The 69,703-nt window shown below is 56.7% G+C and overlaps 2 protein-coding genes across 3 annotated transcripts; both read right to left on the bottom strand.

Annotated features, from left to right (window-relative positions):
- Nucleotides 1-26,629: 26,629 nt before the first annotated feature.
- Nucleotides 26,630-37,044, bottom strand: GHRHR (growth hormone releasing hormone receptor; the record flags this gene model as incomplete). Its single annotated transcript, XM_080665217.1, has 13 exons — nt 26,630-26,755; nt 28,693-28,734; nt 29,697-29,826; nt 30,372-30,463; nt 31,023-31,092; nt 31,730-31,790; nt 32,015-32,168; nt 33,421-33,553; nt 34,271-34,368; nt 35,381-35,478; nt 36,334-36,441; nt 36,554-36,656; nt 36,988-37,044. 13 exons carry the CDS (start codon nt 37,042-37,044, stop codon nt 26,630-26,632), a joined length of 1,272 nt encoding a protein of 423 aa, XP_080521343.1.
- A 16,692-nt stretch (nt 37,045-53,736) lies between these two features.
- On the bottom strand, nt 53,737-66,329 carry AQP1 (aquaporin 1 (Colton blood group)). Of its 2 annotated transcripts, XR_013960496.1 has the most exons (5): nt 65,615-66,054; nt 56,972-57,136; nt 56,570-56,650; nt 54,995-55,595; nt 53,737-54,877 (listed from the first exon to the last, which is right to left on the bottom strand). XR_013960496.1 is itself a non-coding variant. In XM_080666338.1 (4 exons), the coding sequence occupies exons 1-4, from the start codon at nt 66,002-66,004 to the stop codon at nt 55,416-55,418; spliced, it is 816 nt and encodes a 271-aa protein (XP_080522464.1). In that variant the 5' UTR covers nt 66,005-66,329; the 3' UTR covers nt 53,737-55,415. The 2 variants fall into 2 exon arrangements, 1 of the variants encoding a protein (XP_080522464.1); XM_080666338.1 differs by having other exon boundaries at nt 53,737-55,595; nt 65,615-66,329.
- Between the last annotated feature and the right edge of the window lie 3,374 nt (nt 66,330-69,703).

Genomic DNA, 69,703 nt, shown 5'->3' with positions numbered 1-69,703 from the left:
CAGGCTGGGTCCTGGGATCAGGGCTTTTCCACCAGCTAACCCCAGGCTGTGACCCCGAGGCCCCGTGACCCCTGCCAGGCTCAGGCCTCACTGCGTTTCCCCTCTGCAACACCGGCACCCGTGCGCTTCCCTCAGCCTCCTTGACCCCACTCGCTGCCACTCCTACTCGACCTCCCCTTAAACGATGGGGGTCCCGACCCTCCTCTCACTCGTAGCTGAAACTCTCAGGCCGCACTGACCTATGTCACCCCCTTACTTTGCAGCGGAGACAATCAGGACCGAGAGACGTTGCCCAGGGTCTTGAACAAGGTCACGCAGTGGGGAAGTGGGCCAGGCATAAGGCCTTTGACACAAATCATTGGGATGGTCCAGTAAGTTGGGGACCCCTGTGGTTGGCTGGGAGACTGGGGGTGGGGGTGGGGGGGGGTTGCTAACCATGACAGGTGCCATCTCCCTCCCCAAACCACTAGCGTAGAGATACCCAGGCAGAGATTGCAAAGGAGGGGCTGGCTTTCCCCACCCACCAGGCTCAGAGAGCACAAGCCAGTTCATGGCGGTGCCAGCCCCAGCGAGACTTTCCCTCCCCTTGCCAGCCCTCCACCCCCCTCCCTCTGCCCTCCCACACCCAGGAGGGGTCCGAAACTGGCTAGCAGGCTGGAGGTTGGCTGAAGGAGGGGGGAAAAACATTAAGAAAGAACAAAGAAGCCAGCCATGGACTCTTCCCAGGGCAGGCCTGAGCTGGCTAGGCAAGGGGGAAAGTGCCGTGAAATCAATGTCCACGATTTCATTCATGTCTCTGTGGCCTGAGAGTGAGCAGAGAAGGCCTGGGACCTGCCCGCGTCTTCCTTCATCTAATAACGCAGAAGACTTGCCCCATAGCACGTTTTAAAGGAGCTGCGGGCACAAGAATAAAATTGTGTTTTCAGCAGACCACGACCTGCTGTTGCACACACTCCTGTGAAACCCCAGGCTGGCGCCGGTCCCAGTCAATGTGAGCTAAAATGGTCCCCCCAGGCCTCCATCCCAGCTGAGCAGAAGGACCAAGGCAGTGGTCATGTGCTCCCGTCAGCACAGGGTTCTGGGGCCGTCTTTCTGCTTACCGGCCCTGCGAACCTACGGCCCTGCCGGTCATCCATTCAGTGCCTTTGGCCACGCAGCTCTCTGCCCTGTCTGAGCCCCAGGGTCCCTCTCGGTAGCAGGTCGAGGTCATTTCTAAAGGCTTGGCCCATTGTAACTCTTTAGGTGATAGCAGGGGCTCCCTCGCCTGTGATCTTGAGAAGGCCCTGAGTCTAGGTGGGCACAAGAGCATAGTGAGGAAAAGGTAAAATTGAGGAAATGGCATGTAATCTGGATTCCTGGCTTCTCCTGCGCAATTAGCCAACAGAACCACCCGACAACAGTCAACGGGAGTGGGTAGGAGCAGTGCCTGTCATACAGAAATCAAGTTAACCATTTGGCTACAGTCTCCACCCTTCCCTATCGCCCCTCCACTCCTAATGCCAGCTGCCATCTACCACTGGGCACATGCTGTTGTTTTAGTAAAAACCAATGTATTTGTCACTGTGTTGCTGTCAGAAGTGGAAACTTGAACTGGAGGGACATATGTTTTAAGGAAAAAAAAAAACTAGCAAAGGGAAACTATTTCCTTGGAAAGACGCTTAACCACCAAATGCCTGATCCTGGATCTTATTTGACAACCGGGTCCAGGCTTATAGCGGTTGAGTTTGTGTTCTCAGCTTCCCCAGGGGACTCCCTGGCCCTGGCCCACTCCCTGGCCGCTGCCCCCACAGGAGTAAGGGGTCAGCACAAGTGCCCAGCCCCTGGATATTCCTCTGGGGGCTCTCCTTCCTCCTCTGCTCACACCCAGAGCCTCAGGTCCTAGGAGGGGAGGCCCACGTCTCCGCAGGAGGAGGGGCCTGTGTGGTACAGAAGCCAGCGTGGAGCCAGGCTGGCAAGGAAGACATGGGGGCCCGCAGGGCCACCCTGGACCAGCCTTCCTCTCAACCCTGAGTCTGCAACCTCTGCAGATCCCCACTTGGAGAACAGCCGACAGCGGGATAAATTCACCCTCCCGGGCCCTCTCCCTCCTTCCCTCTGCTGGAGTTGCCATGACAACCAGAGTTCAACCTCTATGCCAAAAACACTGAGAAAGCAACAACAAAACTCCAACCTCAGCCTGGAGAGAAGGGGGCAAGAGAGGGCACGTGGGCCAATGCCTCCCCTTCTCCCACAGCCCCGGAAGGAAATGTGGAACTGGGGGGGGGGGGGTGCCACCCACCAGAGGCAGGGACGGGGAGGGCTGTAATGGTCTGCGGGATTTCTTCTTTTCCTTCGTTTTCCATATACCTGCTCACAGCTCACAGCTGTGGCGGCAGTTTCTCCACAGTATCCATCTAGTCGGCCTCCACTCCGAGTCGGTGGGCAGAGGACAGAGGGGGCAGTGAGGGGCCCAGGGAACCCTCCCCAGCCCTGGGATGTAAGTACAGAGGGAGCCCAGGCTCCCTGCCTCTGCTTGGCCCACGCTGTGTGACCTCAGACAAAGGCACGTCCCTCTCTGGTGCCCTGAATCCTCCACTCCATCCCCTTCATTCCCAGCACTCATCATTGAAAGCCAGCTCAGGAAGGAGGCAGAAGGTCACTCATACTGCGCATGTGTGACCCATAGGGCTCTAAGCGAAGGTGGAAGGTCTCCCCGGGAGTGAGCTCCTCAGCACACTTTGCCCCAGGCACAGAAAGGGGGAAGGACAGTTCTGAATGAGAGCCCAGGAAGGTGTGGAGAGCACCCCCTCCAAGTGGGGGACAGGGGCCCTAAGGGGTATGTCTCCAAAAAGAAAAAAAAAAATGAATGTATAGATGACCTGAGGAGGTTGACAGAAATGAGAGCAGTTTGGGGGTTTTTGGAGAGTTTGGAAAGAATTCATGGCGGGTACATGAAAACTAAGTAAGCAACCAACACACAAAAAATACGTTCAGCACAGAGCAAGCCCTGCGGTCCTCTTCTGAAACACCTCCTCCTGAGTTCCCGAAGGCCAGCAGCCCCTCAGGCAGGCTGCCGGCCCTTCTCGGGAGACCTGAACGAGCTGTAAGGAAAGATAAGCAGATCTGTTTGGGTACCCCTCCCCCCCAACAGGAAAGTAGGTTTGCCATCTGACCACCTCCACCTGACCATGCCCCGGCACACAGGGCTTCTGGTCTGCCTCCGAGGGGCTCTTTCAGACCGAATGCACAGCCAAGGGTTGCCGGGCACTTGAGAAACCCTCCAAATGAAAGACCAAGGTCCAAGCCCAGAAAACATGGTCCAAACTGAAAAAAAAAAAAAAAAAAAGAACACAGAGAAAATAGAGACAATGCAGGGAGAGAAGAAAACCTCAGTGAGAACTCTAGTGCTAACATTTTTAATGAAAACAAGAATCAATTCCTGGTCGAGGCATGTATGACAGGCAGCCGATGGATGTTTCTCTCTCACACCAATGTTTCTCTCTCTCCCTTTCTCTCTCTGAAATAAAATTTTTAAAAAAATCATATACCATTAAAAGAAAAATCACACCTAGACACAAAGAAGTTTTGAAAAAAGAACAGAGAACAGAAATGAGCTCTGGGAAATTAAAATAAAAAGAGTAATACATTTAAAAATCAATCAAAGGGTGGAAGATTTTTTTTTTAAAAGAACACAGGAAATATTACAAAAAATTGGAGCTCTATTTTAGGCAGTCCAACATCGGACTAGAGAAAATTTGAGAAAGGGAGGACAGAGGAAATGGAGAAGAAAAGTTATCAAAGAAATTACACATAAAAACATAAAGGAATTGAAGGATGTCAGTTTCCAGAATAGGAAGGTCCCCCCTGTGTCCAGCACCACGGATGCAGAAAAACTCATGGTGAGAATCAGGACGGTCATGAAGAGATCTTAGGAGCTTCCAACGTGACAAAGCAGGTCACGGGACACCAGGACCTGACTCTGCTGGTCTGGGAAGGGCCCCGAGCTGCAGGGGGGACTAGGCTGAGGCAGGTGAGGCCCCCCACTCCTAGGGCCCTGCAGGGGCGGGGGCGGAGCCTGTATTTGAAAGTAAGACATTTTGTTCATCGTGAATTTTAAAATTCGTTTTAATGTTTTTTAAATATTACATTAAAATAGTATTTACCTTGATGACCGAGTTCAGGTGCCTCTGAAGTTGTGCACCCCAGGAGGGTACCTCACTTTCCCGACCCTAGTTCTGGCCCTGGAACTGGCATTCTTGCCTGACCACCTGGCCAGGGCCTGCACCTTGGGACGTAATCCTCGCGCTCAGCCTCCTGGGGCCTGGAGCAGGGCTTCCCACAGCACTGGCTGCTCCCTCCCCTTCCCCGGAAGGCCCAGCAGCAGCCTGCCTTTACTGGCTCCCTCTTCATGGGGTCGGGGGATAGCGGGGGACAGGGGGGCAGAGTGGTGGGTCAGGGTGGGCAGCCTCAAGATGACAGGATGACTGTCTGCCCCACTGTGGGCTGGGGAACTTCTACGGAGGGAAAACCCACATCCATGCAACCTTCTCTTTCTGGAAAAGCTCTCCAAACAGTCCAGCTGCAGAGCCCTTCAGCTTCCTGAGAAAGGAAGTTAACGCCTGCTCATGGCGTGACCAGCTGATGCTCTTGTGTCTCACCCTGGGCTCAGGGACCTTTGAGATCCGGTGCGGCTGCTGTCGTGTGATGACTAATGACCGCTTACCACGCGCCAGACACTATGCTATGCCGGGGCTTTAGACAAATGATCTCAGTGCATTCCCATGCCACCTCATGAGGGAGACACCATTTTCACCTTCACTGCACAGAACAGGAAACTGATGCCCAGAGAGGTCAAGCGACTGGCTGGAGGTCACACAGCTGGCAGGGGTGGAGCTGGAATTGGCACTCTGTCACCCTGGCCCCCGGGCTCGGAAGCGTTCCATCATCCCGCCTCTCCCAGCAGAAGTGTCCAGAGTTCGGGCTGCAATCAGGCCCACTTGTCTTTGATCTGTGACCTCCTGACCATGGCGAGGTCCCCCGCTCCCCCTGACTCCCCATTCCCTCCTTCCCGGCCCTCTCCTTCAGAGCATCTTGGTCCCCAATTACTCAGAGCTGCGGGAGGCCTGCCAGGGAAGAAATTAGAGCTCGTATCCGTTATTCTATATTTACCACCTGACGACCGAGGAGGATCTATCTTCTGCACAATTAAATGAAAAGAGTTTTAATATCGGCAGGCAAAGGACTCGAGCATCAATGGAGAATTAGGTTAGAGCCAGCAATTGGATTAGCACCGAGCTGCAAGTCAAATGAGGACTCGGACACGGGAGGGTCATCCTTCTCCTGGTGACAGGCCCTGGGTGGGTGGGGGGTGGGGGCTGGGTTCCTGACCTCCATCCCTGAGGACCACAGTCTGGGCGGGGCAACCTTTCCCAGAATCCTCTGCGAAGAGAAATGAGGGTCAGGTGTGGTGGAAGAGCTGAAACAGCGGTCCTCCCAGTCAGCCACCACCCCTACCCCTGAGGATGAGACCTCGTCAGTGTGTCCTCGTTCATTTCCTCTCCTTTCCCTGGAGCTGTTGAAGCCACCCCTGTCCCCTCCACTTAACCTGTAAACGTGCACACACCAGCCTTCCCCATGCCTGCCTCCTGCCTGAAGTGCAGCAAAGGGCTGCAGGGCCAAGTGTGGCCCCAAGTGAGGGAACCGCAAAGACGCCCGTCAAATAACTGTCCCTTCCTTGTTTCCCCCCCAAGTTTCTTTCTTTAAATGTATTCATGTGAATTGCATGAATGCACTCTAGCTTTGCTAGGGGACAATGTGGGGGCCAATTCCTGCATGGCCGAGGGAGATTCTGGCACTCTCTGCCTTTGCCAGGCACCGTGGCTGCCCTGATGAAGCACACCCAGATCCGTGGCTGGAAAGGCAGGCAAGCCCTTCCCCATCTCCCACCGCAAGCAGAGCCAGGCGTCAGGCAGTCCAGCTCTGCCTCGTGAAAACACGCCAGCCGGTCCGCGTGTGCAGACCCCGCAACCAGATGCAGACGCCACCTGGGGCTCTTCTGGTTGCGGTCCTCCCTTCTCCCTGACAGCAAGTGCTTCCTTCCTGCCTCCTGTCTGTGCGAGGAGTCCAGTCCCGCTGGCACTATCTCAAGAGAAGACAGGAATCAGCTGGTCATTCCACAGAGAACACCAGCCATCTTCCCCCAAACTCGCCAATCTAAGCCCGAGTGTGAACTATGGGTTCCCGGTCAGTATCCCCATCACAGAGGGTAAAACTGAGGCTCCAGGAAGTAAAATGACAACCAGAGAATTAGATATGGGACAAGACTGTCCTAAGGCTCCCTGATACTGAGACCTGCAAGTGGAACGTGTATCGCTACTGCCTGTCGGCCCTCGGTATGCCCCCGTTTGGGGCTGAGCTGTGGTCAGCAGTGACAAGAACAGTGCAGAGACTTTACCCTGTTTATGAGTTCACAACTTTGCCTGCTAATGAAGACACAGGACTCCTGCCTGGGTCAGAAAAAAGGAGTATGCTACTCAGGGCAAAAGCAGTCACCAAAGCTTCATGTTGATTAACTCTGGTTCTCCCAAGTGCCACCCAAGTCCCATAAAGGCAGTGCAAGGGGCCCATAGTGGGTGGGCCACTCAGTGGTTGTGCTATAGGAGAGGAAAGCTGAGCTTGGGAGGGTCCCCACTTTTATATTATGTGGAGGAAGTCTGCTCTCTGCATGGTGAGAGATGCTACCTCATCTCTCATGGTTGCTCGTGGCAAACATGACCTTGAGGACTGGCCCAGGTGAAGAGTGACCAGGGCCTTGCATTCCTGGCATACCCAAAAGGAAAGTTCAGGAATGCCTACGGCCCATCACAAATTGTCTCTCTCAACAGGGGGAAGATACAGGAGGAGGGGCTGGCATTGTTTCTCCATTGTACTCCAGATGACCATACTCATGGGCACTGCCTTATGCATGCACATGAACATCTCCTTGGAGTCCCCCCTTTTTACCACAGAAGCAACATCATGAATCAGGGCTGGGTTCCCTGGGAATCCCGCAGTAAAAGCAAATAGCCAAAAAGAATTGTCAAATGAGCCTGAGTAAGAGCATACAGAAATATTGGAGAAATAGATCTAAATTCACCAAAAAGCCCAGAGTAAAACTAGACTCATATTACCTCACTAGAGGCCCGGTGCACGAAATTCGTGCACAGGTGTGTGTGTGTGTGTGTGTGTGTGTGTGTGTGTGTGTGTGTTCCTCAGCCCAGCCTGCACACTCTTCAATCTGGGACCCCTCAAGGGATGCCCGACTGCCTGTTTAGGCCCAGGATTGGGCCTAAACGGGCAGTCAGACATCCTTCTCACAATCCAGGACTGCTGGCTCCCAACTGCTCTCCTGCCTGCCTTCTGATTGCCCATAACCGCTTCTGCCTGCCTGCCTGATTGATGCCTAACTGCTCCCCTGCCAGCCTGATTGCCCCTAACTGCCCTCCCCTACCGGCCTGGTCACCCCTAACTGCCCTCCCCTGCCAGCCTGGTCACCCCTAACTGCCCTCCCATGCAGGCCTGGTCCCCTCCCAACTTCCCTCCCCTGCAGGCCTTGTCACCCCCAACTTTCCTCTCCTGCAGTCCTGGTCCCCCCCAACTGCCCTCCCCTGCAGGCCTGGTCACCCCCAACTGTCCTTCCCTGCAGTCCTGGACCCCCCCCTAACTGCCCTCCCCTGCAGGCCTGGTCCCCCCCAACTGCTCTCCCCTGAAGGCCTGGGTCCCCCCCAACTTCCCTTCCCTGCAGGCCTGGTCTGCCCCAACTTCCCTCCTCTGCTGGCCTGGTCATTCATCACTGCCCTCCCCTGCAGGCTTGATCACCCCCAACTGCCCTCCCTTGTAGGCCTGGTCCCTCCCAACTGCCCTCCCCTGCTGGCCATCTAGTGGCGGCCATCTTGTGTCCACATGGGGGCAGCCATCTTTGACCACATGATGGCAGCCATCTTGTGTGTTGGAGTGATGGTCAATTTGCATATTACCTTTTTATTAGATAGGATGAGTGTATCAGTTAGGATGAGATAGACTAGGCTGCAGTAACAAATAACACCCACCAAATCTCAGTGGTGCAAAACCACACAGGAATTTTTCTTATTCATGCTACATGGCCATCATGGTTAGTGGGGGCTCTGCTTCAGGCCCCAGACTGATCAGACTAATGGTCAGCTGATGTCTGGACCTTTGTCTGCCAGGAACTGAGGCTGAATGAAAAGAACAGATGGGCAAGCCTGTGCTGGCTCTTAAAGCTTCTGCCAGACGTGACCCCCATCTCTTCCACTTACATTCGTCGCCCAGGGTAAGTCGTATGGCATTACCTCACTTCAGGTGGCTGGAGAGAAAGCCAGAGAATGCACACCCAGCCCGTGCTCTCACTGTCTATCAAGGAAGCAGAGCAGGAAGTCAAGCATGGGCATCCTGGGTGCGGCTTATGAAAATCTGAACAGAACAGAGTTCCCGTCGGCACACTCCTGCCCTGGCTCTGCATCAAGAGTGGGCGATGGACACACACATCCTTTAAGTTCTCCCAAAATAGTTAAGATACTCATGTACCAAAGTTTCTGATTCTCTACTTTAACTGACCATTTCAGTTATCTCAATAATAGTCTTGTGAGGCTTATCTTAGACTCCTGGGACCCCAGGGGACAGTTAAGTAGCTCTTTACTGAAGGATTCAGATAAATAAGTAAAGTTCTCCAAACTGGGGCGGGGCGGGGGGGGGGAGGCAGATTTTGGAGGGGAGCCCAGGAGGCCTCTCTCTTGCACCCCAATCTTTCCACGTTTACGGGGGGTATTTGGATGACCAGGACAAGCACACCTGGTCTGAGGCCCCTGGGGTGCTGTTTAGACTAGAGAAGTGGTACCAGGAGGGGTAAATACCCCCCGTAAACGTGGAGAGGCCTTTCTCTTCAGGTCTCTTCTCCATCTGACATCACTGCTCTTCCCCTTATCAGAGGGATGGCCTTTGCCAAGTCATGTAAGCTCTTTGTGCCCCCGTTTTCTCACGCATAAAATGGGGGTGCCAGTGGCGCCTACCCCATAGGGTTTTATGAGGTTTAGTTAAGATGACACATGTAATATGCTTAGAACATACAGCCTAATGTCTAATGACGGCCTAATGTCTGAGCTAGAAAAGCATCAGCTATTTTTATCATTATTCCGTGGACACACACCCTCCTCCCGAGATTAGGAAGTTTCCTGATGTTATGTAAGTGATGCTGCCTCCGGCATTTTTTAAAAAAAATATATTTTATTGATTTTTCACAGAGAGGAAGGGAGAGGAAGAGAGAGTTAGAAACATCAATGAGAGAGAAACATCGATCAGCTGCCTCCTGCACACCCCCCTGCTGGGGACGTGCCCGCAAACAAGGCACATGCCCTTGACCAGAATCGAACCTGGGACCCTTGTGTCCGCAGGCCGACGCTCTATCCACTGAGCCACACCAGTTAGGGCTGGCTCAGGCATTTGCTGGATATTTGCGATGTCCTCTTTTTGTAGGTTTTCTGCCGACCAAAGTGGGGAAGAAGGCACCTCTGTCCCTCCAACGTCCCTGAGGATGTCAGGGAGTGCTCCTTCGGTTGGTCTTTCTGTCCAGGCAGAGTTGTGTCTGCTTTTCTTCGACATCCCTGACAGCAGTACAATTCCCCACTGAGACCCGAGTTCCCGTGCAGTCTCTGTGAGGAACAGCAGCTTCTCCAGCTGCCCCGGTTTTGACCCTAATCCATGGGAAACAGCGAGCCAGGTTGTGTGACCCCGAGGGCGCATTTGTCTCTTTCCTGGGGGAGCACCTGGACACCTGGATCTCCGTGGGAACTGAGAGTGTCTGTGCTCCAGGAGGCTTCCCGCCTGTCCTAGCGGCTCGAGCTGCTGGCACAAATATCACAGGCCAGGCGGCTTCAGGCCAGCGTTTACCTCCTCACAGTTCCGGGGGCTGGAAGTCCCAGGTCAAGGTGTCGGCAGGGCTGGTTGCTTCTGAGGCCTCTGTCCTTGGCTTCTAGATGGCTGTCATCACCCTGTGTCTTCAGGCGTCTTCCCTCCATACCTGTCTGTGTCCAAATTGTCCTTCTTATAAAGGACACCCGTCCGATTGGATTAGGGCCCCGCCCCAATGACCTTTTTCACTTGCGTCGCCTCTTGAAAGGCCCCATCTCCAAATACAGGTGCTGGGGGTTAGGACTTCACCATATGAATTTGGAGGGCCAATTAGGTCCAATTACGTCCATCCTCAAGGGTCAACCCCAACAGCAGGGTCGGGGCAAGCTTTGATCCATCTCGGTCTGTGCTGTGAGCTGCCCACTCTGTGATCAGCACCTCGTTATCTCCTTCATTATCCCAACTATTTCACTCTGCCCGGCCCCACCCTCCTGCAGGCCTCCCCTGCTCCAGCCCATACTCACCTCCCACCTCCAGTCTCCACAGCGGCTCCCCGACTGTCCCCAGAGAATGAGTTTCCCGGGTCTCAGCCGGCAACCCTGCTCCTGCCCCTGCCCCTCGGCCTGGGATTCCCTCGGGAGAGCCGACATCCCCACTGCGCCCCACAGAGAATGAACCACAGAGGGTGTGCAGAGGCTGGACATGGGCCCCTGGGAGAGGCCAGAGGCTGCAGACAGGAAGAGAAGGGTCTAACGGGGAGGCCGGGGAGGCGCCAGGCCGCCCTAGCACTGGAAGTGACATGGGGATTTGGGAGCAGGAAGAGGTCTATTGGATCTACTTGTCCTCCTGGCCCCACCCCTGGCCCCAGCGAGCCTTGGCCCAGGCTTCCTCAGTGGGAGATGACGGCTCACAGATGTTCCAGATGCTCCCAAGGGCTCCTCAGCCTCCAAGTGCAGCAGAGGGTCAAAGGGCAGCCTTGTCATTTCCTGCAGAGGAACCGTGGCTAACCACGGGGCGCGGTTTGCAAAGTTTCCGTATGCCTCGTCGCCCTTCTGTTTAGAATACTTTCCTGTGTGTCTGTCTCCTTGTTGCCCTGATTGTCTGCCTTCTGCGCGAGGCTCAGTCATTCGGAGGGAGGGGCTAAGTCGGAGACCACTCAAGTCTTGTTCTGCTCCGATATTCATGTGTCTGTACCCCAGTGCCTGGAGCAAGTACCTGGTACCTAGGAGAACGTGTGTTCAATAAAAAATGTGGGAAGAAATGTTTGGATGACCAGGACAAGCACACCTGGTCTGAGGCCCCTGGGGTGCTGTTTAGACTAGAGAAGTGGTACCAGGAGGGGGAAATACCCCCCGTAAACGTGGAGAGACAAGACACCTGGGAGGGCCCTTCAGAGCACCGACTGGAGGACAGAGAACTTGACCTCTAAGGCCTGGGTTCAAAGGTCAGGAGAACAGAAATGGAGAGAGACCAAGAGAAAGAGAAGCCTGATGTTGAGTCCCCTGTCACTGGAGACATGCAAGGCTAGTGAGAGACCAGGATGCTACCCAGAGGGAGCAGAGCAGAGGCCCTGAAAGAGCAGATATTCTCAGACTCGATGGTGATACAGAACTCTGACTCCAGGCCTGGCCCTGCCTCTGGCCAGCTGGGACCAGGACAGGCCTCTGGCCTCTCTGGGCCTTAGCTTCCTGCTTGATAGTATGTATGACCTTGAGTTTCACGGCAGCCCCTCCGGCCCTGAAGCTGAGTATTATTGAGAGTCAGCCCCGGAAGGGTGGAACACGGTCCCCCCAGGAGGGAGAAGGGAGGGAATACGGCAGGAGGGAGCCTGGCGGAGGCACACAGGCCTCGGTGAGAACCGGCTTTGCCCTGACTCCCACGCCTCCAGCCAACCCCAAAGGCCCTCAGCCCTGAATCAGTGGCCCCAACGGTGCTGGAGGACTGGATACAGGCTTAGCAGGGTCAGGGGCCATGCATCCTTTGGGGCAGCCCAGGCTGGAGGCAGCGCCTCCAAATAACAGCCATCTGGCAGTGGAAGGGCCTAGGGCTAGGGGACAGGAGGCCTGGGCCCCAGCCCTGCCCACCCTCGGATGCTCTGCGTGACCATGAGCAAGTCACTCGCCCTCTCTGAGTCCCAGGGTCGGAATTTACCAAGGCCAGGTCCGGGCTGTGCAGAGAAGGGTGGGATGGGGGCGAGGGGAAGCAGACCGGGTCCCAGCCTTCAGGAGCTCTGGATGTGACTAACACCTGGGAAAGAGCAGGAAGTGACACGTGAAAAGGGTAACCAGGGCAGACTCTGTAAAACGGGTTTGCTGTCTCTGCCCTGCCTTCCTGCCTGTTTGTGAGAGCAAAAACCTATCAGCCCGCGTCTGCGTGTCACTGCGGTCCCCAGTCTGTCGTCTCAGGTGATCTCTGCGAGGTGCTAGAAGCTCCGTGTCACCATGAGGAAGCAGGCTCTAGGGCAGGGGTGGGCAAACTTTTTGACTCGAGGGCCACCATGGGTTCTTAAACTGGACCGGAGGGCCAGAACAAAAGCATGGATGGAGTGTTTGTGTGAACTAATATAAATTCAAAGTAAAGGAGCGGAGGGGAGAGCAAGAGAACCCGATAGAACAGCCGGATCCGGCCCGCGGGCCGTAGTTTGCCCACGGCTGCTCTAGGAGTTAAGTGGCCCACACAAGCTATTCCCTCTCTCTGGGGCCCGCTCCCCTGCTTGGAGTCCCCGTGGTCCCCGCAGCTTCCCTGTCAGGCTCTTGTCCTTGCTTCCTGCTCCCCCCTCAGCCTCCCTGGCAGGCCGTGAGCTCCAGGAGTGGGGAGTGTGTCTGGCTGGTTCCCATCTGTATTTACAGAGCCTGGCACCCAGGAGGGTGAAGGGCGGGGGGAGGGAGGGCAAGCCCGGAATCTGTGCTGGATCCCACCCCAAGAAAGGCCGAGCACCGAGCACGAAGGTCAAGGGGAGGTCTCTTTGGATGACTTTGGTCTCAGAGGATTTGACGCAGAAGCTTCAGGGACGGCGTGGGGAAGTCGGCATTCTGGACCTCTTTCCACACGTTTCAATGCTATTTCGACTCACTTCCACACACATTTTTTAAAGCCTGCTCTGTGGTGGGCATAGTTGAACAGGCTGAACAAAAACCCTGCCCTCAGGGAGCTTACATTCTAATGGAGAGAGATGGTAAACAAGACCGATGCATAAGTCATGCCATGTTTTAGAAGCAGGTGCCATGAACAAAGAAATAAAGCGAGAAAGTGGCGTACGACAGGCCCCATCTGGTGTCGCAGGGTGCCCTGTGGGTGTCTGCTCCAGGCAGAGAGCACAAGTTCAAAGGCCCTGGGGCAGCGACAGCAAGGAGACAGGCCAGCGAGGCCAGAGCCCAGCAGGTGAAGGAACAAGAAAGATGAGTCCAGAGGGGCAGGACCTGCTGGCCTGTGCAGCCCTGGGTGGGCCGCGTGAGCCCTTGGCGTTTACTGTGAGGAAATGGGGAGCTACTTGAGAGTTTGGCAAATAATAGGGTTTCTTTTGAATTGCTTCGTTTTGGGGGCTGGGCAGGGACAGAATCCAGCCCCGGCATGAACCCAGGTCTAGCTAACTCCAAACTCAGTGCTCACTCTGGTGCCCCACGCCTCTGAGAAGGGAGCTGTTAGCTTTGGGGGGCCAGAGGCCTGGGGGGGCTCTCCTTTATCTGGTCCTCCCCTCCCCTCCTGCGCCCCTAGCCAGCCTCCTCAATCACACTGCCTTGGGGAGGGGCCTCAGAGGAACTTGGCGGGAGCCCCACTTGGGGTACAGAACAGGGAGGGGTGACCATGGAGGTGGGGTGGGAGCGTCAGTATATGATCACCACCCACCCGTGACCAGAACCTTCCTGCCAGCCATCCAGACCCAGATTCGAAGGCAGCTCCCATGTGTGTGAGATACTGACTCTGAGCAAGAAGGTGAAGCTCCTGAGCCTCAGTTTCCCCGTCTGTGGAATGGAGAGAACACGCGACCTAAATGGTGGTGCACCTGGAGTCTCGGCACAGGGCTCGGCGCACGGTGAGCATCCATTCACAGTGGTCCCTTTTGTCATCGCTCAAGGGCACTGCTCTCTCTGCGTGACCCCCAGATTGGGCTTGGCTCAGCGGAGGGGGCAAGGTGACCTCTGGGCTCAGCCTGATGGGAGATCCTGGGCTGGCTGGCCTGATGCAAGAACCTAAGTAGGACATGAGAAGCGAGACAGCACTCCGCAGGCCCGTTCTGCAGGCTTTTGGTTTTGCTTCACCCACAGCGAGAAATGCGTTCCTCATTGAGATGCAGCATAAACAAGCGTAGATATGCAAAGTGGAAATTAAAGTTTCATGAGGCAGCACTTGCCCTCACTAGCGGTGATGCACTCTCTTCTCCGTTCTCTGCCATTTCATTAAAATTATTAAATGCTGGTCACAACCCACACGGAGAAAAGATTAACGAGCTAATGTGAAGCACCGGCCCCGGGTCTGGGACTTGGTGGGCTTGCATTCAGCCTGGTTCAGGGCTGTGTGGGCTGGTGGAGCGCGTGTCCACAGCCATGTGACTATCCTCAGCGGGGCCCCGCAGGGCCACCAAGAGACCTGGAGAGAAGAGCTAGGGGCAGACCCTCCGGAGAGGCACCCTCGGGGGGAGCAGGGGGCTGTATCTAGGCAGAAGAGACCAGATGGCCACTCGCCAGATGGCCTGCACCGTGTGCATCTGGACTGGGAAGGACCAAGGGACTCAAGGGCCAGAGAGAGGCCATATAGCATGGTGGTTAGCACAGAGCCTTTGCTGCCAGGCTGCCTGGGTCCAGGTCCTGCCTCCATGGCCTCCCAGCTCTTCAGCCATTGGCAGAGCTCACAACCTCTCTGTGCCTCAGTTTTCTCAGCTGTAAAATGGGATGAAGGCAATTCCTCAAAGGGTTCTCTGTGTGTCTGTGTGGGGAGACCTCGAACAGTCCCTGGCACTATGAACGTGTTTATTGCTCAGTCAGATGGAGGTGCTTGCTGGTTGTGTGCCAGCATATGCCATATGGGACCTCTGGGTTGTCTCCCTCCGCAGCCCCCACACCAGTAAGCCAGGTGCTCCTTGAACTGGGAGGTATTGAACCCAGAGAGCCCAGCTCAGGCAGCATGGACAAGGGTCTCCCATTGCCGCCCTCTGCAGAGGGCGCTCCTTGCACCCCAGTCTTGGCCCTGGAGTCAAACAGCCCTGCATTCAAAGCCCAGCTCTGCTGGCTACAAGCTTCATGACCTGAAGCTCGTTACCCGACCTCTGGGAGGCCAGGCCTGGCACAGGTACCCCTGGCACAGGTACCCCTGGCACAGGTACCCCTGGCACGGTCCTGACCTTGCAGAGCTGCTGTGAGAGCTGAATACAGTGAACCTGGAATAAACCAGCCCCGTGCCTGACACTTCATAGGCTCACGACACACACAGAAGCTGTCCTCCTCTCCGTGGCCTCTCCGCCCAGTCCCCGCCCCTGTCCTCCCCAGGAGCCCCAGCTCCCAGCACAGCCTCCTCCCAGGCTCTTCTGGGCACAGGGCTTTGTGAACCTGGCTGTGGCAGCGGCAGCCTTAATTCTAGTTCTGCGCTGGGTAATTTCCCGTGATTACGGGCCTGTCGATGAGCAAGCACTGCAGCTGCTAGGAAGCCGGCGGGCCTCGGCAGGGCGGGGCTGGAGCCGTGCCCACACACACACCATCTCCCCAGGGGACCTCAGCCACACACCGATTCCTGCAGGAGGGAGTTTAAACAACACACAGGCTCATGCGGCATTCCCTGCGATGCATGACGGGTCTGGCGTAAAGAGAGGACAGGGATAAGGGAGGTCTTAGGACCAGGACTCCCCCCTACACTCTCCTTGCAGAATCTGCCTTCTCTCCCCAATGAGGAGCACTAGAAAAAATGATGGCCCGCCCTAGCCGGTTTGGGTCAGTGGTTAGAGCAGCGGTCGGCCAACTCATTAGTCAACAGAGCCAAATATCAACAGTACAAAGATTGAAATTTCTTTTGAGAGCCGAAAACCGACTTCTGTGCATGGGCCACGAAGTTTCAGTCACACTGTATGTGCACGCCCGCACATGGTATTTTGTGGAAGAGCCACACTCCAGGGGCCAAAGAACCGCATGTGGCTCACGAGCCGCAGTTTGCCGACCACTGGGTTAGAGTGTCGGCTTGCAGAACAAATATTAACAGTCCAGCTGATGTGGCTGATCAAGGGCATGTACCTTGGTTGCAGGCTCCTCCCCCGCCTGTGCCCTGGTCAGAGCTACTGCAGGAGGCAACCAATCAATGTGTTTTCTCACATCAATGTTTCTCTCTGTCTTTCCCTCTCTCTTCCACTCTCTCTAAAAATCAATGGAAAAATATCCTCGAGTTAGGATTAACCAAAAAAAAAAAAGGAGAGATGGCCCATCTTTTCTGCTTTGAGACCTCTGAGGACTCTATGTGTGTGTGGGTCTGTAAATGTGAGTGTGAGTGTGTCTGTGGGTGGGTGTGGGTGTATGAGTGTGTGTGGCTGTGAGGCAGGTCGGCCAACCGACAAATATTTATGAGACATCTGTGAGTCTTGCCCTTGACCCTGGGGTCAGCAGTGGGTAAGAAAAAGAGAGGCCTGATACTACACATGAGCACCTGTAAGATACAGTTGGTCTTCGTTATTTGCAGCTTTCACGGGTGTGACTTTGCCTCCTAGATGACACTTTCTAGTACCCCCGAAGTCAGTACTCAGAGGGCTGCCAGTCCTTCTGCACAGAGTGGTCAAGAACTTGCGTGGCCCGATGCCTGTGTCCCCGTGCAGTTAGCTAGTGTCCTTTACGCGGTCTATGCGGTGCCAGGTTTTTCTCATCTGGATATTGTGTGTTGTGTTTTCGCATCCCATCATATCTACAAAACGCCCATCTGTGGCTCCGACTTGTGGTGAGAAGAGGGGGAAGGCGATGTCTCTTGAGATGAAACTCAAGGTTATTTAACTGGAGGGAAACAGAAGTGTTCTGAGCAAGTTTAAAGGAGGTAAGGCTGGCCTGGCTGGCTTGGCTCAGTGGTTGACCTATGAACCAGGAGGTTGTGGTTCAATTCCCGGTCAGGATACATGCCTGGGTTGTGGGCTCGATCCCCAGAGTGGGGTGTGCAGGGGACAGTCGATCAATGATTCTCTCTCCTCATTGATATTTCTATCTCTCTCTTTCTCCCTCTCCCTTCCTCTCTGAAATCAATCCTCATATAACAAAAGCCTAATATGCTAAGTGTCCGGTCGTCCATTCAACCAATCAAAGCATAATATGCTAATGATATGCTAAGGCTGCTCAACCACTCGCTATGACGTGCACTGACCACCGGGGGCAGATGCTCTGACCAGTAGGTTAGCTTGCTGCTGGGGTCCAGCCGATTGGGACAGAGTAAGATGGGCTGGACATGCTCTGGAGCCCTCCCACTGTCCCTCCCCGGCCCCAATCGTGCACCGGTGGGGTCCCTCGGCCTGGCCTGTGCCCTCTCGCAATCCAGGCTGAGGGACCCCCCCCCCAAGTGCACAAATTTTGTGCACCAGGCCTCTAGTAAAAATATAAAAAAACAAATAAACAAATAAAGGAGGCGAGGCTAAGCTGTGACGTTCAGTAGATTAAATGTGTTCAAAGCATTTCGACTTCATGCTATTTTCAAGGTATGATGGGTCTCCCTGGACATCACCCCATCATAAGTCAAGGAGCATCTGTGTATTAACTAAGGCGTCTGTACACAGGAACAAGGTTTTGGATTATTCATTGACAAAAATGTGACCACCAGCTTTGGGAACCCCACACTGTATTTCTCCTAGGGGCTGTGGTTCTGTATTTGCTAACACAGTGTTCATGGAGACTTTACAGAACATAACTACCGTGAACAATGGGAATGGACTGTAGTCACTGCTAAGTGCCATGAAGAAAATAAAACAGGGAAATGCAATGTGACGGTGAGTGATGTCTCTGGGCAGGCAGGGTGGGCCTCTCTGAGGTGGTGACATTGGCATTGAATGGGGACTGGGTGTAGGACAGCAATCCTGGAGAGCACTGGGGGGAGGGTGTTCAAGGGACTGCTGTGCTGAAATGAGCACAGCCCAGGGTGGAGTGTGTGTGCGGGGTGGGGGGGATGTCTGGGGACCCTGAGAAGGTGGGTGTGGCCAGGGCAGAGCGCCGGAGAGGGGAAGAGAGAAGGTGAGGCTGGAAGGTGGGCTGGTCCTGGCCACACAGGGCCCTGCGGGCTCCGGAACGGAACTTCTGTTTTTCTCAAGATCAGGTTAAAAGTGGGGGTGCCAGGATGACCGGTTTTACCCCTGCCCTGTGTACCTTGGAAGGGCCAATAGGATTGCAGCACCTGGCATGTCCCAGTAGCCTGGGGGCCGCAGCAAAGGCACCGGCGCAGTGGCTCAGAACCTCCTAATAGAGATTCAGGAATTACTCCTGGGGTTGGTGGGAACTGCTGGGCCGATGGGGTTAACACTCCCAGAACCGGGGGACCTGCTACGTGAGGGAGGCCTGGACACCCACGTGGAGCTGTGGAGGAGACAGCTGGACCCGGAGTTCAGGCTTGGGTGGGGGCACACATGGGGAGTCTCCTGCGTGCCCTGTGTGAAGATCCCCCCACCCTCTAAGGGATTCCCTAGGCCAGCCGTGGGCAAACTACGGCCCGCAGGCCGGATCCGGCTGTTCTATCCGGTTCTCTTGCTCTCCCCTCCGCTCCTTTACTTTTAATTTATATTAGTTCACACAAACACTCCATCCATGTTTTTGTTCCGGCCCTCCGGTCCAGTTTAAGAACCCGTTGTGGCCCTCGAGTCAAAAAGTTTGCCTACCCCTGGGCCCTACTCACCTACCCAGCCCTGTCCTCCAGGCCACTTCCTGTGCTCCAGCAACACAGAGCGAAACCCCAAGAAACCCCTGCGCGCACACAGATGCTCTTCCAAAGCTCTAACTCAGCCCGGCAGTATGTGCTCCGGCAGCAGCTCCTCCGCCAGATCTTTTCTTTCTTCAAATACTGCTCATCCCTTTCGGCCCAACACCCGCTGCCTCTGCCAGGGCACTTCCCGGACTGCTCTGCCCCACGGCTGACCCCTGACATTTGAACCCCACAGCCCTGCTGGCCCGAGGCCCACAGCCTCCGTGCTCAGCCCGCGCACAGGCACCCACGGAGGGCTTAGGCCTCCTGGTTGTCCCTGTACTCCGTGATCCCCGGGCCCAGGCCAGTGAGAGTCCGGGCAGGAGATCAGAGGCTGAGGCCAGGGCCCAAGTTGAGGGCTGGAGGCTGTCTCGGTTAGGAGTCCAGTTGGGCCCAAGTTCAGACTGAGGAAGGGGCTGCAGAAAGAACTGGGGTTGTGGGTGGGGCTTGGCCTTGGCCTGGGGTCAAGGCCAGGATGGAGCTCCAGGTCGGCCTGTGCTGAGTCAGCCAGTGTTGGAGGCAAGTTTGTTCCCAGGGCTGCTGGGCTGAGAGGCTGGCCCGGGGCCCTTTGCCTCCGCCTGACTCCACAGGCCCATGGACACCAGAGGGGCCCTGCCTGGCATAGATCTGTCCAGCGAGAGCCCAGAACTGCTCCGTGCCAGCGCCAGGCCGGCCTGAGCTGTGGGGCACAGTGGTGCGTGGTGATGCCATCACAGCCAGCCTTTCCCATCTGGTAACCATGGGAATGTGCGCAGGGCTGCGGATGCTTATGCAACACCTTGAGGCAGGGAAACAGCCTGCCCATCAACCCCAGCCCTCTGCCCGCCCGCCTGCCTGCCTGGTCCTGGGGAGGCCTGCAGGGGGTCTGTGAACAGGGGTTGTGTCGTCCCACCTGCCATCCCAGAACACCCCCCACCCCCCCCCCCCACACACATACCCTGTCTCTGGAAGGGATGTTTGGGCTAGGATGGCCCTACGGGTCTGGGGGAAGCGGGGAGGAAAGAGAAAGAGACGTGGTTGTGGGGGTGGGCACAGGGAACTAGAGGAGAATTCTGACAGATGGGGGAGCTGGCCATGTGCACGCATGTGAAAAGCTCCAGCCACCTCCCGCCAGCCCAGGACCAGATGTCCACTCACAGAGACAGGCCAGCTGCCCGATGGGCTGCTGTCACTTCCCACAGCTGGAAGCGGGGGCCTTAGAGAGAGAAAGACAGAGACAGAAGCAGAGAGATAGGGAGTGAGAGAGACAGGGGCACAGAGAGAGACAGGGAGAAGGAGACAGAGACAGAGAATCTGAGACACACACACACACACACACACACACACACACACACACACACACACAGCAGGGAGAGCGCCAGAAGAGAAGTCTCCACACACAGACTCACACAGAAGGGAGAGAACAGACTGTCAAAAATAAATAAATAAATAAATAAATAAGCCCAAACATCTGCGGTTTGCAGCTCCTTGCTGGTTTCCAAAGCCTGACTCCCCCTCTGAAGGCAGCCCAGTTCCTAATGGTCCCACTACAATTTCGATTTCCCACCCTCCTCGTTCTTGCCGGGGACCCCCACCCCACCTGCGCCCCCACAGACAAGCCTGCCCTGTGGAAGGCAGCAGCCACAGCAGCGGGGAGGATGGAGTCAGGCCCTCGGGCCGGGCGAGGCAACAGCACAGTGTGTTCAAGACTTCAGGCAGCTCACCTGTCTCCAGGAGCGCGGCCAGGGGAGCACCCACCCCCACCAGGGACGCTGTGGCGGATGACTCACTCTACCACCTTCGGTCGGCGACACAGCGGTTCACACCCGTAATGCTGAGGACGGAGCACCAGACACTCTGCACGCACAGTGGTCCTGAGAGCCAAACCCCTTCCCCGCCATGCTTGCCAAAAACGCTGCCACCGGGCCCTGGCTTCCTCGCCTGCCCTCTCCCACGCCTGAAGCCTCTTGAGTGCGAATGTCCTGCGTGTTTGCAGCTGTGCTTCTGGCTCCAGCAACTGCTTAGCAAATACTTACCAAGGGAATGAACGGGTCACCGGCCCGCGGAGCCACAGCCTCACAGGAAAGCCCAGGAACCTCTCAGGAAGAGCAAAGCCTGGCGTTACGCCCACCAACCTCTCCTGCCACACCCTTCCTAGAAGCACTGCTCCCCAAGCTGAGATGAGCCACACTCTTGCTCCCTGCCCAGCAGATGGTGGTGCTTGGCCTGGGGTGGGGACATGGGGGGTCTAGGGTCTATTCAACCAGCCTGGGTCCCCGCCTCCAGGAAGCCTTCCCTGACTGCTCCTGCCCTCACCCACACCCTGTCCTCTGAGCTTCCACCGCCCAGAGAGTCTGAGCCCCACACACCTGTTCTTATTCACATCCAGGTTATATCTCATTCCTGGGGATCTCCCCAACATCTCTGGGGGGTCTCCAGGGACAGGAAATGGGCCCCTTATTTTTATTCTTGCCTCCTTGTCCCTACAGTGTAGAGGAACCCAGGCTGTCCATAGCAAGAGGGAAGTTTCTTCCTTCCCTTTAGGAAATTCCTTTCAGGACCCGAGTAGAATCTGGCAGGAAGATGCTACAGTAAATGATGGGAAATCCTGCTTTCCCGGAACAAAACCAGGGGTCCAGGGAAACCTGCTTCTGCTCTGAACCCTGCACAGACTAGGGCCTCATCCCTGAAGCTGGGTCAGCCCAACCAGGGTCCTTGGCCACCTCATTCTGCCACCTGGTGGCTAAGTGGGGCATTGCTCATCTCAACTCCCCCACTGCCTGCAATCCAATGTCCCTTCTAGAATCCTCAGAATCACCTAATGACTGACTCCTTACCGCACAGAGCGGGGTGCTGACGCCCCAAAAAGGGGAGGGATTGCCAGTCGAGGGATTGGTCCAGGAACCCTCACTGCAGCCTCGGTCCAGGGCTCCCCATGGTGGAAGAGACCAGAAAGTGCAGGAATTTGCGGCTCCAGTTGAACCAGAAAGGAGCAAGGAGCCAACTCCAAGCCACAGGTGAAGCTTCTAGGGAAGGGACAGTCACAGGAGTGAACTCCCACCACTGCCACCACCACAAACTCACTGCTAACACTGACTGCTAACTACCCACTAACACTAACCCCTACTGACTGCTACCTACTAACACTAACCCCTGACTAACTACCCACTAACACTAACCCCTACTGACTAACTACCCACTAACACTAACCCCTACTGACTGCTACCTACTAACACTAACCCCTGACTAACTACCCACTAACACTAACCCCTACTGACTGCTACCTACTAACACTAACTCCTACTGACTGCAACCTACTAACACTAACCCGTACTGACTGCTAACTACCCACTAACACTAACCCCTACTGACTAACTACCCACTAACACTAACCCCTACTGACTAACTACCCACTAACACTAACCCCTACTGACTGCTACCTACTAACACTAACCCCTGACTAACTACCCACTAACACTAACCCCTACTGACTGCTACCTACTAACACTAACTCCTACTGACTGCAACCTACTAACACTAACCCCTACTGACTGCTAACTACCCACTAACACTAACCCCTACTGACTAACTACCCACTAACACTAACCCCTACTGACTAACTACCCACTAACACTAACCCCTACTGACTAACTACCCACTAACACTAACCCCTACTGACTGCAACCTACTAACACTAACCCCTACTGACTGCTAACTACCCACTAACACTAACCCCTGACTGCTAACTAACACTAATTCCTGGCTGCTAACTATCCACTAACACTAATCCTTGACTGACTGATAACTACCCACTAATACTAACCCTTGACTGCTAACTACCCACTAACACTAACCCCTACTGACTGCTAACATGAGTACCAGTAGCAGTTAAACTCTGAGAGACCACTCTATCAGGCTGACAAAGACATTAATGATACTAGCGATGTAGAAACCAGCTTTCTTACTTGGCTTATACAACAACTAGAGGCCCGATGGATTAAATTCATGCACAGGGGGAGGAGGTCCCTCAGCCTGGCCTGCACTCTCTCCAATCTGGGACCCCTCAGACATCCTTCTTGCAATCCGGGACTGCTGGCTCCTAACTGCTCAACTGCCTGCCTGCCTGATTGGCCCTAACTGCCCTCCCCTGCCAGCCTGATTGGCCCTAACTGCCCTCCCCTGCCAGCCTGATTGGCCCTAACTGCCCTCCCCTGCCAGCCTGATTGGCCCTAACTGCTCCCCCCTCCTGGACTGATTGCCCCTAACTGCTCCCCCCTGCTGGCCTGATCGCCCCTAACTGCCCTCCCCTGCCTGCCTAATCTCCCCTGCCGGCCTGATTGCTCTAACCGCCTCTGCCTCGGCCCCTGCCACCATGGCTTTGTCCAGAAGGAAGGCAAGACGACTGGAAGATGTCTGGTCAACCCGGTCTAATTAGCATATTACCCTTTTATTAGTATAGATACTTGGGCCAACTTTTCCCGGAGGAAATTTGCAAACCGGAATTAAAAGACTTGCTATGTGAATGACATTGGCTCAAAAGTTTTAGGTCTAAGAGTTCATTTGGAAGTTTTTACCTTTTTGAGATGTGCATGAAGAATTGCATGCAAGAAAGTTTATCACAACTATTTATTTAAAAAATTGGGAGCAACCTCCACTAATAGATTTGTTGCATAATGATTGGCTAAATAAAGAATATAAGACTTCAGTGGCTGGGGAGAGGTCAATGGGGGAAAAGGAGACATGTGTAATACTTCAAAACAATAAAGAATTTAAATTAAAAAATATATATATTTGCAAATATCTTTGCAAATTATATAGCGGAACAAAAGGTTTGCAAGCATTCTGCTGCAACCACACATTTACTCTTTTTAATAATTTCATTGAGACATAATCCACATCATAAATTTCATCCACTTAAAGTATCAGACTCAGTGGTTTTTAGTACATTCACCACAATGTGCAGCCATCACCACCATCTAATTGTAGACCACTGCATTACCCCTAAAAGAAACCCCACACCCTTCAGCAATCAGTCCCCACTTTCCGTCCTCCCGCCCCTGGAAACGTATAAACTCCTGTCTATCTCTACGGATTTGCCTGTTCTGGACATTGCACATAAGTAGAACCATACACCATGTGGCCCTTTGTGACTAACTTCTCTGACTTGGCATAATGTTTTCAGGGTTCATCCATATTGTATTTTGTATCAGTGTTTCATTTTTTAATTATAATATTCTATTGTGTTAATATGCCTCATTTTGTTTATCTACTCACCAATAGATGGACATTTGGCAAATATGAGTAATGCTGCTATGAATACTCATGTGCAAGTCTTTGTACAGACATGTAGTTTCAGTCCTCCTGTCTACACACCTAGGAGTGGATTGGCTGGGTCCTATGGTAACTCATTGTTGGACTTTTTGAAGAACTGCCGGATTTTTCGCCCAATCACCGGCACCATTTGACATTCCCACCAGCAATATCTGAGTTTCAATTTCCCACATCCTCATGAACACTTGTTTTTGCCTTTTTTTTTTTTTCATTTTAGCCATCCTAGTGGGTGTGAAAGTGTATGTCATTGTGGTTTTCTTTTGCATTTTCCCAGTGACTAAATTTATTGAGCATTTTTTCATGGGCTCATTGGCCATTTTTTAAAAATATATATTTTTATTGATTTCAGAGAGGGAGAGGGAGAGAGAGATAGAAACTTCAATAATGAGAGAGAATCACAGATTGGCTGCCTCCTGCATTCCCCCCACTGGGGACTGAGCCCACAACATGGGCATGTGCCCTGACCAGGAATCGAACCGTGACCTCCTGGTTCATAGGTCGATGCTCAACCACTGAGGTACACTGTCCGGGCTCATGGGCCATTTTTAAATTGTGTCTGTTGCCTTGGCCAGTTTGGCTTAGTGATTAGAGTGTTGGCCCAAGGACTGAAGAGTTGAGGGTTCGATTCCTGGTCAAGGGCATGTATCTCAGTTGCAGGCTCAATCCCTGGCCCTGGTGGGGGCTTGTACAGGAAGCAACCAATCGATGTGTCTCTCTCACATTGACAACGTTTCCTCTCTCCCTCTCTCTCTCTCTCACCCCCTTTCCCTCCCCTCCACTCACTCAAAAAAAATCAATGGAAAAAAAATACCCTCAGATGAGGATTAAAAAATTGTGTATCTTAATTTTAAGCATAAGAAACAAGATACAAACTTATAAATATAATATGATCTCAAGATGTTTCAAAAATGTATAGAAAATTTTTTTCAGAAAACATACAAAAATATCGATGGTGACTGTCTTTTGGTAATGAGGTTATGGCTGGTTTTTATTTTCTTTTTTAATCCTTTGCCTAGCTCCCAACACCCTGCACTGAGTATGAATTACTTCCATGACCTGAGACTGAAGGAAGGAATGCATGGTAGGGCTTTAGACTGGGGTTGCACCTTGACCGTGGTGTGACCCTGGGTTCCTATGGCCGCATCTCCTTTCACTGGAAGCCCCGTGACTAGGGCGAAGGGTGTCCCGCAGAGGAAGGTGGCAGGGAAGGCTCCCTGGCGGCTGGGGAAGGGGCCGAGTTTGAGGGCCGATCTGCTCTGGATGACCAAGAGAGGGAGAGATTTCGTTCTGACCCACAGTGGCCGTTCCTGCCTGGTCTCTGTCCTGAAATCTCCCTCCACCGCCATCAGCTGACAGGCCCCCAAGGACAGCGCCCAGGTCTCATTTTCCTCCCTCCTGCCAAGGAATAGGGTGGGGGAGGGATGGACCGTGACGATGTGTGACATCAGGCTGGGGGCACAAGAAGGCGACCTAGACTTGGGGAAGCTTCACCCTCGAGGAAAATGAGCCAAGGAACCCAAGCCATTTCCAGAAGAACCCCAAAAGGCTAACAGGCGCAAGGAGAGATGCTCACTCTCTAGTCATCAGAGAAATGCAAATTAAAACAACGGAGATCTCACTTTACGCCCATTTGACTTGCAAACATTAAAAAGCTGGGTACCGCCAAGTGCTCGGGAGCTGCTGGTGGGAGCAGAGGCTTTGCAGGCACCCTGCAGCGCCATCTGTCACTGCTGTCACACTCAGAAGAGCCCTAACGGATGACCGGATGACCGGGGCACGTCTACTCCCAGTGTTCACCTAGAGGGAGGGGGCGACACCACGTGGCACCAGACAGCTGCCAAAACAAGGGACCAGATGAGCACATGGCATCTGGCTGGGGGGGGCGGGATCTCTTCAAACCCAGGGCGGAGGGGAAAGGCGTTGAAGCCAGATGTCAGGCACATACCCGGCAGCTAAAAGGACAGACACACAAAACACGCCCTATTTCGCAAGAACACACAGAAACACAAATATTCACATAAACCCGTGGGAATGTTTGCCTGCGGGAGGAGGGAATGAAAGCGGGAGGGGAAAGGAAGAAGGGACTGTGTTTAAGCGAATTAAACAAGGCGATCCCTGCGGACAGTCCACGCTGGTGTGTCACGTGGCCGGAGGAACGCTGCAGGCGCTGCGCACCAGAGACCCGAGCGAAGGCTGTCGATCTGTCACCCTCGAGGCTCAGGCATTCACTCACACGGTATCTAGTCATCACACGTTTATTGGCTCCTCTGGCCTTGAGTTCCAGCTCAGGCGCTAGGAGGAGGCCCACGAGAAGAACAGAGACAGAGGGACCCGGGAAATCAGAATTAGACACACTGGGACCCGGGGGCAAGAGTCGGGGACAGGTGAAAGGGGCCACCCCGCCCAGAGCTGGGCAGCGGCTGGGGTGGGGCTGTGAACTTGGGGCTCCCAGGAGGTCCCACTCCTTCGGAACATGGTGGACCCACGGTAGCTGCCCACGTTCAGGTGTGGGCTGCAGGCACGTGATGTGGCCAGCCTAGCACACAGATGTCACCACCTCAGTCCCTGCGCGGAAAGGCACTGTCCACTGGGCACGGGTCCTCCGGGCCGGCAGGAGCTCAGGGTTGTGGCCGTGCCATCTCCGTGAGATCTCGGTCCTCACCTCCAGGGACAAGGGGGAATGTGAGAAAGGTCACACTGCCACTCCTTGACTCAACCCCAGGGGGCCTGCGAGTGTGGGAGAGACCACGCAGGAGAAACAGACAGGCTCCTAGCAAGAGAAGCCACGGTTGGCACAGCCACTGCTAAGTACTGTCTCTGAAGGGTACTACTTCCTCCTTCCTGGATATATTTCTGGCCATCCCTTTAGCTCCTGTCTACCTTTTAGCACTGCCTTTATCTGGGCCCAGATAAAGGCATTGATGGGTGCTTTCTCGAGTTTCTGGCCAGATAACTACTCTGTCCTCCCTGAATAGCTTAGACCAGTGGTCGGCAAACTCATCAGTCAACAGAGCCAAATATCAACAGTACAACGATTGAAATTTCTTTGGAGAGCCAAATTTTTAAAACTTAAACTTCTTCTAACGCCACTTCTTCAAAATAGACTCGCCCAGGCCGTGGTATTTTGTGGAAGAGCCACACTCAAGGGGCCAAAGAGTCACATGTGGCTTGCGAGCCGTAGTTTGCCGACCACTGGCTTAAACCATCCCCCGCGCTAGGGTTCAGCCCTGCCATTGCCCACTGAGCTGAACTGTGGCTGCTAGGAAACCTGTCCAGAGACCATGGCCTCGAGGGAGAGAGGACCCCGCACTCTGCCTGAGGACCTGCCGTGCGGAGACTGACAGGGACGGAAAGCTAAGTGGCCTGGGAGGTGCAGGGAGGAAGGTCTGTATCCTCACTTCTCATGGGGCTGTCGGGGCAGAGGGAACTGAGGCTGTGGTGAGGGCCAGAGGGGGACAGGTTTCTCTTCAACATCAAGGTGAGCTGTCTGGCAACAGAAAGGACTATTCAGAGGTAGTAAGCTCCCCATCACCAGAAGTATGTACCTATCTGGTCCTCAACACTGCTTCCTGGGAAAGTCCTTACAAATCTCTGTGGAATCCCCTTTCCCAGGCCCCACTGGCCTCAGCCAGAGTCGCTCCTCTCCCTGCATCCCCAGGGCCCATCAGCCAGAGTCTGGAGTGTGAGCAAAGAGGATCAGAGGAGAGGGAGCCAGTCAGACACAGGTGTGGCTGGTGAGGGGAGGGCAGTGCCCCACAGCTGGGGGTGGTGGTGTGAGGATGGAGGGTGTGTGTTGGAGGGGTGAGGAGGGGGGGTTGTCAGGCACATGTACCCAGGTCTCCAGCACAACGCAGAGCCCACAACAAACCCATGGCCACTAGAGGGAGCCCCCGCTCTGCCTGTGCCCACAGCGCCGGCCTGGCCATCTGGGGCGCTGAGTTCAATCCTCCCACCTCTCCCCACAAAGCCAGTCTGTCCTGAGGAAACCATGCCCGGCGTCTTCTGTGTGGGATGTTTCTTTGGCTCCTCTTTGCCATCTCTCCGTGTGTCTACATTGCAGCGACACCATCTATTCCGTCCGTGCTGAGCGTGTCCGCCTCTGTCTCAGCTGTCCTTTGTGTGTGACGCTCTCATCCAGGTTCCCTCTCTCTCCGTGTCCCTGGCTCTGCTCTCCATCGTCCCCCTTGTTTCTGCATCCTAGGTCCCTGTACGTCTGCCTCTGACTTTCTTGGTTCCTGTGTCTCTCTTCTCTTTCTCTTCTCTGGATCTGGCTTATTCCCTCTCTCACTCTCCCTTTTATTCAATTTTTAGGAACACAGAGCCCACCCCTGGATCCCTCTTCTGATCCTAAAAGGCCTCCCCCACCCGCTGCTGAATGGAGCGTAAACGTGGCCCAGCCCGGAAGAGGGATGGGTAAAAGATGTTAACAGGAAGCATTCAGGTTCAGCTGGATCCAGCTCAGGACAGATTCCTACCAAGGATCACAGGAGTCAAGGTCTGGCCTGAGCTGGGCTGGGCAGGGTCTGAGCAGGAGATAGGGGTCTTAGGATGGTGGCAGGGAAGGATCGATGAGTAAGAACAGCCTGGAGAGTCACATACCTCTTGGTTGAGGAAGCAATACAGCATGGCCACAATGAAGCCCTGTGGGGCCAAAGGGAAAGGACCCGTCAGAATACCTCGGCCTGGCCTCAAGGTGTTTGTGGTCTTTCTACTCCCCCCTCCCCATCCCCCACCTCCCAGGCAGTGGTGAGAGCCAGGGCTTTGAGGAAAAGGGAAGGTAGCTGCATCACTTACTATGTGCCAGGCCATTGCCTCATGTAATCGTTATAGCAAGCCTGCTGAGTCTGTACTGTTGGTCTAATTTCTCAGACTTTCTTTATCTGTGCATCCCCCAGTATTGAGCACAGAGCCTGGCATGTGATGGGTGCTGAGCAAGTGCTGAATAGATTGGATGGATGGATGGATGGAGGGAGGGATGGGTGGATGGATGGAGGGATGGATGGAGGGAGGGAGGGAGGGAGGGAGGGATGGATGGATGGATGGAGGGAGGAGGGATGGATGGATGGATGGATGGATGGATGGATGGATGGATGGAGGGATGGATGGATGGGTGGATGGAGGGATGGATGGATGGAGGGATGGATGGATGGATGGAGGGAGGGATGGATGGATGGATGGATGGATGGATGGATGGAGGGAGGGAGGGAGGGATGGATGGATGGATGGAGGGAGGGATGGATGGATGGATGGATGGATGGAGGGATGGATGGATGGATGGATGGATGGAGGGATGGATGGAGGGAGGGAGGGATGGATGGAGGTAGGGAGGGATGGATGGATGGATGGAGGGAGGGATAGATGGATGGATGGATGGATGGATGGATGGATGGATGGATAGATGGAGGGAGGGAGGGTAGATGGGTGGGTAGATGGGTACAGGGGTAGTTGAATGAATAGGGAGAGGGGCGGATGGAAAAGTGGGCAGACAGACACTGGTAGTTGAATAAATAGATGAGCGGCTGGAAGGGAGAATAGCCAGCCTAGCTGCCTTGGCAGCCGCATCTTCCTCCCGCCAAGGAGGGAGCGTGCCCATGGGGCCTCACCTGAAAGGAGCCCAGCCCCAGCTCCAGCGGGAGGCGGATGCCCAGGCCAGCGCTGTCAGGCAGGAAGTTGAAGATGATGTAGTGAATTCCAAACAGCGGGATGAGGAGAAGGGTTGACTTAGAGAGACGCCTGCAGGGGAGGACAAGCCTCAGGCTCCCAAGGCTAGAACTTCACACTCCCACCTGCCCCCTGCCTACTCTCTCTCCCCCCAGCTCCGCATATCAACGCTACACCCTGGGGAATGCCATCCTCCCCGCCCGCACCCTGGACCTCCTTGCTTTGGGCCCCTGGATCCTGCTATTCCCTGTGCCAAATGCTCATCTCCATTTATTCCAGCCAAAGTCCATGCATCTTTCAAAGTCCAGCTCAAAGACCACTTCCTCCAGGAAGTCTTCCCTGGCCACCCCCGCCCCCACCCCCCCTCTAGAAAGGATCTCCTTCTGCAGGCTCTCGGAGACGTTGATCCCAGCACTCACAAGCCTATTTGTCCTGGAAACTGGCTGTTTGGAGCCTCTATCCTTCCCATCCTACCATCTCCAGAGCTAGTCTGTCTCGGGGAATATGGGGAGGAGCACAGGCCAGGATTGTCAATGTCTCATCGTGAGTAAAACAGAACCACCCTGACTCATGCTCCAGGTATGTCCCGGATCCCCCATTACGTGCATGCACGTTACCAGTACTGAGACGGGGCGTGGAGGCTTCCCTGAGCTGGCTCCAGTTTCCTCAGCAGGATGCGAATAATATTGAGAAAAAGCCCAAAGTTCACCTGGAAACAGAGGTGCGGGAAGGTGGAAGGCAAAGGTCAGGGGTGGCCCTGGTGACCTGGGGCTGTGCAGGGGGTGGGTGCACAGATCATTGCTCTAGAACGTGTAGCCTGGAGACTGGGAGGTCCCACATGCCCATTTCTGAGGGAGGGGGCTCAGGGTCCCCCGTTTCCACCCTGGGCAAAGGGTGGGAGGTCAGGCCTTGTCATCCTGCATTCAGCACCTCCCGGGGGCTCCTTGGCACAAAGCACTGGCCTTCATTTAGCACAATTGCTAAGTTGGGGAAATGGGCACATTCGCCAAGACCATGCCAACCAGCCTGCCCGCCCAGCCTCTCACTTCAGTAGTAGGTGAGCTGCAACCAGGCATCAGGTTCGTCCAGAGTCTGAGCCAGAAGGGGCCTGAGTGCTGACCGAGACCACCCCCCTGGTTTTCCCAATGGGACTGAGGTCCAGAGAGGGCCTCACAGCTGGAGTCCTGTTTCCTACTATGTGGGGCCCCTCGGTGGACCCAAGGGGGTTGGCTGAATAAAGCAAGAGGACACTGGCCCCAGGAACTGACCCCAACGGAGAGGACGATGGGCCCTTTGATGATCCACCAGTAGGGGGAGCTGTCGTTCAGGTCCCAGCACCTATGGAGAGGACAGGCCAGGGCTGAGGCTGGTGCCCTTTGCCATGGTAACCCATGCGCCTCCCTCCTCCCCACCCTCTACCTGCTGTCCTCCTGGCTTCTGGTTCTGGCTCTGGAGCCTCCCAGTCCTCCCTCCCCCCACAGACTATCTTGTCCCTCTGAGAGTTGGGCCCCTTTCAGGGGGTCACCCCAATCCATGCTGGGCTCACCCATTGTCTCCACCTAGAAGGATAAACTCCTGGAAAATCAGTCTGTTTGCTGATTTCTTGCTGCTGCCAACACTTCCTCTGTTCCAGGAGGCCCCCACATACACCCACCCCTACCCTCAGCTCTCCCTGAACCCCCAAATCCTAAGAATCTGAGGCCCCTTCCCACTCAGGCTCCCATCCCTCCTGTGCTACCCATGGAAGGCTTCCCCATCTACCAATTCCCAAGCCTGGGAGATCCTGAAGGCTGGACTGGGCCCTCCTCCTCTCCCATGGCAGCCCAGTGGTCGGCAAACCGCGGCTCTCGAGCCACATGCGGCTCGCGAGCCGCGGTTTGCCGCTCTGTTGACTAATGAGTTTGCTGACCACTGGTCCAGCCCACGCCCCCTGGGGACTTGGCACAGGTGTGACAAGGAGGTCACCCAGACTCACGCAGTATCCTCGAAGGCCAACTTGCAACCCACCCACGTGCCAGTGAAGAGCAGGGGAAGCCCTGTGGGGCACAGAGGGGACACAAGGGAGGGTCTACATCTCAGCTTGGAGACCTGCCCCCACCTCCCACCACCACTGCCCACCACACAGGGTGCAGTGAAGGCGGGACCAGGGCAGAGCCCAGGGGTCTCTTTCCCAACAATCTCTCTAGGGCTACTGAGTGGTTGTTGGGAATCCCCACCCTCCACCTCACCCACGGTGCCCGAGCCAGCCCTGGGGACCCACCCCAGCCAGCGAGAACCAGCCGCCAGAAGGCCCTCCTGGTGCTGGGCGACGTGGAGGCCAGGAGGCAGGTCAGGTAGACAGCTTCTGCCGACAGCCAGCTGAAGTTGGTCATGGTGGCGAAGTGGGAGCTGGCCACAGAGGCCTTGCACAGAACCTGCGGGCCAGGACACCCATGGGAGCCCGCCCAGTCTCCCTACCCCACCCGGGCCCCTCCACTTGGCTGCCCCAGAGGGGATGCAGGGATAGCATGTGGTGGCTGAGGGCACAGATGTGGGACCCGACCGCCTGGGCTCAAAGTGACCTCTCCTAGCTGGTCACCTCCCCAGGCCTTAGCCTTTCGTTTGTAAAAGGAAAACGCCCAGCACCTCTCTCGTGGCCTCAGGGGACTGGGTGGAAACTAGATATGATTGCTACTACCTTCACTTTCACCCCCTCTCTCCCGAGCCCCCGTCAGTCCCCAGAGCTGTGGGCAGGGAACACCATGTATTCATGCATGGCTCTGTCCTGCAAACATGGGCGCATGCGCCCACACCTCCATCCCGGCCTCCGTCCCTGCAGGACCCCCTCAGCTGCCAGGGGTGAGCGCCACCTCTGAGCTCAGGTGGCCCAGGCTTGGACCCAGTCCCATCACTAAGCAGCCAATGACATTGCCAATTGTCATCTACAAATGAACTAAAATGGAAAGAAAGAAAAGGTGACAATATATGCAAAGCATTTAGTGTAATACCCAGCACATACGTGCTCAACACACACGATTATTATCATTTCTTTCATTGATTCCGGTCATCACTGGTTTGCTCATTCGCTTATCCGTTCATTTCCAGCACAGTGTTCCAGTGCCTTCTAAGGGCTAGGCCTGCACACTCTGCCCAACTGCCTTTATTCTCGGTCTCCCCGCATTCTCCCACCTCCCCTCCCCCAGGATGACTTCCCTGCTTCTTGGACATGCGCAGGTTCTCCTGTATGTGCGACGGCTCACCCTGGTCCTCCCAGGTAACAGGTCCTCTCTCCCCTCCCCCGGTCACTGCTGCTCACCCAGCTCCAAGCCATCCCCTCCCTGAGGTCCCCCCTCGCTCTCCCCCACCAGCTCTCAGCTCCCTCCAGCCGGTGCCCCCATAACCTGGTCCATTCTGTGCCCTCAGAGGGAGGCACCCACTCAGCCCAGCCGCTCACCACGGACAGACGGACGAGTGCTGAGGGGCAGGGTGAAATGGAATGGCTGGCGGAGTGGCATGGTCTAGGGTGGGATATGAGTGGCGAGTGGACTATGGAAATAGCATGGATGGGCGCCCTGGTCCAGGAAAGGGCATGAGGCTTTGGGGTGGGAAGGTGGGGCGGTTCCTGTTCCGTAGTCACAAGGCCGAGCCCTAACCCCCCACCGCCCGGCGCCCCGATGCGGCTGTTACGGTGGAGACGCTGCAGTGGTCCGTGTCCTCGCCGTGGAAGAGGGCGGTGTCCCTCAGGAACACGGCGCCCGCCTTGAGGATAAAGGTGGTGAACAGCTGGGTGTGGATGTAGTTCCGCGGGCAGTGGAGCCTCCTGCAGGGGCGGGAGGGTGAGGAGCAGACGGCAGGTGGGAGAGGGCGGCAGGCGGGAGGGGGCTGAGCAGGGCGGAGGGCGGAGGGAGCAGCCGAGTGGACTTGGTTGGATTGCATGCCGTTGGGTTGGGCTGACCTTGAGTTTTAGCCTTGCAGGACAGCTGACTAACCACTGGCTGGGGCTCAGGGAAGGTGAGGGGACAGGCAACTCCAGTCCCTGCCTTCAGGGGGCTCGTAGTCTGGGGACAGAAGTGCAAGTGGCAGGACCTTTCCCAGGGGAGCCCCGGGTAACTATGGAGATGAGGCTCATCCCCATGGATGGAGAACAGCACAGGCCAGGTCATGGGGCTCAGACCCTAAAGCCTGATGTGGGGGGGACTTAAAAAGGTCAGTGGTCAAAGGGTTGAAACAATCAAGAAGGGCTGCAAGGAGGAGGCAACGAAGATTCCTAGAAGAGGGTGGGAGCTGGGCTTTGCTGTAAACACACTGAGGAGGAAGGAGGCAGGCGTCACAAGCAAAGAGAATCCGCTCCGCATGAGCAAAGCTGTAGAGCTGGGAGGGAATGCTGGGAGGGTCTACGCGTGGGGAAAAGAAGGGAAAGTTAGACATCCACGTGGCCCAGATGCGGGAACCTCTTGAATAACCAGGCACAGATCCAGGCTCCGTGGACAACAGGGAGGCAGCAAAGGTTTCCGAGCAGGTGACGCAGAGGGCGAACCTGAGAGCAACCAGGATGGCGATGGCCACCAGGAGGGCCACGGTGGAGACGCTGTGGCCCAGGGTGTAGATGACCTTCACCGTGGAGAAGTATGCTTTCTGGGGAGAGCAGAGATGGAGAGTCGCAGAAACTGTGTCTTTGGGGAGGGAAGCTCTCAGCTCTACCCTGAAACTCCCATCTGGGGCCAGGGGTGTCCGTGGGGCCTCAGCAAGCTCCCTGTGGACTGAAGTGTTTGTGTCCTCTGCTTGACCCTCTGCTGGTGACAGAGGGGCAGGACAGAGATGCTCACTCGCTGCTGCTGGCTGCTCTCAGGCTGGGTCAGGCGGCAGCAGAAACTCCGCATTCCTGGGGAACGAGGAAGCCCAGGAGGGAATTGGGCCTGTTTATTGACATCCAGCTAGCTTGTCGGCTTGGGAACACAATGTCCTCAATCATAGGGAAAAACTCATTCTCCAACCAAGTGTTTGGTCCAAGTCCAGCTTGGACCCTGGAGACAGAGACAGGGGTGAAGCCAGAGGATGGAGCAAGGGCTCAGCCCCTTGGGGAGGCAGGCAATCACGGCCCCTCTGACTCAGCCTTTTCACCTGAGAAATGGTCAGACTCATGCTTTCCCCTGCAGGGCTGAGGGCAGGCATGTGGGGTGACGGGCGTGGAAGCACCTCAAAAAGCCTTGCTCCATTCGGAAACGTGGGCGTGCCAGCTACCGTAGGGTCACCGTGGCTACTTCTGGGCTGGTTTCCCTCTTACCCACACCACAGCCAAGCACGCTGCCCACAGCGGAGGACTAGACGGGGCAGGAGCTGTCCCAGGACCATGACTGGAACCACCCGAGACTCCCTGCCCTGGAGGTCTGGGCACAGGGAGGGTGGCCAAGGAGGTGGTGGCCAGCACATCTCCTGCGTGTCCTCTGTGTCTCCACCCTCCGAGCAACGTGGTCCACCTTGGGCAGATCTGCAAACGACCCCTCTTGCAGACACTGCCACCTTCTGGACACCTGCTGTAACTGCCATTCCAACCCGCTGGCTGCCATGGAAATGGGGTCCCTCCAGTCACAGGGTCCCGGCACCCACACAGGCATCCACGCGATCTTTCCTGCAAGAGGCTTCTTACCTCCTCCGTGGGCTGCTCGAGGGACACAGGGCAGGCCACCGGGTACGGCGGGAAGGGCTCGGACCAGCCGGTGATGGTGCAATCCCTCTGCACGGCGCCTGGGGGGCGGGCGGAGGTGCGGAAGCAGAGGCCTGGTCACACCTTCTCCAGGGAGAGATGGGGCGCCTCGGCTACCGATGCTGCTGGGGGCTGCACACACAGCCCCTCGAGGTGGCAGCGAGAGGTCCTGCCCGGGACACATCCGGGGCCTTCCTCTCTGGCCTCTGAGTCACCATGGGTCCAGGGGTGGGCAAACTTTTTGACTCGAGGGCCACAATGGGTTCTTAAACTGGACCGGAGGGCCGGAACAAAAGCATGGATGGAGTGTTTGTGTGAACTAATATAAATTCAAAGTAAAGGAGCGGAGGGGAGAGCAAGAGAACCGGATAGAACAGCCGGATCCGGCCCGCGGGCCGTAGTTTGCCCACGGCTGGGTCAGACGGAGAGAGTCATTCCCTTGGGAGGCAGAGTCCTGAGTTGTGCGCCCAGGGCCCTAAGGGCAGGGGGAGAAGGAGGGACTGGCCCCCCAGACACCCAGGCCCGGGAGTGGAGGCAGAGCAGTGGGGGCCCCCACCCCATTAGGCAGCTGGTGGGATCTTGGCCAGGAGGCAGGCTCTGCCCACTGCACTCCACAGCCAGCCCCCCCACTAACATCCAGGGGACGATCGCTTGGTGCCAGGCGCTGGTCTAGCACCTCCAGTGCTCTGCTCACGAACCCTCACCCCTGCGAGGTCCCAGGCCAGGAAGCTGAGGGTCGGGAGGCGGCCTGACTTGCCCAAGGTCACACTCAAGAAGAGGAAGCTGTTGAAATGCAGGTCTGCCAGCCCTCACGCCAGGGGTGTCTGCCACATTCCTCTGGCACCACCAGAGGAAAACACCCGACCCCACCCCCACCCCCACCCCCAGCCCCTCACCTGGCTCTGAGCTGAAGTGAGAGAAGAAGGCTGGGCAGGGGAGGGTCACCCACTCGCCAGAGCCTGCCCTGGGCCAGCACAGCAGCCCGTCCCAGGTCACGGGGCAGCCTAGAGGGGCGGGGCAGCATGGATCAGCCCAGGGGACAGCCCGGCACACCCTGAGCGTGAGGCTGGGGCGACAGAGGAATCGAAAAAGCCATCCCCCCTCTCAGCCCCGTACCCCAGGTAGCGTTGGACTCCCCCTCTGCTGCCTGCAGACACGCACTCTCATCCTCTCTCAGCTGGGCAACGAGGTCGCACTCGGGGTGCACATGGCCCAACACCTGCAGGAAGGAGTTAATGGGGTGGGCCGAGCCCACGGGGTGCCCTTCTGGGAAAGGAAGGGAAGAGAAGAGAAGGGAAGGGAAGGGAAGGGGAGGGGAGGGGAGGGGAGGGGAGGGGAGGGGAGGGGAGGGGAGGGGAGGGGAGGGGAGGGGAGGGAAGGAGGGATCATGGGGGTCAGGAGTTCTCCAAGCCACGGTGCCACCTGCTTGGTGGGGAGAGACTCCCGCCCTGGGAAGGGCAGTGGGGACTCCCTGGCTCCAGCTCAACCCCCTGTGCCCCCAAAGCTCTGGAGCCCCACCAGAGGTAGGAGGGGCTGGGCTGGCTACTCACGGCTGGTAATGGGCTCAGCAAGCAGAGGGTGCCAGCCCGCCATGCCCTGCTGTCCATGATGGGAGCTCGTAGGGTCCCCTCCGCCAGCCTCTGAGCCTGGCCCTCGTCCCTCCCCTCCCAGGTGGCTGACTGCATAGGCAGAAGCCACAGAGGGGACAGGCCAGCTGAATATTCAGCAGGATTGCAGGACGCCGTGCCCAGCTCTGCCGGCCCTGGCATGGGACTCCGTGTCCCCAGCTGGGAGGGGCTGAGCCCTTCCATTCTGCCTGTAAGTCCACTCGGGTGTCTGTCCTGACAGCAAGGGCCCAGGGAGGTGACAACTAGAGGCCACATCTTGCCCCAGTAAGTGGATATTCTTTGCCACTCTGCTGGACAGTTCTGGGGAGAGCCCTCCCCGCCGCCACCCATGAAGGAGACTCAGAGAAGAAGCCAGAGACGTGGGCCCCCCTCAGGGAGCTCCCAGCCTCAGCCAGGGCTGAAGGGTGGGCTCAGGGCTGCAGGACCCAGTGGGGTTAGGGCAAGGTGTCATTGGGTCTGGAGAGGAGAATGAGCGGGGGTGATCACCTCGTTTCACAAGGGTGCCAGCCTGGGTGGCGAGGTGAAGCCTGCAGGCAGCAAGGCCCTGGGCTTGGGGGTGGAGGGCCAACACCTCTCCAGGGTCCCTCGGGACAACAGGGAACGGGACTTGCACAGCCTTTATGCACTGGCCAAGCGGAACGGGGCAAGACTGTTAGCAACAGAAACGGAGGATGTACACAGCCCTCAATTATTCTTAACGTTTGGTACCTGATCGTTCTTATACTTTTAGACCTTAAAACGGGGACGCCCCATTGGCCACGCTAAAGGCAGGGCTCTGAGTGGCCCTGGTGTGCGCAGCATTTGGGATCTGAACGCACTTTTCCATGGTCCCATGGTCTGGGCGTGGGAGATGCTGACAGTGGCGTCCCCAGAGCTGGCTGGCTGGACACCGGTGACCCCAGACGTGTTTACAGCTGACGCGAATCATGAATGATGGAGGCCCCTTGCCCGCCACGTCTGGGTTGAGGGATCGTTTGCATCAGCGGGGTTTTATGTTTCCATCTGTCTTCGTTGGCAACAAGGTGTTGAGGGAAGTATATTAAAAAGAACACATGAGCCCCCCCCAAGCCCCAGAGCCCCCACCTTCGCACAAATGTTCCCATGTGCTTCCCCGTGAACAAGACGCAGAGGGGCGGCCGACCCCCCAGAGAGCGCCTCTACCACAGACGGGGAGGGGAGTGTCGGGGGACTCACAGGCGGGGAGGGCAGAGCCCTGGGAAGGTGTGACTCAGAGGGAAAGCTAAAACCTCCATCCTTCAGCTACTAAGAGGCAAGAGCCCAAGGACAAATGTTCCCATTAATCCCTATTGATCATTAGTGTCAGTGTCATTAGCATTAATGATGATTAGTAATTGATATTCGTACTTAATAAGTATTATTATCTGAATTAGTGGTACTTAACAGGGAACAATTTATCCCCCGGAGACTATTTCTCAATATTTGACCGTTTTCTTTATCACAGCCCAGGGTCAAGGTCAAGGGTAAGGAGGAGGGAGAAGCGGGAAGGTGCTCCTGACTGTAAAGGACAGGAAGGAGCGATGCAGGTGAGCGTCCTACAATGGACAGGATGGGCCTCGCACCATAGCAGGAGTTACCCGGTTCCCAGAGACGGTAGGATTCAGGTTGAGAACCGTACCTGCTCCCCTAGGATCCCCAGGCCCATGTCCCTGCTGAACAGGCCAGGTCACTGAATTCCCATCTTCTCTCTGTATCTCCTCAGGGTTCAAGTTCTGCCCCCACCACTTGCTAACTGTGTGACCTTGGGCAAGTTACTTAACCTTTCTGAGACTCAGTTTCCCCACCTGAAAAAAGGAAAGGCATATGAAGTACCTCGTACAGAGCCTGGCCCACAGTGGACAGTCACTAACGGCAGCACAGAACAAGGATGAACTATCAGCAAGTAAGGTTAGAACAACTGAGGCTTTGTAAGGAAGAAATAAGGTTAAATCTCTAGCTCATATTTACAAAATATAAATTCTAGACGCTTTAAAGGGCTAACTATAAAACAACAAAATAAGATTGTTTTCCCAATGATGGAAATTTGTTTTTATGACCTTAGAAGAAAGACTTTCTAAATAAAAAATGAAAACAATAGATTAATAAGTTTGACCACATCAACATTTTATTTTTAAAAATGTATATTCAAGAATGGACAAATAGGTAAAACTACAAGCAAGCCACAGACTGAAAGATTATTTGAGACCAATAATGACAAAGAGATAATATAAAAAATATTTTAAAAATACATACAAATCAATAATAAAGAGAAAAAATAACCCAATAGAAAAGTGAGCAAAGGCTATAAACAGACAATTCAAATAATCAGTAAAATGTAAGACCAATAAACAGAAAGAGATGCTCAACATTAATAATACGCAACAAAAAATAATTGAAGTAATGACTACCCTTTTCACCTACCACACGGCATAAAGCTGTAATGTCTGATAATGTGATATTTGGAAATAATGTGGGGAAATAGTACTTCTATGCTGTGCAGATGGGAGTGAACACTGATTGATAGACCCACTTTGCAAAGCAACGTGATATGATCTATTGAATTGATAAATGAACATACCCTACACCCCAGAAGTTCCACTGCTGGACCTTTGCTCCAAAGGGCAGCATTGTTTATAATACATAGCAAAAAACAAACAAAACAAAACAGAAAACAACACAAATGTCCAACAGCAAAGGAATAGCTAAGTAAGATGTAATATAGTCACACAATGAGACCTTATATAGGGCATTAAAAGGATTAATTAAATCTAGTTATATCAACATGGAGAAAGTTCAAAATAACATATTTGAGGAACTTCTGCTTCCAGCCAAGACAGACTAACTGGGACTGATTTACCCTCCTCCTGCCGTAACAACAAGAAATCCAAACAAAACACACAGAATATTGGCTTTAATAGGTGGAGAAAAAGAGCACATAGGAGCATCTCAATTGATGCAGAAAGAGCATTTGATAACATGTAACACCCTTTCAAGGTAAAAACATTCAATATGCTAAGAATAGAGTGAGCTTCCCTAACATGAGAGAGGCCGTATATGAACACCCACAGCACTTCACATCCCATGATGAACAACCAAAAGCTTTTCCCTCAGCTGAGGAACAAAGAAGGATGTTTCATTGCTCCACTTCTAGTCAACATAGTACTAGAAGTTCTAGCCAGAATAACTGGGCAAGAACAAGAAATAAAAGTACCCAAATTGGGGGGAAAAAAAGTATCGCTGCCAAAACCGGTTTGGCTCAGTGGATAGAGCGTCGGCCTGCGGACTGAAAGGTCCCAGGTTCGATTCCGGTCAAGGGCACGTAACTTGGTTGCGGGCACATCCCCAGTGGGAGGTGTGCAGGAGGCAGCTGATCGATGTTTCTCTCTCATCGATGTTTCTGACTCTCTATCCCTCTTCCTTCCTCTCTGTAAAATATCAATAAAATATATTTAAAAAAAAAAAAGTATCGCTGTCCACAGATGACATAATCTTACATGTAAAAAAATCCTAGAGTGCACACACACACACACACGCTCACATATACGTACACACAACCATTAGGGTTAATAAACATTCAACAAAGGGGCAGGATATAAACTCGACATGCAAAAATCAGTTCTTCTTCCATATACTAACAACAATCTAAAAAGGAAATTAAGAAAACCATCCCATTTACAAGAGCATCAAAAAGAATAAGATACTTGGGAGTAGATTTAACCAAGGAGGTGAAAGGCTTTTACATAAGAAACTAAAAAACATTACTGAAAGATCTAAAAAATACTATAAAGAAAGGGAAAGATACCTGGTGTTCAGGAATTGTAAGATAATATTGCTAAGATGACAGTGCTTCCCAAACTGATATATAGGTTCAATGCGCAATCCTTATAGAAATTCGAAAGGCATTTCTTTCAGAATTAGAAAAACCCATACTAAAATTCATATGGAATTTCAAGGGACCCTGAAAAAGTAAAAAAAAAAAAATCTTCAAAAAAGGAAACAAAGTGAGAAGCCTCACTTCCTGATTTCAAAACTTACTACAAAGCTACAGAAATCAAAGCAGTGTGGTACTGGCAGAGAGAGGGAGATGGTAACCAGTGGAATAGAACAAGAACCCAAAATAAACCCTCGCCAATATGGTCAATTGATTTTTGTTTGTTTGTTTGTTTGTTTGTTTGTTTATTTTTTTGACAAGGCTACCAGGATCATTCACTGGGGGAAAGAACAGTCTTTTCAACAAACGGTGCTGGACAAACTGGAGACCATATGCAAAAATGAAGTTGGATCCTCCCTTACCTTATCCAGGGGTCCTCAACTACGGCCCGCGGGCCACATGCGGCCCGCCGAGGACATTTATCCAGCCCGCTGGGTGCCGCTGCCTGTCCTGCTTAGCAGCCGACTCGTCCGGGCCCGCAGTGCGCATAGGAATTTGTTCATAGTTGTTTTTTTTAAACTATAGTCCGGCCCTCCAACGGTCTGAGGGACAGTGAACTGGCCCCCTGTTTAAAAAGTTTGAGGACTCCTGCCTTATACCATATACAAAAATTAACTCAAAACGAATACAGACCTACATTCACGAGCTACGACTCAAATTCTTAGTGGAAACACAAGGGGAAATCCTCATTACCTTAGATTTCACAATGGTTTATTCAATATGGCACCAAAAACACGGGAAACAAAAGAAAAGGAGATAGATCGGATGCTATAAAAATTAAAAACTTTTGTAAAAACTTTTGTTCAGGCAAGGACGTTATCAAGAGAGTCAAAAGACAACCCATGGAATGGGGGAAATGCTTGCAAATCCCACATCTGATAAAGAATTAGGATTCGGAATATGTAAAGAACTCTTATAACTCAACAACAGTAACAAGATAAACAATCCAGTTCAAAAATGGGCAAAAGACTTGAGTGTAGGTCTCTCCCAAAATGACAAACACGTGAGAACAAGCCCAGCGCCATTTGGTCAATTGGGAAATACAAATCAAAACCTCTGTGAGATACAACGTCACACCCGCCAGGATGCCTGTCTTGTTTTAAAGGAAAATAGCAAGTGTCGATGAGGATGTGGAGAAACTGGAGCCTTTATGCAAGCTGGTGGGGATGTAAAATGGCTCGGCTGCCGTGGGAGACAGTTTGGCAGTTTCTCAAAAGGTTAATCATAGAATTGCCACACGCCTCAGCAACGTCACCCCTCGGCACACATACAAGAGGATGGAGAGCAGAACTCCAGCAGTGCTTGCACCAATGCAAAGTTTACAGCGATATTATTCACAGATGTCAAAAGGCGGAAACCACCCAAGGGTCCGTCAGCAGGCGACTGGATAAGCAAAATGTGGTATATGCCTACAATAGAATATTACTCAGCCACAGAAAGCAATGAAGTGGTGACACGTGCCATGACATGGATGAACCTTGAACATACGATGCTGAGTAAAATAAGCCATGACACAAAAAAAGACAAGATTGCGTGATTCCACTTATATGAGGTATTTAGAGTCATCAAAGTCATAGACACAGAAAGTGGAACAGAGGTTACCACTGCCTGGGGCAATGGGGGATGGGGAATTGTTACTTAATGGATGTGAGTTTCTGGGGAATGAAAAGTCCTGGGAAAACAGTAGATAGTGATGATGGTTGCACGACCTTGTGAATGTACTGAAGGTCACTGAATTGTACACTTAAAATGCTTCAAGTGGTAAATTTTATGATATATATATATATATTTTTAAAAATATATATATTTTATGATATATATATTTTAAAATATATATATTTTTTATAATATATATAAATATATATTTATATATATATCTTATATATATAAATATATATATTTATATATATATATTTTAAAATAGATATATAAATTTTATGATATATATATATATTTTTAAATATATATATATATATTTTATAATATATATATATATATTTCCACAGTTTTTAAGGGAAAAAATAATTGATTACTTAAAGCAAAGCTACAATTAATATATTGCGGGGTTTGTGGCATATATGAGAAGCAAAAAGTGTGAAATAATAGCAAAAAAGGATTAGAGCAGGACAATGGAAGCGTATGATTGTGACGTTCTTGTTCCACGTGAAACAGTGTAATAGAGCTTGAAGGCAGAGTGTAATAAGTTAAAGCTATAGATTGGAAATTCTTGATCTCCCACAGCAAAAAATAAAACAAAGAGATATGGCTAATTAGCCTGGAGATAAAATGAATCATATACAAACTGATTAATAAAAGGAGAAAAATGATACAAAGAGCAGATGGGACAGAGAGAAAAGAGCAAAGCTGCAGGTGAACCCGGCAGTATTAATTTAAAAATTAAGCGTAAATGGACTCATTGCCCCAATGAAGGACATTGTCAGATTAAAAGAAAAACCAAAATCCAACTATATGCTTCCTGTAAGAAACTTATTTTCAGGAAAAGAAATAGTGCTGTACTTGTACAATTAAAACTTTAAAACGATCGCAGACCCTAGTGTTTCGTTTTCCCCTGTCACAGGGTGGGTATCGGAGACCTCGGGTCCAGTCTGTCTGTCCCACAAGCAGGTGGGCTCCTAAAGGGATGGACAGTTCTCAGAGCGCCACCCACAGCACAAGCCCCAGAGCACCTGCCACAGAGGCTTCCATCCTGCCTGTGTCTGGTGCCCCCAGTGGTCATGATGCGCAAACGCAGCTCCTCCTGATGGCTGATTGGGCAGCAGCCCTGTCTCAGGGTGGCTCCCACCTCTGTCCTTTCCTCTGTCCTTTCCTGGGGCAGATACAGCCTAGCACAGGACAGGGGCCCTGGCGCCTCAGAATGGGTCCCTACTGACAGAAGCCCTCTGAGAGGGCACCCCCCTTAGCTGGGGCTCTGCAGGGGCACCTGCTGTCTGGATAAAAGGGGCACCAACTCTGCATGGGGCCACGGTCCGAGTTCAATCTCTCTTCAGGGCTGCAGCTCAGCCTGCCATCTATTTGAGGTCTGAGGTGGACCAGGCTTGAAAGTCAGACTGGGGGTCAAGGTCAGGGCCAAATTTGGGGCTGAGTCAGGGCTCGGGAAGAGAAGCAGGGCCGAGCGCCCCCTGGGTGCCACTCGTAAGGCCGCTATGATTCCTGAGCCTCCACATGGCAGCGTAGGTTCTGCCTTAAGGCTTCCAGGTCACAGTCGCAAAGTGAGTTTTCTGCCGCACAGAAGTCATGGTTCCTGCAGGAGCACCTGCTAAGTGGGGCGGGACGGGCCGGGTGAGGTGTGGACGGCAGGGTGTGGGAGGGCCTGGCCTTCCCCAGGCAATGTGAGAACAACGGGACACGTTGTTTCCCTCTGACCGAAGAAGGTGCTTTGATTTGTGCATGGATAACTCATAGCTCTCTTATAAACTTTAAACTTTGCCGCAGACTTTGCCCTCTAGAGCAAGCTTTCTCTCTTCAGGCCTGCCGGGGGTTTGGCGGGGGCGGGGGGGGGGGGCGCTCTGCCCAGGAGACAGACCAGCCATCCCTGGCATGCGAGGACAGTGGTCCTTATTTTGCAGGAGAAGAAAGTGGGGGCCCAAGTACGCACGGGAAATGGTCCTCTCCCAGCTCCCGGCCCCAGGTGCTGCCTGCGGCCCGATGCATGCTGTCACTCACGGAAAGGTTCTGATTCCAAGTTTCAGGGGCTTGTTTGGTCTTGGAGAGGTTTTACACACAAACTCAAGGGGCGGGGAGCAGAGCCCCTGAGCGCTGGGAGCATGTCAGGGCTGCAGATGCCCCCAAGCCCCAGGGAGAGGAGAGAGCGGGGTGGTACCACCCACACACTGTCCCACCTGCCCCTGCCCACCCCCCCCCCCAGACTTCCCAGATGAGGCAGAGCACCCCCTCCAGGCAGAGGAGGAACCTGGCTGCCGAGGAATAATAGACCGCATTGCCTACTCTCCTCACACGTGGGGAAACCAAGTCCAAAGAGGGCGGGAGACCTCCCCAGGGTCACCCAGCCGGTCAGAAGCAAAGCTGGGGTGCTACCTGGCTTGGCCTGCTCCCAGAAGGAGGAACATGCCTATGAAAAGTGGCCCTAGAGCAGCCTTGGGCAAACTACGGCCCGCGGGCCTGATCCGGCTGTTCTATCAGGTTCTCTTGCTCTCCCCTCCGCTCCTTTACTTTGAATTTATATTAGTTCACACAAACACTCCATCCATGCTTTTGTTCCGGCCCTCCGGTCCAGTTTAAGAACCCATTGTGGCCCTCGAGTCAAAAAGTTTGCCCACCCCTGCCCTAGAGCCAGGGGAGGGAGCCAGGGCCAGGGCTGGGGGCTGAGGAGGGGTGAGGGGAGCACTGCCGGAGGGGGCCAGGGGCTCCGAGGGGTGGGTGGGAGGGATCTGCGTGGCATGAAGCTCTCGCTGGCTGCAGTGTGGCCAGTGGTCAGGAGGGGGCAAGAAGGGCTGGAGAGAAACCAGAGGTGGCAGGTCCCCCCCAGCAAATGGCCTCCTGCCCTGGGCCAGGTTCACATGGATAAATCTCAGGAGCGGAAGAGGGGGGACCATCCCAGAAAACCATCTACAATCTGCCACCACTTTTATCAAGTTCAAAGGAGGGACAGCAAACAACAGGTTGACTAGGTGTGTATACATGCAGGAAACACACCTTTTTTTTTTTTTTTTTTTAAGCCAAGGAACAGCAAACACAACACTCAGGACAGTGGGCACCTCTGGGGCTCAGGGAATAGACACAGGTTGCTGGAAAGGTTGTAGTTCCTGAGATGAGCGATGGGCTCACGGGTGTTTATATTATTAAACTTCACAGTTGACCTCTGTCATCATTAATGCTAATGCAGCTCTTACTACGAGTCAGGCCCTTAATAAGCACACTACATCCTCGAGCTCGTTCAATCCTCGCAACAGCTCTAGGAGGAGGGTCCCCACTTTACAGGTGAGGAAACTGAGGCACCGTGCTTTGTCCAGGCTCTGGATTCTCAGCCGCGCAGTCTGATTTCGGAGCCCAGGGTCTCAGCCACTCTATAAGCGACATGCATTATTGTAGACGCGTGTTATTTTTTTGATTCGATAGAAAATGGGAAGAAAGGTAGGAAGGAAGCTGCCCCTTTGTTCCTGGTGAGATGCAGATGTCCCGCACCTGCTCCCTCCCCCAGAGGAACCCCTCTCCCTTCGCCTCCGGATCCCCGCTTTCCCTCCCCCTCCCATCTACCTACCCACCTGCCCACCCGTGTCTTCTCTGGCACCCCACATTGAAGACATTGCTTTTGTGGGTACACTGGGTGGCCGGACCTCGCCTGGAAGACTCTGGAGGAAGCAACCCTGCCCCCTCCGGGAGGGCTGCTGAGCCTGGGCGGGCACTCAGTTCTGGTTGGAGGGGTCTGCCCCTGGGATGGGAGGGGGAGCTGAGTGCAGGGAGGGGCTGGGTGACCACACACCTCCTCCCGCCACCCAGGCCTCCTCCTGGCCTCTCCTGCAGCTCACCCTCCCCACCCACACCAGCTCAGCCCCTCCCGGCCCCCTTATTTATAAACCATCTGTCCCGTGTCCCTGCCTGCCCCGACTGTTTGTGCAAAGCCTCAGCTGCTTCCCCTGATAACCCGAGGGCAGAGGTCCCGGGCGGGAGCCGGGAGGGGTTCAGGGGTGCTCTGCTTCCCCCTCCCCTGCTCAGGAACTCCCGGGGCTCCCCCTGGACGCCGCAGGGCCTGGTGCATGGAACATGCTCAAAAATCAAAAATCGGTAGCTGTCCCCACCTAAAAACTGGATTTCTGTGGTTGCCTCCAGGAGCCATTCCCGACTGCCTGGCCCCCCCCCTCACAGTCAACGCGGGAATTTAGAGAGGAGATGGCAGAGCCGGGAGAGGCGTACCCTCCCTCCCAGCGAGGCAGCTGGTCTCTCTAATGCACTCACTGCCTCTTCACCAACCGGCAGGAGCTGGGGGGCTGGGGGGAGGGGGGCTTGACCTTCGGCTCTGACCCCTGCTCCCTGCTCCGCCCTTCCTCACTGTGGAACTTGGTATTGGTTGCCTAACCTCTCAGATTCATAGTTTCTCCGGCTATGAAATGTCAGCCTTGTCTGTTGTTTTTTGTTGTTGCTGTTTTTCTAAAAGCCAGCACCCAGAACAGTGCTTGACACCCAGGAGGAGCTCAGTACATTTCCCAGGTGGGTGGCGGAGGGAACCCTGCCTCTCAGCTCCTGTAGGAGAATCCAGCGGAGCAGTACCCATGGAGTCCTGCCCAGGCCACACGTGGCAGGGACATTGCAAGTTGCCCTTCACTGACCACTCGGGGGCCCAGCCTCCCTCTGACCCCAGCCGGGAGCCCGGAGCCCGGAGCCCGGAGCCCGGAGCCCAAGGAGTCTGCTCAGAGCACCCAGCTGCCTCCTCCCCAGCAGCGCCTCCTGCCCGTGACCCCATCTCCCTGCCCACCCCGTGTTCCCTCCGGGTAGGATGTGGGGAGACGTGGCCCTGGCCACCCCTGGGGTCCAGCCTGCCAGACCTGGGTCCCCTGGACACTCCTTTGCTCTCTTCTCTTGTTCAGCGAACGTCTCTCTCCCCCCGTCAGGGCTGAGGCGCAGGGCGGGCAGCTGAGAGGCCTGTGGTCGGAGCCTGGCCATCATGCCTTGGACACTTGCGGTGCCCAGGGAGTTCTGGGGATTGTGAGGCCTTTGCAGGGGCAGGTTAGGGCTGCCCCACGGCGACAAGGAGGGGCCCCAGTAACAGGCAACCAGAGATGAGGCGCAGGAGCACAAGGGACCCGTCCAGGTGCCCCGGTAAGTGGGTGGCAGAGAACGCCTAGCCCAGGGCGCATTCCCCTCCCACGGCTCTGGCGGCGAGAGAGCCCGGTGTGCGGGGCCGGCCGTCCTGACCACCTCGGGGGCCACGGCCCTGGAGGCTCCAGAGGAGCACCTGCTGGGCTCAGCTCAGCCCCGGCCTGCGCCACCTTTGCCCGCAGCCCAGGGGACACCAGCCCCAGCGGCTTCCCACACAATGGAAGCCAGTCAATGATTCACCGAGCTCCTCTCTGGGGGCCTTCTCCGGACGCACCAGGCACCTGCCGCTGGCTCCCGGACAAGCTCCCGGGGTGTCAGGACAGAGCCGGAGGGGGGTTAATCAGTGATGGGCCCAGAGGAAGTCACTGCGAGGAGGAAGGGCCTCCCCGCCCCACCCACCCCCTCCCACTCCCTCTCTCTCTGTTTGTATCTCCTAACCTTTGTAATCTCTTGGTTTCTCTTAGAAACTGGCTATTTCTATCTCTCCCCGCCACTCTCCCCACTCCCTCCGTCTCTCTCATGCACACATGTGCACACACTCGCTGCCTCCCTTGCCCCACACCCCCAGCACCCTCACTCTGAACTCGGAACGTCTCTCAGGCCTTCTTCCTCCCACTGCCCTCAGGGGAGAAAGCAAGCCACCTGGGTTTGAAACTAGGAATCTGAGAGCTAAGGGCCCCCCTGAGACCGCACCCAGGCCGCCGTGTAAGGCTGTGTGCTGTAGAAAGCAGTGCTCTGACACAGCAGCACGAGTTGCTTCTGAAAGAGGCCTGTGGACAGAGAAGTGTGGTGGGCCCGGGCTTATAAAGTCAGGGTTTTCATCGCAGGACTTGTCAGAGCCTTTACTATGGCTAGTCGGCCAGAGAGTGACGTGGTTTTCCAACTTACCTCATCCCCGGAGCTGGGCTCTCCCTCTGCGAGGACCACAGAGGGCAGGTGACTCACCCCAGCCCAGGTGCCTTACCTGAGCCCCTGCACTCAGTCCCTGGCCAGGCACATGAATCACACCTGTTGCTAAAAGCCCCAGGCTGCTAAGCTCCATTTCAGATCCAACTCTCTAGGATTTTTCACTCAAGAAAAACTACCTAAGGGCAGCCTGGGGTGGCTTTACACTTAGGGAGCAGGAGAGAAATGGGCAGGGAACTGGGAGCCCAAAGAATTTTCTGGAACTGAAGGTGTGGGCCCCATGGAGGCATTCCTGGCCTTGGTGTCTCTAGGCCCCACATTCCTGGAGGCAGATGCCACTGCTCCTCCCAGCCCAGGAAGTCCCCGCCAGCCGTGGAAATTCTTGGAGTTCGTCTCAGGTGGAAGGAGCCACAGTCACGATCCAGGGGCACGAGCTTCACACAGTTGAACTGCCGTTCTCACCTCGGGGCCCAGGAGTCCTGGGCGTGGAGCAGGTGCCTCCCCGAGTCTGCAGAGAAGCAGAGAGGAGACGGGGGAAGCAAGGCAGGAGACAAAGAGAAGCAGGGGTGCGGAGGAGCGGGCACCTCTGCGCGTCCCTGTCTTCGCTGCTGAGCCCCGGGCCTGGGGTGGAAGCACAGGTGTTAGATCAGAGAATCACGTGCACTTATTTCAGAGGCGCAGGTGCGTGCTTGCCGAGGGCACGCGCCAGGGGGCCTGTTGAAATTAAAGGGCCTGTGTCTGGGACTCAACCAGCTTCGGGCAGTGATGTGATGGAGACACAAAACGAGCTTCTTTTTCACACTTTTTCTAACTTGGATCTTACCGGATGGACGCCTCTCATATATACATGAATTGGAAGCGTTGGTGCCCACTCAGAGGTGATATGCAAAATACAGAACAGCCACGCATGTCAATGGCACCAGTCCACCAGAACTTCCCCACAGGATGGTGTGGGACAGGGTCCCTGGGGCACCCTGCTGATGATGGGGTTGACCCCTCAAGTACTGGGCCGTGGAGAGGCCCAGAGGTGACCAGAGGCTAGAGAGGAACCAGGGTGGCCAGGGAGACTACCACAGGGGGAACACTTGAGGAAGTATTTAATGTTTAAGGACCCGGTGAGGCCGCACCGACCCATCGGGCTGAAGGTCAGTTATGCCCTCAGCTGGTTCCCCATCATTACACTGGAAAGAACAGACAAATAAGCAAAACCCTAGATCCAGAGAATGGGATTTTGTTGGAATGAGGTAGAGTCGCCTAGCGGAACGAGCACATTCATTTCTGGGTGCCCTTCACCGGTGGCCTCTGCACCCCAGGGCCGGGGGCATTGGTGGGAACCAGCTCTTGAGAGCTGGGAGGAAGGTCCTGCAAGCACAGGCCTTGCCTGCCTTCCCACCTCCAGAATCGCCCCCTTGTCAGCTGTCAGGACAGGGAACATCACTGCCTGTGGGTCCTCAGACCCCAACAGTGGCCCTGCGCTGGCCCTCAGCTCGCAGCGCATTCCATTCATCGCCCTCATTGTATTCTAAACCTAAAGCAAACAAGGTGTCATGCCCAGCAGTTCGTCCATAAAACATTAATCACTGTCCTCCTTCTTGAGAGGCCCCTGACCAGTGAAGGTGTGACCCACGGGAGTGATGGAAAAACCCTAATGGGCCTGCACGTGGCCGGCCACACCAAGGGCGGGGGCCCTGGCACTAGTCCCTCCAGTGCTTTTCCAGACCAGCTCCTGGCTCTGGCTCCAAGGATACTGGTCACCAGCCTGGAACCCCAAAAGGAAGAGAACCCTCCCGGCAGCTACCAATTCCCCCCAAAGGCGCTGTGGTCCTTGGGACCAAGTGGCAAATGGCTGCTTTGAGCCAGCCACAGATGTCCGTGTCCCTCTTTGAGCCCACACAAGCTTTTGAGGTAACTAAAGAGGCTGGGATCGGGACCAGTGAGGCTGGATGGTGTCTATGTCTGTCCAGTTGACTCACCCCAGTTCAGGTAGCTTCAAAGGTCCATTCTTCTCCCATGGACCCCTCAGCACCTCTCCAGGGCCTGCAGGGAGGAATCCCCTTGATCCTGGAGAAGGAAGGGAAATACGGGTTGCTGAATGCTTAGAAACTCAGGACTGACTGACCCAAGGCTTGAGGTCATGTATATGTGCACCTGAAAAGCAACTTCAGGTTGATCTGAACATTGATCACAGGGCTCTGGCTGATGTTCCTTTCGAAGGGCTTTGGGAAATCGTGCGATCTGGGCCAGGTTCCTCGGAGGCCTCGGAGCAGGTGGGGCAATGGTGGAAGTGCAACTTTTTGCTCTTGTGAGTTTAATGGAGAGACAAATATTCTACGATTGAATAACTGCTGGATGACATCCTGCTTCCTGCTGGGCCAAGTGCAGAGGGCATGGCCTTCTGGGCCAGCTGAGCCACCTCCGTGTGCACATCTTGGGACCATAGGGGAGTCCAGTGGGGAAGGGACCTGTTGCCTGGTCTCAGCAGAGACCCAGTGGATGGGGTGATAGGTGCCCCACCCACCCACCAAAGCACCTCATGTGTGCTGTGGCCCGAACGCTTGGCAGCTGGGGGACAAAGGTTGAGTCATGGAATCTTCCAGGAAATTTACTCTCTCCATTAAAGTTTGATGAACAAAACTGACAAGGGCTCTGGTTGCTCCAGAAGCCCCATGCCAGTTCTAGTTATTCCCCCAAAATCTCTCCTCTGTGCTGGGCTGGACAGAACATGAGCAGCGTGGAGTCAGGCATGACCCTGGAGAGCAGAGGTACCTGAAGCACTGAAGGAACCCACAGGCTGGAAGATGACAGGGAGTCTGGGATAGCCTGGCCACAAAGCTCTTGCTCCCAGGCCGTGAGGGTTTCCGAGGCCCCTTCATGGTATACTATTAATCCTCAGTGTGCAGCATTGCCCTCCCCTTTCCCACGTACTCTGGTGGGAAAGGACAACCTCTGGATGAGCAGGTTTCGCAGACATTGTCCTTCCAGATAGAGGATCAGTCAGGACTAGAGGGACTGGGAAGGCTGTGACGGTGTCAGGGCCAGAAGGGCAGCCTGGGGCCAGGTGGTGCCAGTGTGTCTCAGGCAGACTCTGTGTCAGCTGGCCCCGGAATGAAGTGCTTCTCCTGGTGCTAGAATCCCCTCCAGCCAGGTGGTCTTTTCCCTTCCTCTTCCCTCTTCACACCTTTCAGGCAGAGGAAGCCAGGCTGCCCAGCTGGCCCAGAGCTAAACTTAACGGAGGTCGTGAAAAAACATGTGAGCACCACAGAGTGGAAAGAGCCCCATTGCTGAAGCCAGACAGGGCGGGTTCAAATCCCAATTCTGGCACCAGCCTTTTGTGAGAGCTTGGGCAAATCATTTCCTCTTCAGGGGCCTCAGCATCCTCTGTAAATGGGGGCATCATCTCCACCTTCCAAGGATGTTATAAAGATTAGAAAGACTGTATGTGAAGTCCCAGGGAAGTTTCTCACAAATAGTAAGTTCCCTCCTGGCACTAGGATTCTAGAAGTTATAACTAAGCCATCAGTAAGGAAGGTTCTGCCCTGGAGTGGCCAGGGTCGGTCCAGGAAGAGCAGGGGTTGAGGTGCGGGTGGCCGGGGCCCATAGTGGGGACTGAGAGGGCTTCGTGCCTGCGAGGATAGGACGCGATAAGAAGACAAGCCAAGCGGGGCTGTGAGAGAGAGTCTCGCACACGCTCCCGATCGGGCCTGGGCTGCCATGGGCTGGTCCATATCCCGTTCCCAGCAGGGCTGGCACTACCCCATCCATACCAGCCTGTCCTCAACCTGGGAGACGCGTGTGTGGACAGCCCAGGTGCCACGCCCAGTGGCCCAGTGCGCGATGAGAAATCCTGTTCCGACAGCACTGACCCAGCCTTCAGCGGGGTGAGCTGGCCCCCCAGTCCTGCCTAGCCTCCCCTGCGTCACCATCAGCCAAGCCCTCCACCAGAGGGAGGCAGGACACATGTGTCTCTAAGGAACATGGTTGGGGTGCCAGGACCTTCCCAGACACCCCATCCCTGCTCAGCCCACACCCATGGAGCACCTGTCGCTGGGCCCAGAGTGATCTCCCAAGGGTTGAGGTTCCCTGAGCCTCCCAGACTCCAGGCCGCCTGGAACGTGCAAGCCTGCACGCTGGGACAGGGTCTGTCTTCTACAAATGGGGCCCTCACTTTCCCGGTGTAATGGTCCTTGGAGAAACGAGCCTCAAGTGTGTGCACCACAGGGACGATCAGGGTTTCTGTCCAGTGTCAGCTTAGCATGGACTTTGTCCCGAGACTTTGGGGTATTCTCTGAGTACCATCGCCCCTCTGTTGCATGAGGACATGCACACCTGCCATGCCCCCCACACTGCAGGGGGTGCCATGAGTGGGGAGGGATTTTGTCAGTTCAAGAGGCCTGGGGTGGGAGACAGGGCCTTTTTCAGCCCACACTGGCCTTGGGCTGCATGGGCACAGGGAAAGGGCCAGACAGAGGGGTCCTCTCCTGGCTCCTGGTCCCCTCCAGATAGAGGCCAGCCCACTCTGACCTCTCTTTTCTGACCAAAGCCTCAGACCATCCAGGGAAAATGCCCATTCAGGGTGGAGGTGCCCACAGAGCTCCAGGACTGAGCTGTCTCCCTCTGAGCTTCTGCAGGTCATCACCTCTGCCTGGTGCTCACCCCACTCAGCTCGGCTGCCTGAGTCCGCCTCCCGCAGGGGACTGAGCCTTGGGCCCCAGTACCCAGCACAGGGGTGGGTGGGGTCAGAAATAGGAGTGAAGGGAAATAGAAGTGGCACCTGCGCTGTCCCTGGTGCTCCTTGGGTCCTGCCAGGAGGAGGGCAGAGGGGCTAATGGGCTGTCACACTTCAGTCCTGCTGCTCCCCACCCCTTCGTGTGCCAGGTCCAGGCCCTATCAGGGGCAGGACCCTGTGTCCCTCAGGCTGAGACCAGGGGTCCTGGGGCAGGAGGGCAGGCAGGGCCTCCCGTGAGGACATCCCTCTCTCCTCCCAGACCCGGAGATCTTTTGTGGAAACCCGGTGATGAAAGAAAGCTGCAGGAAGCCTGGATGACATCAGAAGTCATTTTCCTTTATTTTCTTAACATACAATGAAATTCCAATTCCCAAGAGACATGTGCAGAGCAGGCAGAAGCAGGGCCTGGTGAACAACAGCAAGGACAGGCAGCGGGGTGGGCCTGCCCCCTTCTCCCCTCCAGCACAACCCTCGGCCCCCTGGCCCGTGGCCCCTGCCCAGGCCGAAACTGAGAAGCTGGGGGTGAGAGGGGCCAGTCTCATGGGCCAGGTAGTAGCCAGAGACATGGCCTTGGCTGATAGGCCTGGCCAAATCCTGACCTAGCTGTGGGACCTTGGGCCTCAGTTTCCTTATCTGTAAGGTGGGCTGGAAGTCCCTGCTAGGGAATGGGAAAGAGAGTGTGCAGATGGGCTCGGGGACTGTTCAGGCCTCCTGCTTCTAGGTACCTGGGTATGGTGTCTCGGTTTTGTCACCACCGCGGCTATGGGCATGTAGGGGACCTGCTCTGGCCCTGGTGGAATTGAATGGACTGTGTAGATGGCTGCCCCTGAAACGGACCCTGTGCTCTGAACTGTATGTACTTGGGCTGCAGCCGTAGGTCCTTCATCAGGTCAAGGCCAAGGCCGACTCTCCCTCCAGGTAAGTGAGGAGGGAAGGCTGTGGCCTGGGTCACACGGGAGCCTGAATGCCTCCAGCCAGGAGCTCAGCAGCAAGGGGGCAAGCCACTCCTCGCCCCTCACAATCAGCTGGGGGCTTGAAAACCCCTGAGGTCCAGCCAGGGCACCTGCTGTCGTGCGCTGAGCCACATCTGTCCCCAAACTGTCCTTTCATAAACACACCCTTGCGTAACAGGGACCTGTGTCTCCTCTGGCAGGGGGAAGCAGAGAACCGAATAATGGTTGAGATGATGCAGTGATAGGCGGAAAAGACCAACTGAAACTCAGCGAGGAGACGTGGGCGTTCCTCCTTTGACCTCTAAATGCCCTTCACTGGGCAGCAGCAGGCCCTGTCTGGTTCTAGCGGCTGGACTGGCTGCTGCTCGCTGCTTGGAAACACGCATGCGTCCTTGCTGCATCTGTACTGGGGGAAAGAACCCAGCGCGAGTGGAAGACGCTGATGCAGACAACATCTTCCGGAGCCCACAGTGTGTCTACACTGACAGAACCCCAGAGAGGGACCTCGGGCCACGGAGCGCTCTCTGTCCCTGCCACTCTCAGACGGGGGCACTGGAAGGCAAAGCTGGTCACCGCTTGCTCCTAACCCGCCCCTCCTGGGGTCTCTTTCCCTCGAAGCACCCTTGGGGGCAAAGTGCAAGTTACAGGAGAAGGCCACGCCCAAAGGTGCAAAACGATGACAGCGGGGCTCCAGACACCTATGGCAAGTGAACTGGTGAGCTGCTTTGGGGTGAGGGGGCTTTCTGGCACAGCTCCTGTCACACTCTGAGGGTGGGTGCCTCTCTTTCACCTCCTCTGCGACTTCAAGGGAGTGGGCAAGTGGGGAGTCTTGGTCTCCAGGAAGCCCCAAGGCCAGGCAACAGAGAAAGAGAAAGAAAGTGATAGAAACAGCCCAAATCAGGCGTGGCCACGCAAGTCCCTCGGATCTTTGGCAAGAAATGTTGGCCAGCTCGTCAGAGTGTCTACAATATGGGTTTGACCCTGCCCCTCCCTCCGCCCGCCCCTGCCCCCGTCCCCCTGTGATTGCGCGGGGCCAGGCCCTCTACTTGGGCTTCATCTCCACCCTGGAGTGGATGTCTTCGCCATCCAGGTCGTACTCCTCCACCTGGCCGCTGGTGCACACCTTCATGCGGTCTGTGAGGTCGCCGCTGCGCGGGGCCAGGATGAAGTCGTAGATGAGCACAGCGAGGGCGGCCCCGATGAACGGCCCCACCCAGAAAACCTAGGAGTAAGAGGCATGCTCAGAGGGCGCCGACCAGCCTTCGGGTGCTGCAGACAGTCCCCGCTCCGGGGATGCTGTCCCTGAGCTCCCCGCCCCACCACCCACGGAGGGGTTCTCTCCCACCTGTGTCAGTGCGGCACCCCAACATCCTGATTCCGGTGCCCCCCACATCTGGCCCAAGCCCGGACAGTGGTAGTGGGCATCTCCCTGCCTCCGTGTGGCCCCGCTCAGCCCCTTCCTGAGGGAGGCCACTGCCCTGCCCAGCTGCAGAGGGTCACAGAGGCTAGTTGGGTGGAAGGCTGGCCTGGAACAGAAACACCAACAGTGCCCGGCCGGTGTGGCTCAGTGGTTGAGCATTGACGTATGGACCGGGAAGTCATGGATGGGCACATCCCTGGGTTAGGAGCTCCATCCCCAGTAGGGGGCATGCAGGAGCAGCCAATCAATGTTTCTCTCTCATCAATGTTTCTCTCTCTCTCTTCCTCTCCCTTCCTCTCTTTCGAAAAAGCAATAAAAACGTATTTATTTTAAAGCACACCAACAGTAAGAACAGCTAAATCCACGGAGCACCAACCCCATGCTGAACTCAGCTTGCGGGGGGTGAGGCCGGTTGTGCCCCCTGGGGGGTTGGGGGTGCCACCACACCCCAGCTTCACAGCTCAGGAAGTAGGCTTATAGAGGCCAGCAGCCTGCCCAGGTCATGCTCAGTTGGAAAGTGGCAGAGCCAGGACTCGGGCCTGACTCTCGGCCATGCTGCTGGCTGAGCTGGGAGGGGACAGCCAGCCCTCGCTGTTCCAGGACTGGCCCCACAGCTCTGTGTCCAGGTCCCCTGGAAGGGGCTGAGCGGGGCCACACGGAGGCAGGGAGATGCCCACTACCATCTTCTGAGCTGGGAGAAGATGCCACAGGGTGGGGTCGGGCTTCCCAGCGCCAAAGCCTCCCGCCCACCCCCACGGGCAGCCCTCGGCGCTTACCCAGTGGTCCTTGAAGTTATTACTGATCACCGACGAGCCGAAGGACCGGGCAGGGTTAATGCTGCAGCCCGTGTAGTCGATCTGTAAAGGGGAAGGATGTGGGCAGAGGGGGGGAAGACAGAGAAACAGACAAGGGGAGAGGAAGAAAATGACAGAGAAAAGACAGACAGGTAACAATCAGCCCCAGGAAGATGGTCAGGAGGCCCCTGCTCTTCCCTGTCATGGGCAGAACCTGCCTCCCCACCATCCTCCCTCCTTCCCTCCCCCCGACCCTGCCCCACCAAGGCCCAGAGAGCTGATAGCCCCACAGAATAGCCCAGTCTGGGTCCCTTCCACTGCCCATGACGGGGTACCCGGACAGCCCCTGCCTGGCCTTGCCCTCTCCACCCCCACCCCACTCACCGCCAGCAGGTGTCCCAAGGCCACAGAGAGGCCTATGGCAAGGGGGGCTGAGCCCCCCAGGTCACGGCGCCTCCGGTCGGTGGTGGCCAGCACGCACAGCACCAGCTGCAGGGTGGCGATGATCTCGATGCCCAGGCCCTGGCCCGCGTTCACGCCGGAGGCCAGCTGTAGGGGACAGAGACAGCGAGGCTCCGTGAGCAGGGCAGGTGGGGACTGTGTGTCAGGGCCCTCAGGCCTGGGCATCATGGGCAGACCCTCCATGCCCTGAGAGCCCACCACACCACCCGTGGCTTGGCCCAGAGGCAGGGCCGTCCCCAAGCACACACAGCTGGTAGAGGACACCAGGCCTTGTCCCTCTCACACCTGCTGAGCAAGCACCAGCTGGGCCCTGGTACCTGCCTGGAGACCGGGAGGCCTGGGGTGGGGGGTGAAGGGAGGGGGTGTGTCTGCATCCTTGGTCTACCGGGACCAAGGCCATAGGCCAGGGACAAGGCCCAGGCATGGGAGGAGATGGTAAGGGACACTCAGTGACAGTCATAGGAGGAAGCAAATGGGTGGGAGGGCCCAGCTGGAGACATTGCTTTTTACCCAAAAGTCCAGAACATTCTACCCCATCCCTGGCTGCATCTAAAACTCCCAAAGCTGGGAGGTCCTCCTCAGCCGGCCCAGCTCCCTCTGTGCCTCTCTCCTCCATGCCTGTCTCCTTCCACACCTCTGTCTCCCCTGACCCGGAGTCTCTCTCCCACTTCTGGGCAGTGCCTTCCCTGCCTGCCCCTCCCTCTCCCTCCCGGTCCAGCCCCCTCCCTCTCTCTGGCCACACAGGCCCCCCGCACCACATCTAGCTGTCACTTGCCCCTGGGCCGCTTTTAGTAACATGACTCATGGAAAAGGAAGGGAATGGGAGCTGCTGTGAGGTCACCGGAGCCCTCCCACTGCGGCTGCACCAGGGAGACCCTTCCTCAGGAGCCCCTGCCCCGCACCCGGGGGGGGTGCGGGGAGCGTCTCAGGACCAGGTGACCACACAGAGCCGCTGGGCCACATCAGCACAGGCCCACCCACAAAGATGCCCGGATGTGGCCGCACAGGCTGCCTTCTCCCAGGCAGGGCTGGTGTGTCCAACGAAGCCTGAACCTGAAGTCCCATCCTGAGGGTAGGAGGTGACTCCAGGGAAGTCGGGCACTTTGCAGAATCCTAGGTGGGGGGCACGTCTCCTCCCTCCAGAAGTTTTCTCAGCCACACAGTGAGGGCGGCTCACAGAACAATTCTCTTCCCGCCTTTGTCTGCAGCCCTGGGTCACAGGGAAAGTGACTCACATCCCTGCCCCGCGCTGCAGCCCCAGCTCAGCCAGCCCTCGGTGCTCCTCCACTCGCTGACGCCGTGACCTGGCCTGGCCGCTCTGGTCCTCGGTTTCCCCATCTATAAACTGGATCAAAGCAAGGGGGGCTGTCCCGGGGCATTTGGATCAGGAGAGCTGTGGCTTTGTTCTGGTTCTTTTCCCTCTTATCCCAGGACTGGGACAGGCAGGAGGGAAGGGCCCTGCTGGGCAGGGGTGTGGAGACAGGAGGGAGGCCTGCCTGGTGCTGAACAGGCTCCGTGGATGCCAGGCTGGTGAGGCGGGGCCCATCACACTCACACCTGCCACTACCCTCCGTGTCTGAGCGCCCAGGAAGCTCAGGCTCCCCCTCCCGCCGCTCCTCCGCTCTCCAGGGTCGGCCTAATTGCTAGCTGGCGGGAGGCCTGAACCCAGCCCTTCCACGCTGATTAATGGAGCCCTTGCTCTAAGTGGCTCCTGCCTCATACTCCCCCATGCACACCCGCTGCTCTCACAGATGTGGCCTGGATGAGCTCATCTCCTCCCCTGGTTCTTCACCAGGTCTGAGCATCCCAGCCCCTGCTCTCCCCAGAGGCACCACTTTTCATGCAAAGGGAGCAGGGACTGGTGCCATGCCCTGCCCTCTGAGTCCACAGGAATGGGCCGCCTGCCCTGGGGTCTCCAGGATGTCCCTTCCTGACTGCCCAGACCCCTCAGAACCTGACAGCCAGAGCCACATGGGTTGATAATCTTCCTCTCCCCAAACCTATTACCACCACCACCATCAGGAAGTCTCCCCTGATTGCTTCACTGTCTACTGACCACCTCTCCTTGGACTGCCACTGCACTGGTGTTACTGACATCTGGAAAAACTTGATGATTCAGAATTGGAAAGGGCAGTGAAAGGTCTGTTGAAACTTGATGTCCAGGAAAGAGCGGGTAAAAGTTCTAAACATATGTTACTATTTAAACCCATTAAATTGGAAACAATTAAAAATGCAGCCAATCCCAGTTGTGGTCACTTGCTATGGAGAAAAATACATGTTTGCACATCCCCGCGTCCTTTGGCCCAGCCCAGGGCTGATGGTTCGCTGATGAAGGCTGCCACGGAAAGTAACCGTTTTGTGCATGCAAGTGTAAATAACAATAATCCACGCATCCCTGCGAAGCCCCTGAAAGGTGCCGAAACCGAAGCCGACTCACGGCGCATTCAGACTCCCCTCCCCCGCCAGCTCCAAGAAGCCTTCCCAGGTCCCTGGCCGGGAGCAGCTCCTGTGGTTACTCCACTGGGTCCTCACTGAACTGCCCGAATCTCCTGCCTCCTATGGGGGTGCTCAGCCCCTGCCCCCCCGCCCCCCGGGGCTGAGAGCTCAGTGAGGGCAGGGCGGGGAGTCTTCCCAGCTCCCTGCCCAGCCCTTGGAGGGGACACGCGCTGTGTGGTTTACGTAAGTGGTGAGGATGCTAATTATCTAGAACTGCCCCCTCCGGGAGGCGGCCGGATCCGGGAAGCTCTCTGGCCCCCAAGGAAGGTTCATTTGCTTTCTAGCTGGGGGACCACTGGCCAGTCGTCAGCTTCCGTGGTCCCTGCGGGCGGCCAGTGCAAGGGCCCTGTGTGACGGTGGGTGGGGAAGCTGAGGCTCAGGGAGCAGGCAGCACGGCCAGGATCCTTGCCCCGGGTCTGTGCCTCCCACACTCACAGGCCGAGGCGCTGGCTGCCACAGGCCAGGCCCAGGGGCCGGGCTGCTCCCAGCTTGGACAGGGAGCCGGCAGGAGGTGGCTCTTTAGCTGCCAGTGTGTCCTGGCACCACAGTGGCACAGGGCTGACCTCTCCAGGCAATAAGCCTCAAACCCTCTCTCCTGCCCGTGGGCAAGCTGACCAAGGTAACTTCCGAGGCTCGGGCCCCCTACTTGGCCTGGACGCTGGCACCCCACCCCTGGGGGCTCCAGAGCCAGGCCTGCAGAGGCTCTGAGCATCTTCCCTAGAAGAGCAGGGCACGGGAGACAGCAAGGCTGCCCCCACCCAAGGCACAGCACTCCCATTGGGGGCCTCAGAGGGCCCCTGTCACCACTCCATGGGCATCCATGTGTGCATGTGCTTGATTTAAGGAGAATATGTCAACCCTTGCACCCCCACATTTGAGAATATACACTTTTTCAGCCCACGCGGGTCATTCAAACACACCAGCTGTGCATGGCCGGTGGGTGCCACTGACTCTGAGAACCCCCAACACAGGGTCCCGGCTCCCTGAGGCGGGCTCTGTGTAGCACGTGGCCCTGGACGGCAATGCTGGGTGGCATGGCTGGGGGTGTCACCGTGTGTGTCCCTGTGTGTCACACACGCACACAAAGGTGCCCCTGCTGGCGGGGAGGGGGGCGGAGACGGAAAGGAGGCCCCTCGAGTGAGGGAGAGCAGGTCTCAGAAGGCCCTTTATTTGCTCGCAGAAGCCATTCCATCTTCCTGACAAGAAACAATACACAAAGCAATGGCTTCCTCCTGCCTCCCTCCCTCCCTCCCTCCCGGCAGCCCCTGGCCTGCGGCGGGAGAGGAAGAGGCTCCACTGAGGAGCCCCCGCCCCACCCTCTGGGTCCCAAGTCCTGAGTGGAACCACCCAGACTTGAGAATTGCCCCACACCCACGTGCATGTGCCCCCCTGTGCCATGTACCAGTGTGTGTAGTGTTTGTGTGTGTATGTGCGCGTGTGTGCGCCGTGTGTATGTGTGTGTGCATGTATGTGTGCGTGTGTGTGTGTGAGTGTGTGTGTGCGTGAGTGTGTGGGTGAGTGTGTGTGTGTGTGCGCGTGTGTGTGTGTGAGTGTGTGTGTGTGAGCGTGTGGGTGAGTGTGTGTGTGTGTGCACCGTGTGTGTGTGTGTGTGTGTGTGTGTGTGTGGGTGAGTGTGTGTGTGTGAGTGCGTGTGTTGGTGCAGCTTAAGCGTGTCCACTTAGGAAAAGGGGGGCCTTGGCTCGGATGCTCCAGGAACCCCCCTTCCCGAAGTGGACTCTCACCTCCAAGACCCAGGGTTACCCTCTGGTGCAGAGCCCGTCACAGGACCTCTGCCCGCCCTGCTGTGCCCGCAGCCAGGTGCCCCGCAGCCAGCTGCCAGGCAGATCCTCCTGGCGGGGCCCTGATGACAGGCGCCCATGGCTCGGAGACAGCCTCTTCCAACTGAAACAAAACCCGCCCGTCCCGAGCGGACAGCCTCCTGGCGGTGGGTTTCAGGCCGGCGAAGGAACTGCTCATTTCCGGCCTCTCCCACCATCTTCGGAGGTGGGTTCAGCCTCGGGTGTGCTCACCCCACTGGGCACACTGTGGGCAAGGAGCCCCTCTGGGCCCTGGGAGAGGCCCCGCCGAGGGGACCCTGGCCATGGCATCTCCCTGCCCACACCCACAGGTGTGTGGGCTCAGCCCCGGCCACTGGCTCTTCCAGAGGATGGGGACCAAGACCCCCGGGGAGGCTCTGCCTGTGAGAAACGGGGCTTCCTATGCCCAGGGGCGGGCAGGGGCACTGTGCGCTGCCTGGAGAGAGCCCCCCGGTCGGATGATGAAGGAACACCCGCTGGGTGGGCCCTAGAGAAAGCGGGGAGCACTGTCTGGGCCAGAGCTCAGGTTGGGGAGGCCTGCGAGGTGGGAGAGGGGGGCTGTGGCCTGGGGAGGCAGGGCAAGGTGCGTCCCCTCAGACCGAGGCGCCGTCTCAGAGCGGCACCCCTTCCGATGCGGGTTCCCCCGCGAGCCTGGCCCGGGCAGGAGTCGGGCAGGCAACCAGGGGCCAGCGGGCCGCTGCGAGGGCTCGGAGGGGTAAGCAGCCTCAGAGGCCCGTGGGGAGGGAAGTCTCCACCGCAGGCCTGCTCTCTGTGCCTCCCCCTCATCTCGGCCGGGCTGGAAACAGTAATTACAGGGTCCAGCTGTGGCACCACCAGCCCGCCCGCCCCGCCCCGCCCCGCCCCAGCCCCTGCGCAGGCCTGGCGGACAGGTTCCTTGGGAAATTCTGGCCTCCCTTTCCCCAGCCCACTGCCGGCTCTGGAGGAGGCAGGAGTGGTCCCCAACTCTGGAAGAGGTGGTGGCATGGGGGCCTCTCACTCTGGTTGGGGAAACTGAGGCCCGGGAAACCAGAGTAGAGGCAGGTTTAGGGCTGAGGTCAGGCCTCGCATGCAGCAGGCAAAGGCAGTCAGGCCCTGAATCGGCAGGGCTAAGAGAGACCCCCAAAGAGGGGAGTTTGTGCTCTGCCTGAGCCCCCTAAGGGGCTGGCATCACAGGCTCTGGGATGGCCAGGAATCCCGTCCCCTCTAGGGCGCAGTCAGACCCTGGCCTGGTCCTGAGCCCTCACCATCCTCCAGAGCCCACCCTCCTGCCATGGCCCCAGTCCGGCCACAACCCACAACTCCCAGGCCATGACCTCTCACTGACCCCTAGCCTATGCTGAAAGCCCTTCCCTGGTGGGGTCTCCTCATTGAGGCTCATATGGCACCTCCTCCCTGAAGCCCTCCTGGCCCTCCCCTCCCCGTAGGTCAGAAGTTGCCTGGCCACCCTCTTATCACACCTGCCTCCTGCCTCATATCACGGGCAGCTGTGCGCGGGGGCTTATCTCGCCCAGACCGTGGGCTTCCCCGGGGCAGGGAGGCAGCTGACTCAGCCCGCACCGAGCCTGCAGCAGCCCTGGCCCTGAGAGCAGGCGGCCGAGGTGAGACAGCCGAGGGGAGAGTCAAAGGAGCCGGAGTGCTCAGGACAGCATCTTCTACATCCAGAGCCCAGCCACGCCCCGCTGGGTCCCCATTTCACAGAAGGGACCAGGGCCCTCCGGGCAAGGCCGCTGCATGGAGTCACACCGGGTAACGGTGGCTGAGCTCTGGCAGGAGCAGCGGGGGCACTGCCCCCTGCCCCAAGCCTCTCACCTTGGCCAGAATTGGAGTTTGACCCTTAGAACCAGCCAGGAGTCCTGCTGGCTGGACAGGCCCGTGGTCCCTCCAGGGCGTACCCTGAGCCCTGACTCAGGGGGGGAGAAAGTTCCCCAGGGGACAGCCCCTGACTCACCCCAACCACTTCCTGCCACTTTTTTCCCTATTTTCCTTGGAAATCTCCATGCCAATGCCTGGCTCCGCCCAGGCTTGGGTTAGGGTGCAGCCTTGGCCCAAGGGGAGCCCCCCCCAACTCCGCCCCCAGGGTCTGGAGGAAAGAGTAAGCTATCAGCTTTGTAAACTGGTCTCTGTGCCTCTTGAGGCCTTGAGGCCACCCCGGGTCCCGTCGGATCCCAGGTCCAGTGTCTGACAGGCCCCCGTGGCGGGTGGGAGACTGTTTCCAGCAGGTGGACGGGGCAGTGCTGGGCCCCACCACAGCGCTCAGCACACACATGTCCAGCTTGCCCCTGGGCCTCAGCCCAGCCCTGGGGAGGGTGATAACCGCCAGCCCACAGCGCTTGCTGCGAGTGCGGGTGTGGCCACGGGCTATCAGACACCTAGGTGTCCTCCTGCAGCCTCAGGGCCCTGGGCTCCCAGGAAACTCGTGCAGCAAGTTAGCAGCAGATAGGATTGCCCCCAGCCCAGGGCTGGCCCCCACATGAGGCTGCCCCCTCCTCCTCCCTTGCCTACAGCCTGCCCAGCCCAGGTATGAGGGTGACTCTGGAAACTGGAGGCCAGAAAGGGGACGAGACACTGGAGCAGGGTGTGGCCAGGTCGGATGGCATCTGCCTGGTGCACTGTGGCGGAGGGGACCAAGCTCCCAGCAGAGGCCTGTCCCTGGAGAGGGAGGGTCAGGAGGGGCCGGGAACGCCTGGGGACACAGCTCCTCCCCTCGGAGGACCACTTCCCAGCCCATCAGGCCGGCTGAGCTCCAGTGTGAGCCTCCCTGCCCAGAAGGGCGCTCCCTGAGGTGGCCTGGCTCTGCCCCCACTGGAGAGGCTGAGGCCGGAGGGCCGTGCCCCTTCCACCTCCCGGCCATGCCTTCCTGACTAAAGTCTAAACTCCAGCGGCACGGCTAATCTTTAACCGCGGGCCGAGCCGCGCCGGCTCTCCTGAGGGCTGGGTGAGGTGTCACTGTGACACGAACGCTAATCCCCAGGGCGGGGCCGTGCGCTGCCCTCTGCACAGATCCTACCGCCGGTCTGAACGGTGGCGGGGAAGCCCGAGGACAGTCCCAGGAACCACCCAGTGCCATCTCCCTCACGGTCCCCACACCCGCCCTCCCTGCCCAGGGCCCGCCAGCCTCTCTCTCCACAGGAGTTCTAATTCCTCCTCTCTGCTCCTTGGCCTCTCCCCTCCCAGGGAGAGCACCCCCACCCAGGTGCTCCTTCAAGCCGCCCTCAGCCTCTCGGGCCAAAAGCCCCCCTGCTGTGGCCCAAGCGGGGCCGGAGCACGCACTTGGCTCGGGGTCTGGAAAAGCCCGGGTCTGCGACAGCGGGCGGCGGCAGCCAAAGGCCAATTAGCTGTGCTAAGCGGCCCACAAGGAATTCTTTCCAGCAGCTGCCACCCATTGCCAACATCTGCTTATCGTTAGTGCCCCTAGCCCAGGCCCCACTCAAGCCAGGAGCAGCAGGCACAGGCGGGGACCCCCTCACCCTCACCCAGGCTCACACAACCCACGAACATGCTCACACACACACTTGCAGAATCAAACACCATGGGAGCGCGCGGCTTACGCTCACTCGAGCCCCATGCCGCCATCCACGTGTATCACCCGTCCGCACACAGACACACGGGCCACACCTCCCAGTGCCCTGCCATAGAGTGAAGCCCAGACCCGAGGCAAGAGGTCCCTGCCTGTCCCGCCCTGCAGTCCAGGAAAACCACCTGCCCATTGCCCAGAAAGCCTTCTCGGCCCCCAGTCTCTCCCATTCCTGGGGCCAGAGGGGCAGGAGGGGGTTTCTTGAAGGCAGTCTGTTTGGGGACCTGTGGGGCTCCCTGGAGATCAGTGGGTCCCCCACAGGAGGGGCCCCACTGCCTACACCCCTGCAGACCTGGCTGCCAGGCACCTGGTTTGGGGGAGCTGGGGACAGGGGCTGAGTTTCCCAGGGTCCAGGCTGCAAGAGCAGGGAGCTGACGGCACAGGCAGGGCTGAGAAGTGAGGAGCTGCTGGCCCAGCGCTGGCTGCCTCCAGGGCTCAGTCCCCACAATAGATGACCTCAGGGGACGTTGGCAAGACTGTTATTCTCGGGGCCTCGGCTTCCCAGCGCCCGGCAGGAAGCGGGCTCTGGGCTGTGTGCGGAGCCGAGTTCCAGCCCCAGCTCCGTGTGACCTCCGGCAACCTCTTGTCCTCTCTGCTCCTCAGTGTCCCCATCCGCAGAATGGGTGGAGGATGGGACCGAGGCCCTGTCAGCACCATTCAAAAGCCCACCCTACTCACCGCATTGCTGCCCAGGGAGTTGTCGGGCAGGGAAGAGGTGATGCCCGAGAGGATGGCGGTGGCGACGATGGCCCCCACGCACTGGGCGATGATGTACAGGACGGCCCGGAGGACGCTGATCTGGCAGCTGAGCAGCAGCCCCAGGGTGACGGCTGGGTTGAGGTGGGCGCCGCTGATGTGGCCCACGCTCTGGGCCATCGTGGCAATGCTCAGCCCGAAGGCCAGGGACACCTTCACATTGTCCTGGGCCGCACCTGACGTCTGGTTGTTCTTCAGCGGGAAGTTGAAGCCCAGGGCAGACCCGATGCTGATGACGATGAAGAGGGTCATGGCCAGGAACTCGGCCACCACCGCCCTCCAGAAGAGCTTCTTCTTGAACTCGCTGGCCATGCTGGCGGGGGCTTGGCTAGAGACCGCTGCCTGGTGCCTGACTCCCTCTGAGAGCTGAGCCACAGCCCGGGCTGGGCCTATTTATAGGGCCCCCGGGGGGGGGGGGGGAGGAGGGGAGGGGGAGCACAAAGGGAGGAAGGCCTCTCCTGCTCCTGGCCCGCCCCACACCGCACGGGCCTCCTCTCGGCGATGGATGCAGACACAGCTCTGCTGTTGGCCTGCCAACTTTTTTCCCTTCCTCCTCTCACCCCTCCCTGCCTCTTTCCCTCCGCCCTCCGCCCTGCCCAGCCGAGGAGGCAGGCAGGAGGCTGCCACTGCTCTAATAGGCTTTGGGAAATTCCTCCAAGTGGGCCCCACTCAGGGGGCTGCAGAAATCCAGGTGTCCCTGCCTGTGTGCAAAGCTTAGGGGGTGCCCAAGGGCAGAGCCAGGCACTCCAGAAGGGGGGGTGGGGGATTGGGCAGGCTGGGCCCGGAGGGTGGACATTGCCCTCCCTGGAGGCGGGCACCATGACTTTGCTGGTCTGGCACCCCCATCCCACCCCAGACTGGCGTTAGTTTGGAATCCATGCGTCCAGGCATCCGGAGGGGCAGCCTGGGCCTCCTGCACCCCAGTCCCGGGCTGGCCACTGGATGTCACCTCAGGGATGTCCCAGAGCCCCAGGCACACCGCCAGGCCTCAGGCAAGGGGTCACTGAGGCATCAGAAGTCTGAGAGCTGGTCTGTGGACCAGACCCACTCTGGGGCCAAGGCTAGGCCCGAGCGAGGTGAGGGGGCTGGGAGCCCCCACTCCAGGAAGCCCCAAGCTTCTGGGGCAATTCCCAGCAGTGATTCAGGGGCAGAACCACAGAAGACAGAGGCAAGACTGGAAGCCGGGAGGGAAAGGGGAGGAGGGGAGAGTGAGGAAGGAGGACAGACAGATGGGGAGGGAAGGGGAACAGACACAGCCCTGCAGAGAGAGGAAGACAGACTAAGAGGGAAGTAGAGTCATCAGAAGAATGGAAGTGAGAGAGATCCCCAGGAAGAGACAGTGACGCGGGCCAGGGAGGAGAAGGAGAGACGAAGAGCATGCCCAGGGGTGAGACCGGCTGGAAGAGGGGAGACCCGACTGGGCCCAGAGACCAGAGCGAAAAGGGGAGCAGGAGGTGGAGGAGGAACCAGACAACACACTGAATGAGAAACTACATCCCCGGCCCGAGGCTACAGCTGCGGCTGCACCTTAGTGTCCGGAGGAGGGCCAGGCCGAGCCCGGGCCCGAGCCCTGAGGCCTGGCCCGGGAGAGAGCCCCCCACCCCGGCCTCTCCCGCCTCCTGCCTGCTCCACGCAGCCCTGTGTGTGAGTGGTGGCTTGTCCCCATTTTACAGGTGGGAAACTGAGGCCCAGTGGGGGGAAGGACTTTCCACGTTCCGCCGATACCGGGGCGGGGCAGGGTGAGCGTGTGGGCTTGTGCCGCCTGTCCAGGGGCCATCTGCAGAGATGACAGCAGGCCCCTCCCCTGGCCACCCTCCTGCCCGGCCCCAGCAACGAGCCACCAGGGGTCAGGCTGGTATTTGCTGGGAGGAAGCCCGCTGCGGGAGGAGGAGGGGGGAGTGCCTACCCCAATACACCAAGTGCCTGCAAGTACAGGACGGAGTGGACACGAGGCGGAAGTCAGCGTGGTGGCCGGCGCGGGTCCTGTCTGCTCAGAGACCCAGCAGCTGAGGCCAGAGGTAATCTGTACCCTATTAACTGTCAGAGAGAGAGACAGAGACAGAGGCAGAGAGAGAGGAGCGAGAGGAGAGAGAGGTAGAAAGAGAGACAGAGACAGAGAGAGAGGAGAGAGAGGTAGAGAGGAGAGAGAGGTAGAGAGAGGAGAGAGGAGAGAGGAGAGAGGAGAGAGAGGAGAGAAAGGAGAGAGAGGAGAGAGGAGAGGAGAGAGAAGTAGAGAGGAGAGAGAGGAGAGAGAGGTAGAGAGGAGAGAGAGGAGAGAGGAGAGAGAGGTAGAGAGGAGAGAGAGGTAGAGAGGAGAGAAAGGAGAGAGAGTAGAGAGGAGAGGAGAGAGAAGTAGAGAGAGGAGAGAGGAGAGAGAGGAGAAAGAGGAGAGAGAGGTAGAGAGGAGAGAGGAGAGAGAGAGGAGAGAGGAGAGAGAGGAGAGAGAGCGCCGGCCTACTGGGGCCACTTCCAGAACCTCCTCCACATCCGTCACTCCGGGCAGCCCTGGCCCGGCTCTCTGCAGCCCGGAGGCTCCCTCTCGCCATGGCCGGGCCAGGGCTCCATCCACAGGCCTGAGATCCCCAACACCGGGCTCCAGGGGCTGGCCCTGCTCCCCCTCAGACCAGGCTCCGGAGGCGTGGCTGGGCGCCCCTCCTCCAGGGAGGTCTGGAGCGGGACCCTCTCCCCTCAATGTCCTCTAAGAGACATACCGTCCTCCTCTTCCCTCCTGCTTCCAGGTCCCGACAGGGCCACACCTGTCCCTGCCTTGCGATGGTGCAGGGGTGAGTTCTGACACTGCAGGTACAGGGTCCCGGCCAGGAGGGCGTGAAGGTGGCCTGGAGAGCGGGCACCAGGCCTGCAGGGGCCACCTGACCCCGCTGGAGTGCGGGGGCAGCACAGCAGAGACAGCACTCGGCGCCTCGGGGCCTGTGCCTGTCCTGGGTTCTGTGACAGTGCCCACGGGCCGGGCCAGGATCCGGGCAGCTGAGGACACAGGAGGTGCCACCGTGCCCGAGGGTGAGAGTCGCCTGGGACTTACTCATTTACCCACCAAACCTTTACTGGGTGCATGTCACATGCCCGGCGCTGTCCTGGGCACTGGGAGGCAGCTCCGGACCGCACAGCCCAGCGCCGTCCTCCAGGCTTGCGTTCTAGCCCATGAGCCCGCAGGCTCCGTGTGGGCACCTGGACGACAGAGCGTGTGACTGGAGGGCACCCGTGTGAGCGTGCACTTGGCAGAGGCCCGTGTCCTTCTGGAACAGGGCAGGAGACGGGGACCCAGGGTCCCGGAGTAGGCAGGCAAAGCACTTTGTCGGGGCCCATTAGGTACCCACAAATCTCGGGACGGTAAACGGAGGTACTCAGGGCAATGCCCCAGCCACCCTGCGTCCTTCCCCCCCTCAGCCCTCAGGCCAGCATGCTTTCCGCCCTAAGGACCACCATGAAACTCATTCCTTTGGGCGAGACATTGACTCCTCCAGAAAGTGCCATGAAAACACCAGCCTCTCCAACATAAAGCCCAACTCCTCTCCCACAATGCAGAGGGGCCCCCGTGGCCGTGACCTACTTCCATGGGAAAGGAGGAAGGTCTCCCGCTGGAGCCCCAGACCCAGGAAGGGCCCACACCCCTTCCCCACCTCCTTGCCACACATCTGGGCCAACCAGGGAGGGAGGGAGGGAAGCAGCGTCGAGCCGAGGGCCGTCTTCACAGTCCTGGGAGGCTCAGATGCTGAGTGACTTGCCCGAATGGCAGAGCTGGGATGGGAACTCGGGACCCCTGGTTCCCCGAGCCCGCTTCTCTCTGCCTGCCTGTGGGAAGGGCCCCGATGGGCCTGGTTACCAGCGGGAACCCCAGGAACAAGTACACGGCTGGGGGATCCAGGCCCCAGAGGCACCAGGATGGGTGAGGGTGAGTGAAGGGACCACCTCAACTTTCCTGAATAATGACCGTGCGGTACGGGTGGGCGGGAAGGAAGCGGGGGGCTAAGAGTGGACACAGAGAAGCTGGGA

Source organism: Plecotus auritus, assembly GCF_963455305.1.
Source record: "Plecotus auritus genome assembly, chromosome: 4".
NCBI classification, from domain to species: domain Eukaryota; kingdom Metazoa; phylum Chordata; class Mammalia; order Chiroptera; family Vespertilionidae; genus Plecotus; species Plecotus auritus.
Note: the sequence above shows the minus strand (reverse complement) of the source record. Positions and strands in the feature narration are given on the sequence as shown.

What these genes read in the sequence shown, in the direction of transcription:
- AQP1 (XM_080666338.1), bottom strand. Translation starts at nt 66,004, where the DNA reads ATGGCCAGCGAGTTCAAGAAGAAGCTCTTCTGGAGGGCGGTGGTGGCC. An exon ending in ACTCCCTGGGCAGCAATGCG is followed by an intron (nt 57,137 to 65,614) that starts GTGAGTAGGGTG and finishes TGTCCCCTACAG; the next exon opens with CTGGCCTCCGGCGTGAACGC. An exon ending in CCTTGGGACACCTGCTGGCG is followed by an intron (nt 56,651 to 56,971) that starts GTGAGTGGGGTG and finishes TCCCCTTTACAG; the next exon opens with ATCGACTACACGGGCTGCAG.